This window comes from Mytilus edulis, chromosome 3, assembly GCF_963676685.1.
Source record: "Mytilus edulis chromosome 3, xbMytEdul2.2, whole genome shotgun sequence".
Classification (NCBI taxonomy): Eukaryota; Metazoa; Mollusca; class Bivalvia; order Mytilida; family Mytilidae; genus Mytilus; species Mytilus edulis.
In genome coordinates, this window is record NC_092346.1 from 93,933,897 (window position 1) to 93,994,844 (window position 60,948).

Below are 60,948 nucleotides of genomic sequence, written 5' to 3' on the forward strand. Positions count from 1 at the left end.
GATTACAGGGTATTTTGTATTGTTTTGCCTCTTCATGATTTTTTACGTGGAGAGGATCTTCAGAGATCTCCACGTTTCACAGGTTCAGCTCTGATGTGCAACGGCTGTTTTGCCAGACAAGCTGGGGCCGAGGGACGTCAGAGCACGTCCCATATCAAAACGTAGATATTTCGCCGTATAAACTATGTTAATACATTTGTAACGAATAATTACCAAATAATCAATGTAAATTAATATATTTTCTTTCTATAACTGGTGTTGTGAGGAAGGAAATTAAAAAAAAAGTAACAAAAATATTAAGATCTATGTAATTCATAAAGTTCAAGATCACAGAGTCAAATGTTGTGTTGTTTCTTTGCAAAACAAGGGCTGTGCAAATTGTGCCTGCTGTAAAAATATTGCAACAGTTAAGTGTAATGTAGGTACATTAGCAGAAAGCTTTCTTGTGTTAAATTTTGAGTTTTGAAGTTGCATGCTAAATATCAACTTTTTGATATGGACGTGCTCTGACGTCCCACAGTCTCAGCTTGGCGTTTGATGTCAGAGCAATCTCGGACAAGAGACAGGGTTGAGTCCTTCTGTTCTTTCCAACATAGGTTAACGTGTAGGATGAAGTTTCTTATCAATGAAAGAAGAATGCTATCAAAATGAAATTTTACAGTCATAGGCATCACGGTTTGAACAATTAAAAAAAAGTCTGAAATTAGACCCCTTACACTAAATTTATCGTTTAAGATCACATAAAAAGATATTGTTATACAAGGCTCTAAGATGGAACACTTCATCTTTTGGACACATATATTCTTATTTAACACTGGAAGTATGCACTGTAAATTTCCCGTAACACAGTTTGTTTTCCCAGTCAAAGTTGATGACGATGTGATGATAAGGTAAAAAGTGGGCTTGGGAATGAATTTATAATGATTTTTTGGGATATTTCAAAATAGTTTTAGGGATATGGGATATTTGTAAAAAATATTTATTGGGATATTAGGGGTAAACATTATAGGGATATGGGATATTGGGATAAAAACTTAATGGGATATGGGATATTGATACCCCCCCCCTAAACAAGCCTCCATAGCGAATCACATGACTTTGACAATCAGTAAATTCCAGTGAAAAATGTCTATATAAGTAAAGAATTGTCGCATAAATATTAAATAATAGAGTACACAGGAAATGGCAAAGTTCACATAGTCTAGTATGATTAATCATTAAAAAAAAACAAAAACAAAAACACGAGCAAATGGGGGCCGGGGGGATGGGGCGTACGCCCTCTACGTCCCTCTCTGGATTCACCACTGCCTTCTGTTGTTGTCCATTTTGTCAAATAGTACGTGTAGGTTATATGCTAGTTTTATCACGTTGATTATAGACACAGAATTCATTATAATCATTCCCCATTTCCATTCTCAATTTTATAAAGTCTCCTACCATTATAACACGGTGATAGATCCGTGTTTTACTTGCTGGGATACTAATAAATAATAACTATATTTCTGATCTAATTTTCTATTCTATAACTGAACTACATCTATATATTTACACTACAAATCTACAACTCCCAGTTTATGGCTACACGTGCTGATCTTATCTATATTCATGCATATTCATTAGCTATGCCGGTAGGCGTGTCAAAATCGTATCATAGATGATACGCGATAATGACCAGCCAGTACACACTGTAATGATTTTATTAACCAGTATTCAAAAGATAAACATAACAACGGGTCCACCAATAATACAACAAAAATGACAAATTAGTAGAAAAAAAGCGCTATGTTTTTATATTGCTTGCAGTGCAATATTCCAATAAAAATAATCTACTCACAAACCACTGATCTCAATATAATCAGCTAAAATACGGCAAGCTTTTTAGAAAAGCTATTACTTGTATATATATACACTCATTAATCAGTTACGGAATCATTTCAGTGCACTTTCGAAAACGGTGCGGATTTTACCTTGTCCCCAATGGCAGATGAAGTGAAAGAAAAAAATTGGTACTTGCCTTAGCCATGTTTCTCTTTTAGTCCATTATGAAATTCCGATTTAACTATATATAGATTTTGAAAATTCATGTATCTCGAATATTGGAGGTCGTTGGTTCGATCCTCTATTGTGCTATTACAGAAAATCAAATAGCCTGTTGTATCACTTTAACAGTTCAAAAAATCAGCACCCGTTCAAATCGACACCTGTTTAAAGTCAGTAGTTATATCATTTAAAAATATTTATAAACTTACCTTTATTTGCCCTTTTAATTAGTTTTTCATGTATTATAAATTCTAGTCCATGACCCCTCCCCCCCCTTTTTCTGGGAAAATGCTTGTTATATAAATCGGGAATCAATTAAGTGTAACGGGAATGAGTTTTCCCGAGTTCACGGAATATTAGAAAACAGAATACGTCGTTAATAATAATATAGATTTAATATCAGCCAAATAATTTAAGCACAGTTTACAATGAATAATAATACTTTAAATGTTTAGAATGGCGAAATGAGACATAATGGTGGTTACAAACGTAGTCTTAATAAAATATCAACCTGAAGAAGGTGATGTTCAGTGTTTTCTTTCTCACTCAGTTCGTAAGTGCAGAATGCAAAACTATAGTCTGACGTCATCAGACCGGCACGGGCCGGTCCTACCGGAAGAAGACCGGTAGGCCCGGTAACCTCATAACTAGCTACGGCCAGTACGGCAGTTTAGAAGCTATTATACTTTTTCAAAGTGGTTTTTAATATGAATAATTTATAAGGTAAAACCAACCACCATTACACTCCCCCTCTCTTAAGACCTAATGTCGGGACGACATTAGTCCAACGATAAAATATTCAATAGAATAGATCAAAGTACATATAATATGAAAGCATGTAAGTAGATTTACCAAGTCCTTAATTATGTTTAACTTTAGCACTTAATTAACATCAAAGAAAATCAATAAAAAATTTCATTTCCAAAACTATTTACCTTGATTTTCTTTTTAAATTTCTTAAATCAATTTGAATTCTTAGAAATTTTTATCACATATTTCAATTTCAAATTCAACAAAATACAGTCAACTAACTTTTCCAACCAACTTTCTTAATAAATATATAAATAATGAACACTCAACAATTTCACAATAAGTCAGTCATATATAATAACTATAGTTCCACAAAACAAAAGAATTACGGTTCCATATGTCTGAATTGCTGGTCCTTCCATTTTAATTCGGCAAGTTCTGTGATTAAACGACGATTCTCCACCTCAACCTCTCTCCTCTTCTTTCTTTCGACCTCAAGTTTGGAACCCTCTTTCCTGATAGTCTCTAACCTTTCCTTAGCAACCTGCCTCGTCCTTCCCAGAGAGTCCATACTATTTGATAGGAATAAAAGATATAAAGATAACTCAGTCTCACTCTCTGGGATGGCAGGCAGCTGAATCGGAGGGTAATCCAGGCAGGACGTCTGGCTGGAACTTTCAGTAATAGCAATGGCAGAATACCCAAAGGAGGTATTATAAGTCCTATCAATAGCTGTTGAAGTAGTAGCTGTACAAGTAGTCTCTGTTGCAGTAGTATCTGTAGAAGTGGTATCTGTTGATGTAGTAACTGTAGAAGTGGTACAGTACTACCTGTGACTTTATCTTATTAATGGTGGCCATAAAAAATATGTTCACCATGGTGGCCCTATATGTTCATCATCATACCCCTTGTTACTTTTTTAATACACAAGGTATTAATCAAAAACTAGTCAAGGATAAAGGGAAATCTTGGATGCATTGAAATGTTAAAATTATGTAACTTACAGGTCATGTGTCTCAGGTAAAATATACATGTATGTGTTTGTCAAATTTATTAAATGTGATTATAACAAGAAATTCAAAAGTTAAATAAATAATAAAACTAGTTGTAAAAATAGCTTAATGAAAAAAATTGTCTCATAACTATTAGTTTTGATATTATCCCTTTTATATGATTTTTAAACAATTAAAGTTATTTTTTTTATATGTATTAAGTCTATTTTTTGGTAAGTGAAGAATAAATGAATATCATTTTCAAATATAACTGAAATTATTTACAATGCCTGCCTTTTTCTATTGAAAAGGTGTTTCTCAAATTAATTTTCTAATATTAAAATGGTTTATTATTGTAGATAGACTGATCTGCATTCAAAATTGTCTAGGAATTATATATTGTCAACTATTTTCTATTTCTAAATAATGACCATTTATTCTCTACCTATTCACACAATCAAGTTTACAGTTTTTATCATAAGTTTTTATTCTTAGATCTTTCTTTAATTTTTTTTTTTATCAAGGACTTCAAAAGTCTTATATTAATTCATTCAAGTCCCTGCAATTATTAACTTTATCTAAAAGGCCTAGGTCGAGTGACATATTCTTTGCAAATGTATACCAAGAATATGTATCATGCCAGTCCAGCACTTTCGACAATATAATACACCAAAAAATATGATTTAATTAATAGACCATAAAAGTGTCACCATCTTTAGAAGTCACAGTACTTTATTTTTTCTGGAAACAAATTTAGACAGAAATTAACTAAACTGAAAATAACATATTTGATAAGTTTTAAAACAATTTCTTTAAATAATTTCTTTTCTTAAAATTCACTTTATTCAGATATTAGAACATTTTTCATTATGATTAGCATTTTTAATGAGCATTTATCAAATTTTGATGATAACTAGGTGGGCATTTGGAAAATAAGTCTTTTCAGTGATTGTTTGTGCACAACTCTTGTTTTGAGATTTAAAAATAAAATAGATAAACAAAGTTAGTTTTTTCCTAAACCATATACATGTATAAATGATACTTGTAGTTTTCGAAAATAATATTACATGTATTAGATGTTATCAAAATTTATTGCAAAAGGATTGATATTGATCATCTTATTTTGTTAAGAAACTGACTTCCTTTCTCAATTTTATTGTTTAATTACTTTCATTTTTTTTTAAATGTCATTGGCATGATTATTAGTTATTACTTACCAAGAAGAAATTAAAAGAATAAGAAACAAAAAAGTAATCAGTAATGAAAAAAACAAACATAAATGAAAAATAAAAACAATTTAAAAATAGAAATTTAATAAAATTCAAGACAAAAAAAAGTAATAATTAATTGAGTAAAACAATATTTTATTCTACATTTTCAATAAAAGGTGAAATGTCAATTTTAAAAGAAACCTGAGTTACCTGTACAGGTAAATTTTAATGAAACATACCAACTTAAAACTCCAACCCTGATTGATTTTAACAGGTAACATAATCAGATAACACATCTACCTATGTTTTATGACCCCCAATAAATGGCCAACATCTCAAGATTGAATACCCCAATAAATGTTCACCATTGGATGTTGACCATGCAAGAGGGTGGACATAACTAAGAGGATGTCACAGGCTGTACTGTATATGTTGCAGTAGTGTCCGTGGAAGTAGTATATGTTGACGTAGTATCTGTAGAAGTGGTATATGTTGCAGTAGTGTCCGTGGAAGTAGTATATGTTGACGTAGTATCTGTAGAAGTGGTATCTGTTGCAGTAGTAGCGGTAGAAGTAGTGTAAGATCTTTTCTGATAATCAGACAAAGAAATTCTAGATGAAGTGGTTGGGAACTTCCTCGGAACTGACACTGTAAACTCAGGTCCATCATATATGCATCCTCATTAGAAGGGTTGCCTGTAGCTGCTAGAACAGATGAAATTAGTGATATAGATGGAGTGGGTGATGATACCAGACGGACTGAAACTACGGACTTAGAGCCTAGGTGCTTAGTGGGATTCACATCTGAAGAAGCTGACTGCCGGTTAGAAATCACAACGGATGATAACTGCTTAGTAGACCTGACTGAAAGTGAAGGTGAATCCTGAGCAGCTTTGTCTGAAGGTGAAGGTGATACTTGCTTGGCTGAACTTGTGTTAGATGAATTTTCTCTCTCTGTTGATCCGGCAGAATCAGGTACCAACACTCTGTTTTTGTATATAAAAAAACCAGGGTCAATAAACCCTTTGTTGTTCCTTTGTGTTTTTTGGCATTTCTCTACGGCAGACTGTATCAATCTCATATCTGTCATATAATGTTGGCGAACCAAATGGATTTTGATGTCATGTTTCCTTCTACAGGACGCTAAACAACCGGCTACTGAACATTCATACTTCACACACTTCATAGTGTGTTTTTCCTCCCAATGTCTCTGATACTTGGTTCTGTTTTCAAAGGACTTAGCGCCACAATCTTCCACCGGACATTGCATTCGTCCCCCAGGTTTAAAGAAAAATTCAATGCTTTTTGTCAGTTCCGACATCTCTGTATCCATTTCTTCCTCGTTGTATTCCAATACATTTTTTTACATCCTGATTTTCCATGCTGTGAATAAGAGAGATACTTAAAAAAATGTTTAGTATAATAGGTGTAAAAGTTTTTCTGGTTAGATTCCTACGATTTATACTTATTTTATTTTTATCTATCATTATGTAGACATCAATGCTGACGATCCCCCAATGTAACGGGAATGAGTTTTCCCGAGTTCACGGAATATTAGAAAACAGAATACGTCGTTAATAATAATATAGATTTAATATCAGCCAAATAATTTAAGCACAGTTTACAATGAATAATATACTTTAAATGTTTAGAATGGCGAAATGAGACATAATGGTGGTTACAAACGTAGTCTTAATAAAATATCAACCTGAAGAAGGTGATGTTCAGTGTTTTCTTTCTCACTCAGTTCGTAAGTGCAGAATGCAAAACTATAGTCTGACGTCATCAGACCGGCACGGGCCGGTCCTACCGGAAGAAGACCGGTAGGCCCGGTAACCTCATAACTAGCTACGGCCAGTACGGCAGTTTAGAAGCTATTATACTTTTTCAAAGTGGTTTTTAATATGAATAATTTATAAGGTAAAACCAACCACCATTACATAAGCATGACCGGAGCAGACCCCTTCTATGGCAAACAGTGGGCCTCTACTTATGAAAATTTCTTGATCCACCACTGATGATATCTTCATGATCTTGAAAGGCTATTATTTTTTTTTATTTTTAAAATTCCTTTATTTCCATCAGTTGCCAGTGGCGGATTCAGAGGGGGGCGTAGAGGGCGTACGCCCCCCCCCCCCCCCCCCCCTTTTGCTCGGACTTTTTTTTTTTTTTTTTTTTGTAAAATGATTAATCAGACTAGACTTCGTGAGCTTTGCCATTTCCCATGTACTCTTTATTTTATTTGTATGCGACAATTCTTTAATTATTAAGATATTTTTCGCTGGAATCTACTGATTATCAAAGTCATGTGTCTATGATTCGCTATGGTGGAGTTGACCAGTGCATCGAAAAAATTGTCGCTCAGTCATTTTAATATTCAAATTACAGTAACACATTGCTTTTGCTGAGGATGATAATCATGACACCTTCAAAGCGACACATGATTGAGCAAGAACGTATTGACTTCTATTTCATTTTCCACCAAACAGAAAGTAATACTCTATATATACAGACTATTACACTCTCATGACAAAAAAGTTCCGCATCAATATTAAACACCTACGAAAACATGTTTAAAGGGGCCCAAACGCCCCAGCCTATTTTTTAAAATAACATAGCTGAATAATGATCCCCAGTCAGTATAAGCTCTACATACATTTTAAGTCTAATGTACGAACAATTTGATTTGAGTAGACAAGTCTTAGATATTGGAGAGAAAAAAATTGATTCTGATTTTTGCCTCAAACAAAAATTCTGGTCGTATTTGGATTGAAAGCAAAAATCTTGTCCACATTTTTGCTATTAGAAACGAAAATTTCCAACAGAATTATTAAGCATTCAATGAACATGATGAATAATAAAGAGCTGCGTCATGAGCGCATGATATCCCCGTCGTCTTGTGTGAAAGTTTTATGCAACAATGATAAATAGTTTCTGAGAAAGTTTTAAGCAATAACCATATATTGTTTTTGAGATACGGCGGAACATATTTCCCCTCCCCCTCCGATCTTTTTTTTTACAAAAAATCTAAATATCACTAAAATATAAAATTTTGAATCAAAACCAAAAAGTATACAGATCTTTAGAGTAATATAAGAAAGAAGTGTGTAAAGTTTTAAGCAATAATCATAAATTGTTTTTGAGATACGGCGCGACATGTAAAAGAAACCTCCCCTTTTTTTACAAAATACTCAATAACTCAAAAATAAATTTTTTATCATCACCAAAAAGTATACAGATCTTTAGATTAATGTAACAAAGAAGTGTGTAAATTTTTAAGCAATTATAATAAACCGTTTTTGAGATACGGCGCGACATGTAAAAAAAAAGTCCCCCTTTTTTACAAAATACTCAATAACTCAAAAATTAAATTTTGAATCATCACCAAAAATTATACAGATCTTAAGATTAATATAACTAAGAAGTGTGTAAAGTTTAAAGCAATAATCAAAAATTGTTTTTGATATACAATGTACGGTGCGACATGTGAAAAAAACACCACCCCCCCCCCCCTGTTTTAGTTACAAAGTGCTGTAAATCAAAAAGTTTTAATCTTAATATTTTCACCAAAAAGTATACAGATCATTTGACCATCATAAGAAACAACTATAATAAGTTTCATGAAATTTGGATAAGTCGTTCTCAAGTTACGGTGCGACATGTTTACGCCGGACAGACAGATGGACAGACATACGGACAGACAGACAGACGGACGGACACCGGACATTTGTATAACATAATACGTCCCGTCAAAATTTTGACGAGCGTATAAAAACAGGCATATTTTATTTTGTGGCAAGAGTTTGCATGTCTGGCCGTCATATCTGTTTCGCCGAACTGATATATATTGAATACTTTTTTCAAGACCAGACTGCAACCTGCCTGCTGGGTGTGGCCCTTATGTCTCAATTTGTCGGCCGTCAATCATAACTTCGTTGTCATTTCAGACTCATTATTAGCCTTTGGTTGATTTGTAAACCCTTGCTTCCCTTAATTTTGTTGGGTGAAATATATCAACCAAACATTTGGATAAAAATTGCTTGTCTTTTTTAACTCGTGACTGTTGTATTTTAAATTTAATCATATAGTCTGGCATATATCTTGTTTACAACACGAAATTTGTGAGGTTGTGATAAACTTATTACTTGCAACAAACCGGCGAGAATTTTCCATGCACATCAAATTTATCAGAACATACATGTGTACATTAGCTTTGGATCCATACTACTAGTATCATTTAATGATAGACAATAATAGGGAGAATACAGTATCGAAAATATCCAACACTTACACTTTACAGCAACTACAAAATAAACATGCCCTGCGCCAGGAACCGTTTAAAAAGTGCATATTATACACTTTATATTTTATGTTTTTAGCCCAAAAAAGGTCCCAAAAATTTTGCCCCCCCTTTCCAAAATCCTGGATCCGCCCCTGGTTGCTTGTTACATTGTCTTCAAAAAGTCCAAGCTCCTTATGAAGAATACATATAAATTTCAATTCTATTATATTAGTAAATAAAACATCAATTTGATAAATGTTTCTTAATATTACCTAAAAATTTATCTTCTTTTAACTTCTTTGACATGTTTGAATAATACTGTTGTAGACGAGGAGATATAATGGTAGTCTAACTAGTTGAGTTAGGGAAGATCTTCTTTGGCTCAATTGGTTAGAGTGCTGCCTTTAGATCCCGAGATTGAGGGTTCGAATCCTGCTGGTACCATCCATAGATTTTCACAACAACATGAACAATGGCGCTGCGAGCATCTGGTACAAAAATTGTATATAGAATATTGCCTGGCAGTGAGATGTTAGAATTGGTCATGAGGTTTGACTAGCAGGTCATAGGATACCATGGCAATTCTAGGTGGCATTTAGGGAACTGGCCAGAAGGCTTCCGAGTAGAAGTCTCGGAGTTGTACAGTAGTGGACCTGTGAGTAGCTCGAATGGATGGTACGCAGCCCGAAAAAAGAAAAGGGGGAAGAGTGTAGTAGACCTGGAGATATAAAGATAGTCTAACTAGTTCAGTTAGGGAAGATCTTCTTTGGCTCAATTGGTTAGAGTGCTGCCTTTAGATCCCAAGATTGAGGGTTCGAATCCCGCTGGTACCATCCATAGATTTTCACAACAATACACATGATACATTCGTTTTGTAAATTCTATAATGAATAAAAAAAAAACATCAAGTCTTTTCATTTTCTTATCAGATACATAGTAGGATTTATAAATTGAAAACCCAATAATAGTAATAAGATAGTTAAAGCCAAAGTAATATTTATCAGATATTTTATAGCCAAAAACAATATCTTTCAATGTGAAATCTTTTTCTATATTTACTTTTTGCAAAAAATTATGTTTTTTTTCTCCGTAAATTGTGTAAAAAAGAACATGACATAAAATAATATTGATATTCTTCTTTAAAGCATTTGTTACATAAGTCATTGTCTGTTATTTTCCATCTAAATACAAATGAAATAATAACTTTTTAGTAGGTAATAATAACTTTTTAGTCATGTTAGTAGGTAAAATGCTTTGTAAAAGTTTTCATCGATACATCTTCAATTTATTTTCTTTAAAAAAATAAAGTTGTACAATATGGTTTCAAATGAAATTTTGTCTGTAATGGTAAAACATTTAACCATACTTTAATAATATTATTCAAAAGATAAATTCAAGATTGAATTTCCTATACAGACAGGCAAAATGTTTATCAGAACAATCAAGAAAGACTTTAGTAACAGCTTTAATTCAATGTCATTTTACTATGCCTGTTCTGCATGGTATGCTGGTGTCAGCAAAAAATATAAAGATAAGTTACAAGTATTACAAAAAAAATGTGTTAGATTTATAAAAAAAAACACTGGATATAGATCAAAAGTTGACCATCATCATAAATGTATTGAATAGTCAAATGATAGTATTGGTTATGTTAATATTGAAAATCGTGTTAAACAATTGAGATTAAACCATGTACATAATATTTATTACCACCATTGTCCTAATTATATGTATTCAAATTTTACAAAGGTGAGACATTTACATCATCATTTTTTACGAAATAGTGAATATAACTTCTGGGTTCCTCCAGTAAAAAGTCAACAAAAAGACACATTTTATTTTAATGGCATACAAGATTGGAATTCGAATATATGTTGCCAATTAAGGTTAAAAAAATAAAGGAATTTAAAATTAGCGTCAAAGAGCACTTAACCAAAAGTTATAGTGCGGCTTATTCAGACTCCTTTTTATATTATTAATAATATTTTTATATAAATTACTTTTTATATGAATTTTTATGTCATATTAATTTGTGTGTTATCTTTTTTGTATGCCGAACACTATAAGCCGTTTACATGAAGGGACCCCATTGGAAATAAGCTCTAAAGCTTTCATGGGTTATCCCTGATAAAATATCAGCAAATTGTTTCATACACTTTAGGATACTGCACTCATAAAATGCCAATATATTTTACCATATAATGTGTTAGTATTGTCTTTATATATCGTATATATATTGTGTATTGTAGTTATAAATATGCTTGATATTTTATTGAATAAAATATTATTATTATTATTATTATTATACATTTATACCAATAGGTTTCACAATTTGTTTCTTTACTAATCTTTTTCTAATCTGTTATATAATAACTTATTTGACAAAAAAGAATGTCAATATAATTACCACTTATTGACAAACATGGTCTTTTTACATTGACTACACTTCTCGTTGAAATCTCCGATCTAAGACATTGTAACCAATCTTTTGGAATTGCATCCTTTAGGGATGTTAACTCAGCTATCCAATTGGATTTATTTTCAGTTTTTTGCAAAATTACATTTTGTGAAATTTCCCCATTTTCATTTAAAATATCATTCAATTATAAATCATATTACCTTTTATCCAATTTAAAAAAAAAAGACATTTGTTATTAAGTTGAATGTATTTATTCCCCCAAATAATTTGTTTTCTAATTTCGTAAAAGGTTTTTGGTATATCTGTCTGTCCTCCTCCTAATTTCATCCAGCTTTTTAATACATTTTTATAAAATTTTGAAATATTAGGTAGATGTTGATCAACTTTATTATAATCGATATTGATTCATATAAACTGCTAGGCAATTTTCCCCTGAGCATTGTAAGATCTTGTAAATAATTTAAAATTAAAATAGAAATTAAAATACTTTCAAAAAGGAATCTGATATATATATAATTATATAAGTTGCCATCTGGCCATATCTGTATTTACAATGTAAGATTCTACCTATCCATGATGCTTTTAGTGATTCAAAGTGACTTTCAATGTCAATCATATTCAATCCCCTGTTTTCATAACTACCATGACTACCAATCATTGTATTTCTTTTAACTTTATCTGGTTTGTCATTCCAGACAAATGCCAGATAAATTTGAAACATTTTCTTTCTATGTCTTTTTTATATTTTTCTGGAAATATGCATGAGCTAGCTAAAAAGTTTAAGAGTGGTATAATCAAAGATTTGATGATCAAGATTTTCCCTAAAATAGTGAGATTTTGCTTTTACCAAAGAATAAAGAATTTTTTTTTTTCTTTGATGCCTTACCATGTTAAATAGACAAATAATTAAAATAGACTTCCAAGACATGAAATTATTTGGACTAGATAAATTATAATAAAGATTGAATAAAACCAAAGAGTTTAACTAACACTAATATATGTCCTTAATTAACCATATACTAAATACAGTTTCAACATTCAGACATCTTGTACGTTTAGAATTAGCTCTAGCCACGGTATAGCCTTTTTGTACTAATGCGGCATAAAGCAACCAAGAATCAATCAATCAATCGTTTAAATGTTTAACATCCAATCTATTAATGGTAATATTCTTTTCAAAGCACAAAAATGTTGGCATTCACTTCAAAAGCTAACTGAACCTTTAAACAGAGTAAAGATACTGTTGTCAGGTCATTAAAGATGACATATTTCATATATTTTGGTTTTAATATTGATTCACTTATAGGGTCTTTGTATTGGAAGCACTGGTATAATAATGAATAATGGTGGCTCTAATCTTTTATGTTTTCTAACAATGTACAAATGATGTACAGTAGAGTTCCTGGATTCAGCGCTGCTGGTGATATCACACATTAGCTGCTTTCATAATATCTGCAATGTACACAAATAAATTCAATCTTGTAATTGTTTTAGTCTTCCGAAAAGGACAGAAAAGAGTAGATTTGATCATTTCAAGAGTTCATTTAAACATTATGTACATGTAATTGCAATCCCATGATTTACCATGTAGTGAGTCAATTTTCATTAAAAAATACATCATTATGATCATCATTATCATCAGATAGGATTACTTTCATTTTAAAAGTCAAATTTATATTGGATTGAAATAAATTTTGCCCTGCATACATTTGTACATTTTACAAATGTACTTGGCAGTGTGTTTGTTTCAAATTCAACAATAGACGTATTTACACTTGTATGCAAATTTGTCTGCCATTACGTAAAATCACACAGGTTCCCGTAAACATTGACATCATAATTTAAAATATTTGACGTCACAATTTAAATGTGATTGTTGCTTGACGTCAAAAGGTGATTTGGAGTTGATCTAAGGTCATTCGGAGGCAGGATACAGCTAAATACCAAAAGTGTAAATACGTTTATATTTTGTAGTAGTGATGAGTATAAAATCTTTCCTTTATTCAAATTATTTTTGGAAGGCATGCATTAAATCACCAGACTTTTGAAGAACTCTCAAAACATTAAGTCTGTTAGCATGTTTTCATTATGACCACTTTTAAATTCACTGAAAAATGGTATCCATTTATATAAAAATACTTTCCAACATGTAAATACTAATAATTTTTCTTGCAGGTCAAATGTTTTTCCCTCAGAAATATCAGCTGCTAGATGGCCATTTAGATTTTGTGATATAAAGCAAGTGATATCATGTGAAGAGGTTTTAGGCCAGGGAATTTGGGAACAAATTGTGTCTCATACTGGAACAAGAGATTGCAGGGAAACATGGAATTCAACACAGTAAGTAGATTAAACAACAAGACCAACTTTAATTCAATTATAGCAGTCATCATGGTCTTGCATATATTCTTTTCTACCACACATGTACTTAATATACATTATAAAGGGGGGTAAAGGAGTCAGAAGGACCTTTTTGAGACATAATCATTATAAAGGATTTCAAGAGTCTTTTTGTTGAGAGAGAATTTATTGTTGGGGTTTATATTTGTCTAAATTCAGGATTTACATATAGATTTATTAGAACTCTGGAATTAACATAATCTGCTTCACAGATTATTCAATGTGAAGAGTCAAAACTTAATTTTTTGGTTCAATAAAGGAGTAGGTCCGGTAAGACCTCTTTTTGGCCCCAAAATATAGCAGTTTTACAAAATTGTTAAAATGTAAACTTTTAGTTATTTATTGGACAGTAGAATGCTTCTGCTACATAAATATGGGCTGTTTTTGACAATACAATGCACATATATATATCGGGTACTAGCACCATTAAGTCGTGCTAAATTACTGAAATCTTCACAATTCCATCATTTTAGTTAAAATGTAGACGGTTTTCAGGTTAGATGAAAGTGGCCGCATTCGTGTTCATCCTTAATATTGAAATGTAAGTTGTATTTTATGATAAGACATAACATATATAAAGGTTAAGGATGAACACGGATGTGGCCACTTTCATTTTTGACAAAAAAACATCAGAAAAGTGACATTTTTCGGCATATTTGGTAGATTTTTTATATTTGAGCTTGAATCAGATCGAGTTTAATGACTAAATCAGTTAAAATCTTTCACATACACTAATTGATTCAAATGAAATAGACACTTAAGTGTTTAAAAAGTGGTCAAAATCTTTCGTCAGATGAACCTGAAATTTGAGGCCAAAATCGGTCCTTACCGGACCTACTCCTTTGAATTAAATAATAGCCATTCATTAAATATTCTGCAGGTACTAATCCCAAAATAAGGTTCATTATTCTCTATGTTCTCCATTCATTTCAGGATTTTGATTTATTTTTAGGATAAGGCAGTGTCGTAACAGATTTAAATCCTATGGACGCAACTGTACCAGGTCTCTTGGTAGAAATCTTGTTCACTGTTTGCTGATGAAACATTTTGATGGACATTTTATTGCTCAGCAAAAAGTACCTTTAAAACCATTTGAGATATATACTGCCCCATGCAGATATGTCAAGTATAAACCCTTGGTGGACATTTGTTTGGATGATCCTAGCTATGATTATGATGATGCAAGCGTATATTTAAATATTATTGAAGAGGTGAGTAGCCTAGGCTACTGTGATTTATGATTTACTCCAATTTGTTAATTTGATCAAACTTAAAAAAAAATAGCAAGTAAAGTAAAGTACTATATTTTAAGGTTGAAAAATATCAATATTATATACACAGGTGACTAAATTTCTTTGCTCAATTAAAAGTAAAGACATATAACCTTAAATACTGAAACTATAATCATTAATATCTTTAAACCAAGAATAACTTAGAACAACCACAGCCATACAGCATATTGCCCCCTTTTGCAACACTCAGAGAACACAGAATTACTGAAAATAAGAAGAAAAAAAGAGAAAAAAAAGAGATGGCTAACATTTTGCTGGATAACAGCTGGAAGTACACTGTATATGAGAATGATATTTACTGATATGGAACCAATGCACAAATAAGTCATAGTATTAGGTCATTTCAACAATTCAGTACACACATGTTAGACAAAACATGATTGTCTGGCTTCTTTCACTTTATAGTAACCTGTAAGTTTTCCTAGATTGCATAAACATTCCTTCACAAAGTAACATAAGTATATACCACAAAGAAAAAGTCTGACACTCTGTGATTTTGTGTTTAATTGTAAACATTTTTTGTAGGGTTCAAAACCTGACCTTGAAGATAGCATACATGAAACAATGTTTAATACACTGAGTGGAAGCAGATCAACATCTCATTGTTATATTATTAGGGTAGCTCCTAGAGGAATTTTTCAGGTAAGTGAAAGTCAATATGACAGGTATAAATAATATTCATCATGATAAAAAAAATGCAGGGTAACATTGGGATATCCTTTTGGTAATACACGTCACATTGGACATCAATTAGATGTTAAAAATATAAGACTTTGATTTGAGAATTAATTGAATGGTACTTCAGTTTTGATGTTGATTTGAGAAAGGGCATTCAGTTAGACTAAAGATTGGAAGTCAATCTGAGTCTAGTATATTCTGTATACATTGTTGTCTGCTTTTTCGTCGACTTTTGGTAAAAGTAAGAGTACAATCACTTATCTCTTTGATCAGGTTATTGAGTTTGATTTTAACATGCAATCATCTTACTTGACCTGCCATTTTGAAGTAGAGTTATCTTTACTTTCAGTTTGGTGTAAATCTAAAGGATTACCAGTACTCTAATTAAGGAGATGTTATTCTTAATAGAGGGAGATTTTTAGCGCCAGTATTTCATAGTTCATCTAGATTTTAACTTTGACATGATATATATACACTTACATTGTGCATACATGTATATATGCTTTGTTGTTACAGGTGTATGTTGGGAAGATAGATTGGCCAGTTAAAATGCATCAAATGATGATGATTTGTGGTAGTAATGTTACAAAAGAACTTGGATTTAATCACCAGTGTCACTCTACACCTATAACAGCAAAGTATGCTCACCTGGGAGATATATCTGTATCTGGTGATGATTCCCCTGTTGTATCATTATTACTGAAAACTATTGAGGTTCTCTCTGAATATGAAAGAGGCTCGTTTCTTCCTTTTACTGATGATATGATGGAAGTTATTGAGACGAGAAAGAGAACTAAAAAACATATTTCAAGTTGTGTATTTGATGATTTAAACATTTGCAATGCAAAATTTGACCAGTGAACCTCAAGTGAAGATAGGCCTAATGGTTGAATTTTCATTTCATGTAATTAATAGCATAATCATGTACCATACACAATCATTATTTGTAAACTCAAGTTCTGTCCTAATTGAAAGTCTTTGAATTCTTTTCTTTTTCTTCTTTTAATGTGTATAAGTACAGAACATTTGTTATGTAAAATTCGTATGATTTATCCCAAAATTATAGTGAAATGTACCTGCTTCAGGCCTCGACAATAACGTTTGTCCGATTGTCCGGTACCAGAGCAAAAAAAGGTCAGACAAGTAAAAGCTATATAAAGCTTGTCCCATGGGACAAGTAAAATTATTCTGCAGAAAATAAATTTGATGAACAAAGTAATTATAATCAATAAAACAAGAAGAGAAGAGAAAATAAGTTTTAATTTTACATGTTTACTTGCAATCAAATATTTAAAACGGTTCTTTGTCAGGTACTTTTTAACAGGTAAAAGACATACTATTCTCATAAACCAGTCTTACTGATTCGAATCAGTGGCGCTTTGCAGATAAGGTAACTTTACAAGACAGTTCATCACTAGCTCGAAACGATTAATTCTGCTCCAACTTTAATAAACATTTTGGCACCGTACGAGACATAACTTAATAGACGTGATTAATAGATAGTTTGGTAACGCAGACATATCGAGACCAAGACAAATCTGTACATCTATTGTTTTCATACCTTATTCTGTTGCTTTAAAATAAATTATACCGGTAATTTTTTCAACAAAAATACTTTTTAAATAAGAATGAAGAAATTGTTTACCATAAAATTCACTAAATCATATTTGATCCTATATGCAGTAAAAAACAATACTTGCAATACGGTGACCTATAGTTGTTAATTTCTTGCAGAGAGTTGTCTCATTGTCAATCATCAGGGTCTGGATTGGGGGGGGTCTGTTATTCTGTAAACATTTAATTTTCACCCCTTTTTTCTCTAATCTTTAAAAAATCAACCCTTTTTTTCTCTCTAATCTTCAAAAAATTTACTTCTTTTTTCTCTAATCTTCATTTTTTTGCCCGTTATTCTCTGATCTTCATTTTTTAAGGGCATTATTCTTTAATCATTTAACCCCATCCAAACCCTCAATCATAACTCATCTTTATTTTTGTATGCCCCACCTACGATAGTAGAGGGGCATTATGTTTTCTGGTCTGTACGTTCGTTCGTCCATCTGTCTGTTCGTCCGTTCGTCTGTGCATCCAGTCGTCCCACTTCAGGTTAAAGTTTTTGGTCAAGGTAGTTATTGATGAAGTTGAAGTCCAATCAACTTGAAACTTAGTAAACATGTTCCCTATGATATGATCTTTCAATTTTAATGCCAAGTTAGAGTTTTTATCCTACTTACACGGTCCACTGCACATAGAAAATGATAGTGCGAGTGGGGCATCCGTGTACTATGGACACATTCTTGTTTATTGATTGCATTTGAATACACTTTTCAAGTTTAAAAAAAACCATTGACAGGCCTATCGGACGGTTCCTGATCATCTGCCTTGTCAGTTATAAGACTTTGTCATTTATGAAAACTAGAGTCATATTTTTTAAAAGTATTTCAAAAGATACATTATGTATTAATCGAACACTGTGGAATCAACTTCTGTTCTATTGTTTTAGTTTATTTTGTTCCTTGAATCTACTTATTATGCAAAAATGGTTATTCTTAATATTTTTTAGGACAAGTTACAATTTCCTTCGGACAAGTAAGTTTTGGTATGTACTTGTCCTACTGGACAAGTTGAAAAAAAAGTATTGTAGAGGCCTGTGCTTTAATAAATCATTTTAGCTCACCTGGCCTAAAGCTTTTCTCATCACTTGTTGTCAGTAGTCAAATATCTTCTCTGAAACTACCCAGTCATCACTAGGGAATCCAGTTTAAAAATGTGTTTGATGACCCTGCATGCCAACCAAGATGGTTGGATCTTGGTTGGCATGGCTAAAAATAGAACATAGGGGTATAATACAGTTAAATACAACAGACAAAACATTTTTGGGATCGTATGATGTCGTCATCGTCTGGTGGTTGCCGGACAATAAGTTTAGTTGAAGTGAATGGATCTCTATGAAATTTTTTAAGAAGGTTTAATTTGCCTCAACTGTTCAGGGTTAGATCTCTGCAGTCGTATCAGACTGTGCTCAGCGAAGCATTTTATTGGCTTATATCTCTGAAACTAAAGCATTTAGAGCAAATCTGACTGGGGTTAAACATCAGGTTAAGATCTATCTGCCCTGAGATTTTCAGATGAATCAGGCCAACCCATTGTTGGGTTGCTGCCCCTGAATTGGTTATTTTAATGAAATTTTGCAACAAAATTTGTGTAATGGACCACGTCGTCCTAAAACAGTTTGTTTCCGGACAATAACTTTAGTATGAGTAAATGAAATTTATACACAAGTTATAACCTAAAATTTAAGGAAGGTTGGGACTGATTTTTGGGGTTATGCTCCCAACAGTTAAGGAATTAGGGTGCCCAAATAAGCATTTTAGTAGTTTCCAGACAGTGTATGAATCTCTTTGAAATTATACCACAAGTTTCCATATCACAAAGGGATGGTTAGGATTTCCTGGTTAATGAACAATTAAGACAATTTTAAAGCAGTGTCAGGGAGGTAATCAAATCACATTTAAAGAACAATGTATTTAAATTGGTAATTAGGGTTGCAAACTCCATTAGAAAATTGAATTGAGATTATAAGCATATCTTGAGGGAAAGATTTTTTGGGGGAAAATGGAAAAGGGGGTAAATAAGAAATTGATGGAGGGGACAATTTTTACTCATTTCAGATTTCAGAAATTAAAAAAAAGAAAATGTCTTCAAATATTTATTTTTTGCAAAAAAAAGGGAGGAAGGTCAACTTGCAACAGCATAAAATATTGTACTAATGCATAGAATTGAAAATAAATTCAAATCATACAACCAATTTGAAGTTACAGTTATTCTGTGTCAGAAACCTACTTTGTGTTAGATATTTAATTACAATCCAAATTCAGACCTGGATCAAGTACTAATATTGTCCTTTTTTGTCCCAACTGTTCAGGATTGGACCTCTGCAGTCGTATGCAGCTGCACTTAGTGAAGCAATTTCTTTGTTAGAATCTTGAATATTATTATAAAAAGAGATAAACTGTTAACAGTAAAGTAAGATCTACAAATAAGTCAGCATGACCAAAATGGTCAATTGACCCCTTAAAGGCTTTAGGTGTTATTGTCCTTTATAGACAATTCCTGAGGCCCCTCATGGGGGGGTCCTAGTAATCACATAATCACCATTTTTTTGCCAATATAATCACATAATCATTAAATATTTGCTTATCTTTAGTAATCAAATAATCATAAACTAAAAATACAGTCCTAGGTAATCAAATAATCATGAAATATTTGGCTTAATAATCAAATAATCATTAAAAAAAACGGCCAAGTAATCACATAATCAAAAACCCCATGAGGGCCCTCATTCCTCATAAGTTCAATTCTTCAAGAATTTTATGAAAATTTATATCCTTGGTTTATATCAGCAATGTCTTTGACAATTTCGAAAATAAGTTCTGTCAAATACTTTTAATGAGTTATGACCCTTTGAAATATAAATTTTACTGGAAATCACATTGCAATTGCTCTGAAGCCTTCAATTCCCCGTAGATATTAATAAAAGGTCTTATAAAACAAAAACAAGTGCTTTTGGTGTAAAGATTGCATGAAATGCATTCAAAACCCTATGTTACTGACTTAATATCTAAATTTTCCAAGGCTTATCACTTCCTTTTTGATGCACAAAATATAGTTTAAAAATGAGAATGGAAATGGGGAATGTGTCAAAGAGACAGCAACCCGACCAAAGAGCAGACAACAGCCAAAAGCCACCAATGGGTCTTCAATGCAGTGAAAATTCCCCGCACCCTGAAGGGTGCTTCAGCTGGCCCCTAAACAAAAATATATACTGGTTCAGTGATAATGGATTTCATAGTGCATTGATCATAACATTCTATATATCTTATACATGAACATTTCCGGAAATTTATCAATGTAATATATGCCCAGATATTCAATCACAAAATAATATTACACCTGTCAGGAAAACTACATAACTTTTGCAAGATTCAGGAAACGTATATCTGTTCTAAAAATATAAATTAAGTCATTGTTAAAGTCATCTTTCATAATTTGAGTTATCTCCCATTGTCCAGAATTTTATTTGAATCATCTACAACCAGTACTGTATACAATGCAATATCTAATTTTACTTCCCACTGATAAATCAAAGCAATCTTTACCCTTCAGTGCTTACAAGTTATTGCCCTTGTATCTTGGATATATATAACATGTGCAAATGGGGGAGACATCGGAACTCTGTACTTCTATCTGAACTTAACTTCATCAGGAAAAGGAGAATATTTGAAAGCAAAGGATGTATAAGAACCGAAACAATTGAAAAAGCTATTTGACATAAAAAGAACAAACAAATAAATACAAAATTTCAGCTTGATAATTTCTCTTTACAACAATTAAAAATAATTATTGCACAAACAATTGCTGTAAATTCAGAAATATTTTCACTGTTTTTATTACTGTGAAAAATGCAACTGGAAATACATGAGAATATTGTGATCTTTCATCTTAAACTTGAAGTAATTATTTATAAGTAATGTTTTACCTAAAAAGTTGACTTTGCTTTATTTATACAAACTCATCGCATTAATATAAACTATAAACAGACTTTACAATTTGATGACAAATAAACACAATGTCCTTTTACAGACTAGTCAAACTTTGCAGTTTACAATTGAAATTCTTCTAATATACGTCCGTCGTCTCCATTTGAGTTAACCATCTTTTCCGTTCATTTAGTCAATAAATTCTGCATAGATTCTTCTGTAAGTCTTAAAATATGAAATTGTTCAGTTTCAGTCAGATTAATAGCCCCTTTTTGTTTGTAAAAATCGACAGCCACCTTGTTCCACCATCGTACTGCCCATTCCATGCTATTACAGTAAGTATCCAAAAACACCTTAAATACAAAAACTCGTATACAAGTTTTGCTATTAAGAAACATATATGTCTACGGTACCCAACGAAATTCTTATTTTTGTGGTTTATAATATATTTATGAGAACAAAATATTGCATCGTTTGTGAAAATAATTTGGGAATGTTTTCATGGGACACAGATGGTGACCCCGTTTGCATATAACATTATAAAGGCACATAACTAAGGAACTGTAAAAGTATCAAAAAATCATTAGTCGAAGACAAAATGACAATACCATGGTAAAATCGGAAGAAAAACAACGAAAAGACAAATACCAGTGTACAAAACACTAAACAAAAGACAAAAAATCATGAACACTACCAAAAACCGTGGACGGGTAGAGTGATCGTCTTGAAACTCCTATAAAATGTATTGACACATTACGTCAAGTGATATAGCGGATCAAAAATTGTACGCTTACTTCAAAGGAGGAGGTTTACTGTTTTTCCTCTGCCAGTCCTTTCCATAAAATTCAAACGCATTTGTTCTTTGGAACTACAAATTACAGCTTTCTTACATTTGTTGTCAGTCTGCATGTGATCATGCTTTACCGAGCACGTGCTCACAGTTTTACTTGTTGACTCTGGCCTATAACTCTAAGACTAACAAATTTGTAAAACATCGTGCATGATAATTGTTTGCTCAAAAACTTGATCCATTTTGAAATTTACAATTGAAACACGTTTGTCAAGACCGAATGGACAAGACTGCATGTTACAGAAAGAAACAACACAGCCACTGAAAATTTAACCAGGATAAGGTACACCATTGGAAATTTGAGGAAGAGCAACACGAATCCCTTTTAACCGAAACTATGGGTAATCTCAGGGAGAGTAAGCAGAACCTACATGCACATGCGACACCCGTCGTGTTGTGAATTCATGTAAGAACAGATTCAATTATCCGTCTCATTAGAGGAAAAGATTGAGGTTGCGAAATAGGAATACTAGCTACGAATATTGTAAAAACATATCTAAGTTGACATATCGAATTACCTTGACAGCAGACTTTAATAACTCAGTACCTATTCCTTTATTTCTATGTTCAGGTTTCACATAAAAGTCCTCCATAAACGCCTTTTTACCAACCCAAGGGGAATATGTAAAGTAATATAACAAATATCCAACCATGTCTGAAATGAGAAATGCATCACGATTTATAACTGTAGTGTACTACAATAAGTATTCTTCATCTATCTTTTTGCGCTTTTTTTCATATAAAACTAGTTCTTTTATATTGCGAGGTTATCTCTGGTTGGATTTTTTTCTAAATTGGTCCTAATCGAGTCATAATTTCTACAGGTTTATGTCTTTTGTAAGATATTCCCAATTTTATGACATAAACGCAAGATTACTATTATTCTTTTTGCGGTATATTTCATCCAAATAAATTGTAAACATATATTTTACATATTCACATCTGGAGAGAGAAAAAAAACCGTACTTATTGCATAAAACTGTACGTACCTTTATTCACTTCAGCAACCAGACAATGAAATAAACTGTTTTTACCAAACCCGTCTCTTCGGAGAGCTTAAAAAAATAATACACCAATTCAGATACCTATGGTCGAGAAAAAGAATCTATCAAAATTTTGAACATATCGAATTTTCAAAGATTTCATATCGGATGTACTACATTTGGCGTCCGACGTCCGTAAACTTTTGACTTTTTGAACTTCTTCTTGAGAACCCCTTTAAAGGATCAATATTCTAAACTGTTATTTTTCTTCATTGTTGAAGCATATGATAAAAAGACCATAACATGACTGTCATTTTTCATATCATATGCATTATCAGTCCTCGAGCCTTCAGCTCTTCGGCTGATATTGAACCTTTGACTGATAAAACATCTGAAATGAAATTAAAACTGCCATGTAATAATCTTATAATAAATAACGAACGTGGCTCCGAAACATAATATTTAATTTCATACTTCCAAGAATGAGGTAAACGTAGAACAACTTAAACACGACAACTTAATTGTTTGTAATTATACACTGTACAAATATCTAACAATGGGATTGTCATTTTGTTTTAAATTTGAACCAGGTGCTCCGCAAGGCGCAGCTTTATACGACCGCAGAGGTCGAACTTTGAACAGTTGGGGCAAGTATGGACACAACATTCAAGCTTGATACAGCTCTGCATTTGGATTGTGTTAAAACAAATGACATAATATGAGTTTCTGACACAAAACAAATGTCAAGATCTTACAAATCTATTGCTCAATATTGTGCAATTGAAGATTTTTTCTTCAAATTTTTCAAAAATTTGGAATTTGAGAAATTTGGAAAAAAAAATTGAAAACTACTACCATCCCTTTTTTTTGCAATTATTAGTCCAAAACCTGACATTTCTTTATACATAATTTACAAGTTGAGTAAGGGAGGTAAATCCGAACACACCCAACATTGTATGTTAAATGTTTTTGAGTTACCTCCCTTACACTGCTTTTAAATTGTCTTAATTGTCCATTGACCAAAAACCTATTTTTCCCCCTTTTTTGCACCTAATTCCAGAACATTTTGAGCCATTACCCCGAAAGTCAATACTAACCATCCCTTCATGGTATGGAAACTTTTGGTATAATTTCAGAGAGATTACAAGTTATTGTTTGAAAACTACAAACATGCTTATTTTTTGGCCTTTTTGGCCCGTAGTTTAGTTGAAACATATTTTATTTACTAAAAGGAAAATGGATTGGACACAAGTAAGCCATACTTATGAAGTCCGCTCCGAATAATAATAATTTACAATACAATATTAATATGAGCATATAATAACAAAATAAACAATACTTTACGAGTCTATCTATTTTGGCCCGTAATTCCTAAGCCTTTGGAACCATAACCCCCAAAATCAATCCAAACCTTTTACCTGTGGTATTCAACATTATGGTATAATTTCAGAGCAATTGAAATACTATTACACAAGTTGATATCCTAAAAGTAGAAAAATACTTGTTTTGGCCCCTGTTGGGCCCCTAATTCCAAAACGGTTTGGTCCATCATCCCCAAAATCAATCCCAGCCTTCCTTTTGAGGTATTGGACCTTTTTATAAGATTTCATAGAGATCCATTCACTTAAACTAAAGTTATTGTCCGGACACCAAATGTGTCTTCGGACGACGCTGACGACGACGACATCATACCATTTTACGAACGCAAAATTGTTTTGCGGTCGTATAAAAATTATATTTATATTGAATCAAATAGCGAATAAATGTGCAGTTTAATTATGTTTGAGAAAGATAACTAATATCAACGGAAACGATGGTAATCATTGCCCTCAGAGCCATCAAGCCCTTTGAATATGATCAGATTTGGTTCCGGTATAAATATAGAACGTCATCAACGAAATGATGAATGTGATGCACAAAAAGTGTAGTTTGGTATCCCTTAAATAAGAAGATTGTGTTTCTAAATGCTGATATTCCTAAAAAAACTATGAAATAACTTTTGAAAACAAATATTGCCTTATAATTTTTTAATTTTACGCGCTGTTTTAACAATCATTTAACTTGGGTTAAATAATGCAATGACATCAACAGTTATCTATAAGCGCACACATCTGAAATTAACGTGGTCGTGATATGCAATATTCAATATATAACTTCGCTCAGTTCTGTGTCACCAAAGGGCAAAGACTTAGAATATAAACTTTGAAATATAGTATGAATACGATTTTATGGTAAAAGTAGGGAAAACAATAGATACATTTTGGACTTTACAATGAACTTCCATGTTTGTTGCAGTAAGAAAGACATAAAAAAAAAAACATGCACAACCAACACGCTCACAACTTGAATATAATAGCATGCTTACTGTCGGCTTTGATTTTTACTTCATGTTCACACTTTACATGGACAGCTAGTTCCTACAATATAAGCAAATTAGGTGAAGCACTTTTATATAGATATAGGAAGATGAGTGCAAATGAGACAACTCTCCGTCCAAGTAGCAATTCATAAAGGTCCAGGTACGGCCTTCAACACGGAGCCTTGGCTCACACCGAACAGCAAGCTATAAAGAGCCCCAAAAAATACTAGTATAAATCCATTCAAACGGGAAAACCAATGGTCTTATCTATATAAAAACGAGAAACGAGAAAGACGTATCAACTACAAAAACAGACAACTACTGTAATCGAATTCCTGACTTAGGAAAGGTCCAAAAATTTGCAGCGGGATTAAACGTTCTCTATTAATATCTTTACGATACAATAATTGTTTTAATTTTGCCTTTTCATTAGCAAAAAATCAATACTACATGTTAAATGTACACAGGGTTGCTGTTTCAGGTTAAAATATACATCTAGTGATACAAATACAGGCAGATTCGGATCATTCGTCAATGAGACAGCAACCCAATGAAAATGAATTCGCGGCAGCATTGTTAGACTATAACAGTAATTTGGCAAACCACTAATGTCTCTTATCTATAGGTTTTATAATCACAGGGACTTAATTAACGGATACTTAATTTATTTACATGTTGTGATCTAATGTGATATCTCTTATAGTCTATCTATGTCCGTGCACGCATTGAGCAATATAACGGGTATAGAAATTATACTGCAGATTGCTGCTAGTAAACATACAAATATTGGCGCCATCATTTATTTCTCAATACAAAATGACAAGAAAGTTTTTGGAGGGGTTCGTGTTGCTCAGGTTTCAGTTATCTATATTGTGCATTTTTTACTGTTGTTTTGTCTTTTTCTTTTTTATCTTTTTTAGCAATGACATTGCCAGTTTATTTTTTACTAACGAATTTGAATGTACCTTTTTGTATCTTTCCCCGAATATAACCTACCGAAATAGACTTATTACCGTGTTTGTACTAGCATGATCATCACGACGGGTTCCACATGTGGAGCAAGCTCTGCTTGCCTTTCAGGAGCACCTGAGATGTCTCCCAGTTTTTGGTTTGGTTCATGTTTCTCAGTTTTTAGTTTTCAATGTTGTGTTTTAGTACTGTTTTCTGTTTGGTCTTTTTTCTTTTTAAGCCATTGGCATTGCCAGTAATTTTAGGTAGCATTTAATTTTCAGAGTGTCCAAAAGATATCCAATATTACACGTACCATGTATAAATCCTACATAAGTCATTTGTAAGTCACTGTGTCTAATAATATAGTAAAAATCAAAAGTGGAAAATGCATGCTACTTATAAACACACAAAAAGAGATAGATAGTTACAGTGTTAATTACTAACTGTATATTACTAATACATTAAGTGTGTAGGCAGTTACTCGTCCGTTATTTAAGTACCTTGAGACATTGGAAGAGTTAGCTAAGCATTCTTAGTGGAATAAATGAAATAATTATAGGCAAACAAAACAAACAAAAAAAGAGGGAAAAAGGGAATGAGTGGCACTTTGTTGAGAAATCTTTGAAACATAAAACAAAAAAGCCAATTGGAATTCAATTACTTCGTAACACATTTCAGAAAAGGCCCTCCAAATTCACGCATTTTTCGGCACACCTGACGAAATTTGAATTATTATACCTTTAAACTAAGTTGATATTATACTAAAATCAAATTTTAGTACATTAATTATAAATGGTCTTTTGACGGGGTCAAATTTTGAAACGTTTAAAAAAAAAACTCTCAGTATATTGGCAATGGTTATAGCATGGTGTCAAGTAAGATTGATCATTCGATAACAAAACGCAAACACCATTAAACTTCTAGTGACATTCATGGTCAATGTTTTTTTAACCAAAATGGCGATCATTTTGACCTCCAATAACCTGTGTCCTTACATTAATATATTCTCCAATTTTATTTGTATGTGTACATATAGAATTCCTTTCGTCAGTAAAGATGGTCGGTTTATCTCAGTGAATCATTCTGACTATTGCTTTATAAATTCCATCTAGGCGGATCCAGGGGGGCCCTGGGGGGCCCGGGCCCCCCCTTTCGTGGGAAAAATTTGGTTGATTATATAGGGAACCATTGAAGCATGACTGGAGCCCCCCCCTCTTAGGTCAGTCAGCGCCCCCCCCCCCCTAGGAAAAGTCCTGGATCCGCCACTGAATTCCCTTACCATTACTAAAGTCATTATAGCTTCACAATCCTCGGAGTTTGCTGAACGAACAGAATACATATTTTCTTCAATCTTCTTTATCTAGTCCGTTGATTCACAGTATAATTTTTCTTTCGTTTCAAAACATATATGACATATATTATACATACAATACAATCGCACGTTCAGTTTATTTTAAATTAAGTATTATAATTCCGCGCGCGTACCTAGTTATCGGGAACCTGATATTAAATTGCTATAATCTCAGTCAGAAAACTGCCGTATAAATAACGATCCAAAGTAATTGAAGATCTTAAGAAATTTTTCCAATGTATTTTTTTCAAACGAACAAAAGAATCAAATGCATTGTAACATGATTTAAAATAAAAATGATAAGGTTGATATGTATTAATTCTAACTCTAGTTAATGAACTCATTATTGTCTGTAATTCTTTATACTCAGACCCTTTTTTAACACCCCGGTTTTCTTTATTCCTTATTTCGTAGCCGATATACTTTATTGATCTCTATTCTTCATTTATTTTGAGAATTTTTCATATATAATATATATCTTTCTATATATCTTTATTCTCAATAAACCATCATTTTGACAAGGTATAGAGAAATACATGTACAATATTTACAATATATACAATATTCAATAAATACAATTAGTACAAGACATGTTACAAAATAATTAATAGAGGTGGCGTCACACTAGATAAAGCCAGGATTTTACACAGATTTTTTTATAATTTTAATAAATTTGCAGAGTTTAATCAACTTTACCTTTTTTTTTTATGACATTAATAATTTATACTTTAAAATATTTTGCTTTGTGTAGCTATACTTTTCTATGTAATTTTTCCTCTCCTGTTAAAAAAAATGGCATTCCAAAATAAAGTGAAATTCATCCCCAAGTTCGTTGTTTTTACACAGAGTACAGTTTCTATTTTGTCTGCTGGTGTTTAACCATCTACCAGCTTCAATGGGTAATTTATGATTCGTCGTTCTAAATCTGCAAAATTCTACAAGATTTTTGTTATCTAAAATATCTAAATAAGCTTCAGAACTAAAATTATCTTTAAATACTTTGTAATTTACAGCTTTTGGTGATTCTTCTAACAGTAAGTGCCAATTCTGTTCAAATTGATATTTAAGTTTTCTACTAACTGTAAGACGTAGCCAATTCAAATTAATAAAAGTTTGTGAATTCCAAATATATGTTAAGCCACATTCATTCAAAATATTTTTTATGTTATCTAACCATAAAAATTTATCTCCATTTACAAATGACAATTGAAAACATAAGTTATAGACAATTTTTTCTATTCTTTAATTCTTTATATTTTTGCATCGCAATGTTCTCTATTCTCTATAGTTTTTGTGAACTTTTTTTCTTTCCGTTTTTGCCCATTATTCTCTGTTGTCAACAATATCTATATATTATCTAGGCTCTTCAGTTGTAGCCAATTATGTTCGTCAGGATGAACGGAATGCGACATGGGGTGAGTCAGCAACATTACGTCACTTTTAAAATTGTGTGCCTGTTAATTCATTAAATTGAAATGTTTCTTTATTAACAACTTTATCTCTTATAAAACATGGCCTCGGTATGTCCTTAAAAAATGTCCACTGTAATGATATCGGCTATATCTATATATCTTTTAAAAACATTTACTTAAAAGTTATGAAGCTATAAACGCTTTCACTCCATTCACTTACGAAATAGTTTTCATTTTCTCTCTCGGTCAAATTAAAAGCAGAGGCGAAACCAGGGGACAGGGAGCCCGGCCCTCCTCCCTTTTGTGAAACAAAAATTGGGTTGGTAAGATAGGAAATCACTGAAGCATGACAGTCAGTGAAAGTCACCGAAAAACATCCTTCTGTTTGTAGTTCTCTATCGAATTAACAGAACAAAAATTTGGCCGTGAACACTGTACATCTCTATTCCTATCTGAAATTGGGCATTGAGAACCCAAACTTTGAAAGATTTCGCCAAATATAGCTTAGACAAATATATTCCTCAGTTTTTCAAAAAAAGGAAAGTTTTGTCAATTTGTAATAATACCATATATAGTTATTATTCACAATTCGTGTCATGTTTACACAAAATGTTTGCATGATATTAAACGTCAAGTTGGAAGAGTGAGAATGTTTACAGAATACGTGAGTATTTTCTATATCTAGTTGTGTCTGCGTTATAATGTGTTTTTCTGAGCTTTATTGTTTTTTTATATTCTCTTTTGTAAATTAATTTTATCCTTTCACTGAACCTTTGAAGAGAAACCGGGCGAAATAAGGTGGATGAAGATTGGTAAGGTATTTTGGTCTCTGAAATAATATAGGCAATGGCCGAAGGCTGGTGAGATATTTGAGTCTCTGAGATAAGATAGGCAATGGCCAAAGGCTGATGAGATATTTTGGTCTCTGAGATAAGATAGGCAATGGCCGAAGGCTGGTGAGATATTTGGGTCTATGAGATAAGATAGGCAATGGCCGAAGGCTGGTGAGATATTTGGGTCTATGAGATAAGATAGGCAATGGCCGAGGGCTGGTGAGATATTTAGGTCTATGAGATAATATAGGCAAAGGCCGAAGGCTGGTGAGATATTTGGGTCTCTGAGATAAGATAGGCAATGGCCAAAGGCTGGTGGGATCTTAAAAACACTTTTCAACTTATTATTGGTTTTACTGATTTCGAGATGACGGATTCTTTGATTTTGTTTATGTACTTTGACACAAGATGAAGTCTTTTATTTGACTTCGCCATATATAAAACATAGTTTTAATTATCAAGTTTTCCTCATGTACAATTGCCTACAGATATAATGTACAATTTATTCGGTTCATGTAGGTATAAAATATAGTATGAAATTTAAACCACGTGATGATAAATAAAGATCATAATTTGGGGAAAAAAATTCTTTCTACATGATTTTTAAACACTGCAGTTTACATTTGGAAATTTCTTGAACAAGCCTATTGTCTACATTGAAGTAATTTTATTTTCTTGTTTATTTAGTCAATAAATTCTCCATAGCTTCTTCTGTAAGTCTGTAAATATGTAGTTGTTCAGTTTCAGTCAGATTAATAGCTCCTTTTTGTTTGTAATAATCGACAGCTACTTTATTCCAACATGGTACTGCCCATTCCATACAACTGCAGTGGGTTTCCAAAAATACCTTAAATAAAAAAAACCACATATACAACTCTAATACTTAGAATCAAGTATCTGTGCCTAACGACTTCAATTTTTTTTTGTAAAATTGTTGTTCTATTAATATTTGCATCACTTATAATGGAGGTTTACGATAATAAGAGCAATTATCAGGAATTTCGTCCCTAAAATTTCCAAAAAAAGTTAAGATTCTTCAAGTTTTTCAAATTTATGTTAATCTAATAAATGATTGAAAAGACAAGCTGATTTAATCTGGTAACTTTAATGCAAAAAGATTACTTTTGATGTCACTATATGATTTCAAATACATGATTTCATTGAGTAAGATGTATTTTACGTGAAAATTCCATTTACCCATACAAAGTTTGGTATATAGTTCAAAAATCGTGTTTTTATCATTAAGTTATATCCTAATTAAAAGGTACAAGGTTTGACCCCTATGTCCGTCCGTCAGTCATGTGTTTGTCCTCACAACTTCTCTGAAATTACACACTAAATTGTTATGATAACTTGTAGATAATAAATAACACACTATGTAGATGTGCATATCGGCAGGACATTTTGATTTTTTTTATAGGAGTTATGCCCTTTTGAACTTGAGAGTATAGCGTACCTTTACTATTGCAACAATTTGTCATTGCAACTCTTTTCAATCAACACAACACAAATTGATCATAATTTGTAGATAATTAGGACATATTATGTAGATTTGCATATCCCTACGAAACTATTAGCAGTTGAATTTTTAACAGTTATAAGTCGTTTAACTTTTAAAAGTATATGGTGAGATTTTGTTTGCCCAGTGATAATGTGAGAGTGTTTAATATTACAAATAGAAAACTTCTTTCCAAATACACATACACAACATTTAATTTTGATTAAAACTAACTATTTACAGAAGGGCCATGTTGACCCCTATAATGCCTTATCTTTAGGTCCATCTTTTTCAAAGTATATATATTTATAATACTTGCCACAGATATTGTAAAATTGTTATCGTTGACAAAGCGTACTACCTTGACAGCATACTTTCTCATGCGACTGCACCCGTCGTATTTTCATGTAAGAAACAATTCAATTATCCGTCTCATTAGAGGAAAAGAGGACGGGATTGAGGTTGCAAAATTGGAATACAAGCTACGACTATTGTAAAAAAAAATCTAAGTTGACATAACGAATTACCTTGACAGCAGACTTTAATAATTCAGTACCTATTCCTTTATTTCTATGTTCAGGTTTCACATAGAAGTCCTCCATATACACTGTTTTACCAACCCAAGGGGAATAAGTGTAGTAATATAACAAATATCCAACCATGTCTGAAAGATACGAAAAATTGCATCACTGTACCTTTAAGCATTCTAATCTCTAAATTCCATTACTTATACGTAAGACATTCTGTGGCTTCCAGAAGTCTGACATGGAAGATAAACACTTATGTCTAGTAGCTAGTCTTGTAAAGACTTTTTTTGTGATTTTTTGAGATTTTATTGTTGATTGTTAATCTTAAGAAGTGGCAGTTAAAATTATTCATAATGTTTTTTCTACCAGATTTTGAGCTAGACATATTGTATATTAAAAAACAATGGTACGTATATATACATTGGTTCATTGTTGAAGTCCATACGGTGACCTAGAGTTGTTAACTTGTATGTCACTTGGTACATGTGGAGGGTTGTCTCATTGGCACTTATACCATATCTTCATATTTCTATGTGAAGCTATTTAATCCTTGCTTAAAATAGTTTTCCTTCAGCATGCACTTTTAATGCAATTGTTAGCGGTTTAAATTTTTGAATATTTTAAATTAAAAATACCTCTATTCGCTTCAGCAACAAGACAATGAAATAGACTGTTTTTACCAAACCCGTCTCTCTGGAGTGCTTAAAGAAAATATAGCAAATCAAATAAAGTAATAAACATTATTATGAAAAAATAAAAATAATTCCCTTTCATATTTTATAAAAAGAAATATAAAATGAGAGACGGTCACTATAACCCTTTCATGGTTTGCTGACGAACTAGTGTATAATGTCCAGTGGTTAATCTGAAAAGCAGATCAAGACGTCTTGTCTTTCTTTCTGTTTGAGGTCAGCCTGATATGAATAAAGAAACAAGCCGGCAAGAAGAGGAGTACAGTAAGTTCCAATGGGAATACTGATTGTTTGTTGAAAACACGTCCTCCTTATCCTTAGTTGAAATTCCAAAAGATCATAGAACAGACCTATGATTATCCAGGATTTCCTGCTAGGTAAGTGGCGTGGGAGTATATGGTGAGTTACCCAGTGAATTGAGAATACTTATTCATTTATCAAACCGTTAGTGTAATGTGATTAATACAAAACGATTTTGTTTGGGGCTTTCTCTGCGGGGATAACAACATATTTGTCATGGAAGGACAGATGTTTTGCAACATTTAAATTCGGTCTTTTAATACGATTGGTTTTGAAACCCGTTCCGTTTTTTTTTTTTAATTTCTGATTTGTATTAACGACATCACGGCATTAATCCATTCAGTAGGAGTATCTATACACATCTTGTTTAACTTTATCCCATTGCCTGCATGGCATAATCCTCGAGTGAATACATCATTATTTCGAAGTCGTGTTTCCAATTAATGGATTTAAGCTCGCTATATTTTGGGCATTTGAATAACCCATTTCGCAGAGAAGTGTTATTGATAATGTTTAGGTCACCAGTAATAAAATTGCCAGCTGGATTCTATACTATTAAACGAGAAGACCTCATTTTGGGTGTCGCTTCTCTTCTTTCCACAATAAATTAATCAACACGCCTCTGTGTCCTATAGATACAGTGCATAGTCGCATTTGTCATCCATTCATATGATTATTCAGATTGAGTTATTTTGGGAGAAAAACGAGAAAAAGGGCATCCGGATATTGTCCCGTCATTGGACAAAATTTTTAAGTCAGATTATACTTCCGGTTTGCGTTTTTCTGTATACTTTGAACATACATATACTACGAATAAAGTGTATTTTCAGAATTCTATCTGCTATCATTTTCAAGTTTACTATCCACGGTGGTCACAGAGTTTATTAAATAGAGAGGGTCTGTATACTATATCAATGACCACCATGGATCGATTAGAAAACTTAGAATTGAAAGTAAATACACTTTATTTATATATAGATACAGATAAGCGCTAAAATTATTCATGTGCACTGTTGATACCTTTTCTGAAATTCTCCAGTCATTAAATCTTTTACAAAATTCATTGATTACAAAAAAAAGAAGATGTGGTATGATTGCCATGTTGACAACTCTCCACAAGAGACCAAAATGACACAGAAATTAACAACTATAGGTCATCGTACGGCCTTCAACAACGAGCAAAGACCATACCGCATACTCAGCTTTAAAAGGCACCGAAATGACAATGTAAAACAATTCAAACGAGAAAACTAGCGGCCTTATTTATGTACAAAAAATGAACGAAAAACAAATATGTAACACATAAACAAACGACAACCACTGAATTACAGGCTCCTTACTTAAATGTTCATAACACTTTTGATACCTTTTCTGAAATTCTCCAGTCATTAAATCTTTTACAAAATTCATTGATTACAAAAAAAAGAAGATGTGGTATGATTGCCATGTTGACAACTCTCCACAAGAGACCAAAATGACACAGAAATTAACAACTATAGGTCATCGTACGGCCTTCAACAACGAGCAAAGACCATACCGCATACTCAGCTTTAAAAGGCGAAATGACAATGTAAAACAATTCAAACGAGAAAACTAGCGGCCTTATTTATGTACAAAAAATGAACGAAAAACAAATATGTAACACAAACGACAACCACTGAATTACAGGCTCCTTACTTAAATGTTCATAACATACTAAATGTATATTCATATTGAAATTGATAGAAAACCACATATTGGGAATTTTGGAAATAAAGGAGGAGGGATTAAAAAAAACATTTTCCTGTCCCCAATAACCTATGATTTATGATACTTTTGCTGAAATTCTCCAGTCATTCAATATTTCACAAAATTCTTCAAACAACACTTTACATACTTTAAACTACGCTCTGAATGCCCGCGATTTCGCGGGTGTGTTCTAGTATATATTATATTAATGAGAAACTACCACAGATGCAATTAGATGTTTTATAGACTTAAAATTTCCAATATTGAAATCCTGAAAAACGTGTTTGTAATTGAAAATTTAACTTGCAATTGGGTTAGTATAAGTTTAAGAAATGATAGGTTAAGACTAGATTATTTCGAGTGAACTGATTTATGATGAAGGATGTTGCCCAAGTTGATGGTATCGAGACTTTTATTGGTGAAGAATATGCTCTCAATTTTTGACTCGCATTAATATAAGTGAAAGTGTTGAGAAATAGCGTAACATTCGTTTTTATGTTTAACGATAACTACACTGAATTTACAGCTGAAACCCCTTCAACAAGGAGGCTAGAGAAACGGTGCTCAATGCAAAGAATAAACAGCTCCTGCTCCACTAGAGATTTTCTCGTGCTAATCATTGCAAATAAAAACGAGTTTAACAATAATTATCGCTATTTAGTGCATTTTTCCTTTGATTTTTATTTTGTGATAATTTTTTATATCGTGCTACTCGCCGGAGATGGAAAATTATCGCTAGAAACTAAGCAGACACGTGGCGTTCTAAGGAAATTGACATGAAATTGACAACGTCGGCATAGGTAAAATAGCGATAACAGATTATCATTGGTCATCTCAACTCGATTGTCTTTCTCCCATCTCGTTGAGATGATCAACGATAATCTATAGATATAACAATGATATTTATAATAGTATACTTTAAATAAATGCAAGAGTTACAGATTTTCTATCTCTCCATTCTGAACAAACCCCTTGTATTGAAGATCAAAGATAGATTATATTCCATATTACAATGTCCTCTAAAATATGCTACTTAGCAAGACAGAAATTACACCGCACGACCGTGATATGTTATATAAAATAAAGTAACATTATTCTATGTCACCCACCAAAGATTAATCATGCAAATTAGTCTACCCGAATTATTTGGTCCATACATACGTTATTTTCTGCCAAGTAAACTGACATGTATCTCAATGTGCCCCGTGGTTGTCTTCATGTTTTGCTGATTATGCACGCTTCGGCGTGATAGCCGGGCTACATTAAGACAATACATGTTTGATATCGTTGCCAGATTTACTTTACATTACTGCGTGGCTTTCTTCAATTTAAAGTTAGGAATTATCAGTTTGCTAAGCATTTCGCTCAAATCAGTGCTAGTTGTCATCATAAACTTTTATGTTGCATCGTATTGTAGGCCTCAATATAACTTTGAGATGAAGAACAGCAATTGTAGGGCTGTCCCTCGGCCTTTTTAGTTTCTTGCTGTGCATGTACTGATTTTATATCATGGATTGATATCCTGTATGCTTTATTTCTATTATAACATATAATACATATAACTTTACTTGTAAGTTTAACTGATTTGCAACTTGAAATTTTTAAAACTCTGCCTAAGAAACTTCTCATGTACTTGGCAGTAAGAATGGCAAAAAAACCCTTCCATTATCAATCCGGGACTCAAATAAAATAATATGCTTACTGTCGGCTTTGATTTTCACTTCATGTTCACACTTTACATGTGCGGCTAGTTCCTACAATATAAAAACAGAATGTGAAGCTCTACTTAACTGTTTACATTTTAATTTCTCCTTTTCCTAATAAAAGGGTCGATATACGAAAAAAGCCAGCCGGTAGAAAAATACTAGGTTGTTGTTGCACGGAGTAAGAAGAATCTTAAATTGAATAATTATATGAATAAAGGAGAGGCGTGGAAAACGTCAATGAGATAGCAACCAATGTTACATAATAGTGGTAACATTGTTTGAATGCAGGTTTAGCCATCAACTATTATAAAAGGTTGCATAACGAGTAAGAATGGTCAATTTGAATACTGCTTCATAGCAACTCGAGTGATTTTATTTAAAAAAAATTATAACAGAAAACAACCATATGATTTATAGAGAAAACTATATAGATGTGTCCGGACGACACGAACGAACCCGGTCGCAAAAAAAACCCCCCCAAAAATGCCATTTTAGAAGAAATTCCAAAGCCTGAGTTTCTGAAAATATTAGAGGAAGTTACCAAAAGTAAACTTGATCTGTAACTCATCATAGTAGACAAGTATACTAAAAATTAGCTCAATATGTAAAGACTTTTTGTATATCTGTTTGGTGCGTAATGAAGGAATGACAAGGGTAATACTATATATACATGGCCTTCGACGGCCATCAAAACATTTTTGTTTTTAAGTTTTTAATAAATTTTACTACCAAAGTCGATTTATGTACTTTTACATATCAAGTCTAATGGCATGGATATGTGTCTATCGACGGGTCTAACTCTTCAAACGTTAAAGTTAGAAGCTCAGGTTTGGTACTAAATGGTTCATTGATGTCGGAGGACAACATTTGATAGACACCAATTGTTGTCTTTCATCAAATGTTTTGGATCAAGCGAGCATGACATGTCGTTGGTTCGTGTCGGTTCTATTATTTTTAAATGCTTAGTATTGTTATAAATTAGGCCGTTTGATTTCTCGTTTGCATGTTTCCTCAGTTTTCATTTAGGAGCCTTTTATTCATGTTATTATTTTTTATAACAGACTAAATGGTATTGATATTTTAATCATTGAAGACCGTTAGAGGACCTATACTAATTTGAAATCTTGTGAACAGTTATCTTACTGGCAATCATACCCCATCATCTTAACGTTTATATTAACGTGATCAACCAAAATAGCGATCGTGTTGACCCTCTATGACCTGTGTGATTTAAAACATTTTCCCATTCTAATAGCATTGTCTTCTATAACAATTCTTATGAAATTGCTGAGAAACCTGTTCACCTCAGTTAATCTTATGTTATACCTTACCATAACAAGAGACATAATAGCTTCACAATCCTCATAGTTTGCAGGTCGAACAGTATACCTTGTGTCTTCCATTTTCTTTACCTAGGCTGTTGATTTCTATTGTATTCTTTCTCATGTCTTATTTCATTCAATTGTGCAATCGGTAATACAATGAAGAATACATTCTCAAGTTTATTTTTAAATTAAGTATTTAACTTCCGTGTACCTACCAAAACACCGTGATAACAAGAGGCTGTCACAACGACAGCAAACCGGATTTATTAACATTTATTTGTGTCCTGCCAATATCACAAGAAACCATAACTGATAAACGGTGAAAGTGAAAATCGTCAATATCAAATTTGACATCCATTTTGTCATCAGTATCAACATAATAAAATTTGAAAAGCTCAGGTTGAATGGTTCATGAGTAAATGCAACAACATGAATGGAAACGCCTTTTTTCGATCTTTCATGAACCATAACTGATGAACGGTAAAGGTCAAAATCGACATTATTGAACTTGACCTCCATTTTGTCATCAGTAACAACATATTAAAATTTGAAAAACTTTGGTTGGACAGTTCATGAGTAAATGCACGGACACGACTGGAAAGGCAATTTTTCAATCTTTCAAGAACCATAACTCCTGAACGGTAAAAGTCAAAATCGTCATTATTGAACTTGAGCTCCATTTTTTCATCAGTAATACATTGTAACATATTAAAATTTGGGAAGCTTTGGTTGGACAGTTCATGCGTAAATGAACGGACACGACTTGAAATGCCATTTTTCAATCTTTCAAGAACCATAACTCCTAAACGGTAAAAGTCAAAATCGTCATTATTGAACTTGACCTTCATTTGGTTGTCAGTAACAACATATTTAATTTATAAAAGCTTTGGTTGAACGGTTCACGAGTTAATGCACGGACAACATTTGGTTGCCGCCCGCCCGACTGCCCGCCGTACATCCCCAAATCAGTAACCGATATTTTTGTCACAAAAATCCGGTTTAAAACAATTAAAGATTTGTATAGACACTGCTCCAGTTTGATTTTAAATGTTTATGAATTATTATTATTTATAAACAAAGCAGACAAATACATTATAGCATTATTTTAGAGAGAAAAATATTTATGAGGGCACAAGTATATATTGTGTGCCCATTTCCCCCTATTATTTCCATCCTGTACCATCCAAACCTTCATCAATCTGGGAATTCATGGCAAGCCATAACTCTACAATGTTATGGTAACCCATAACCTGCATAGTTCATTAATTCGTAAAGAAAATTTTATAGATCATCTAAAAAGTAAAATCACAAAATTGCTGAACTCCGAGGCAAATTCAAATCGGAAAGTCCCTTATCAAATGCAAAATCAAAAGCTCAAACACATTAAACGAACGGACAACAACTGTCATACTAAGTAATTCTGACTTTGAACAGACATTTTCGTATTTAATAATGGTGGATTAAACCTGGTTGTATATATCTAGCCTAACCTATAACATGTTGACAGTCGTATAAAAGTCCATTATTTTTACAACGATGTGTGAACAAAACAAACGGACATAATAGGTAAAAAATGTCTAAAATAGGAGTACAGCAGTCAACATTATGTTATCATCTTATTCACTATAAAAACAAACAAATATGTAAACAGCCATTTACCATGGCACAAACACACAATGACGGGATGTATAAGTACAGAGCCACGTCATATGTAACAAAGAAACAAAAAGGGCGAGAATAGATTCAAAATTAAAGGTTGACGTACAAATCAGTCATGTTTTTTCGCTAGATCTCTTGTAAAACAGGGACTGGGCATACTCTTTAAATAATGTCAGCTATAATGGTGTCAGTATATTTATTAACAAATGTAACTTAAAGTCATGGAGCTATAAACGCTTTCATCTCACTCTCTTTCATACGAAATAAATGCCATTTTTCTGTTCTGGTCAAATCAAAAGCACCTTTCTGTTTGTAGTACTCTATCGAATTCACATTCCAATTCAACACAATAAAATCAAGCCTTGAACATTGCTTCTCGATTCCTACCTGAAATTTAAAAAAGGAATGAATGTTTTTTTTCGATTTAACTACGGTTATAAAAAAAATCTAGAATTTCTAAAACGTGTTTATAGAACGCTTATTTTGTATTAAATGCGTAAAACACAATTTGCTATGGGTAAATGCTGAATGCATGATATTAGACGTTAAGTGAGCACATTGACCTTGTTTACAGAGACAACTAGCATTTTCTATATGATAAGTAGTTGCATCTATATTATACCGGTTTCAAGTATTACGGCATTCCATGTACATCTTATTTTATCACTTAGAATCTGAGATCAGATGAACGAAGGCTGGATGATCATTGTAGACTGGTTCCGAGACAAGGCTGACACATTAAATCTTTAAAGTTTCTGTGATAAGATGGACGAATTCTGGTTATAAATGTATCATTGAGTTTCTGGGATAAAATAGACAAAGGCTGGTTAGATAACTGAGTGTGAGATGAGATGAGCAAAGGCTGGTTAGATAACTGAGTGTGAGATGAGATGAGCAAAGGCTGGTTAGATAACTGAGTGTGAGATGAGATGAGCAAAGGCTGGTTAGATAACTGAGTGTGAGATGAGATGAGCAAAGGCTAGTTAGATAACTGAGTGTGAGATGAGATGAGCAAAGGCTGGTTAGATAACTGAGTGTGAGATGAGATGAGCAAAGGCTAGTTAGATAACTGAGTGTGAGATGAGATGAGCAAAGGCTGGTTAGATCTTTGAGTCTCTGTTTAATTGTATTAATTGTTCTTCACTAAAGTCGAGGCTAATATGACCTAAACATATTGTATATTGTTGTTATTGGTGTCGTTTAAAGGTGTTTCTTTTTTTACTTTGTGTTGCTAAAAAGATGCTTTTCGTTTGACGTTAACCCAATTTTTTATTTTAATCATACGATATATTCCTGTGAATAAAGGATATAATTTATAAAACAATATTTCATTATGTAAATGTTTAATTTATAATTCTTTTATTTTTTTAAGTTTTAAACTCTGTTGTATTCAATAAATCTGGAAATATGGCAAAGAAGACTATTATATAATATTCTTACATAAACTATATCTTAAATAATTTTCAAAATCTTATTTCATTTAGGATATTGTTCCGCGCATTTTGAGAATCACAGGATTACCTTTGTAACCGATTTCCAAAGTTGTGTTCCAATTCCTTTCCCTCTAAATTCCGGTTTTACATACAAATCTTCCATGTAAATACTCCTACCCTCCCAAGTAGAGTAGGAGTAATAATACAAAGCATACCCGACTAGTAGTGGTTTATCTGAAATAGTACATAATTATTTTTTTTGTGGTTGATCTGAACATGGAAGTATTATCTGAATTAGCACATATGTTTGAAGGGGTTTAACTGAAGTGCCACATATGTTTAGAGTGGATGTTATTACATCTTTCTAGTGCAATGCTATGACTCTTAGTCAGGCTTTGCTACACGTATTGTATTTTTTGGGTTATATAAAGCTCTTTATATTTTAATGCGTTTTGGATTTCAAATATGTTGGCCTCGATCATAATGAATAAAACATTTCATGTCGAAATATGCACATTTGATTGATACATTTGAAGCCTGTCAACCTGGCTAAAAAATATATAGTGACGTGTGTATGTCCTTCGTTGGGTGTTTGTGTAAACATCGAGTAAGTAATAAAAAAAAACCGATAGACTAGTTACCTTTTAGTTCTGCTACAAAACAATGATAAAACTTTTCTTCCCCAAATCCATCAGTTCGCAAAACTACAATAAACATGTATTGATTTCAATAAAATGCTTAATTTTCATTCATTTAATAATTTTGTATAATACATATAAGGTTACTCTAAAGAAATTCCTAATAAAATATCTCCCTGATTTATCGCTCCACTTAAACTCTATTGGCTGCATGGTATACAAAAATGTAATGCTATATTTTAAAATGAAATAGCTAGCTTCACAATTCACAAAAAACCACAATGATATTGCGGTAAAAATATCAATTCTTGCTCCTGAAAACTGAAGTTATTTAGGATAAAATTAATTAAAACGCTTTATCTCATACAGTCTAGGCATCGCTTGCTTAATATTAATTTATCAAACACAAATATTAAAAATAAATGACGCGCGCTCGCACCAAATTTTCAACAATAAACTTCTAAAGACAAATATTTAATTTTGAGTGGCCTTATATGGTTTTAGTTTTGCTTCGGTTCGCGAACTTTTTCCAAGGCCAAATTAAATAAAGTGATAATTCAGTTCTGTTTCCTGCATTCCGACCTACTCTTGAATTGCATTATACCCTTACACATTTCATGGTCATTTATATGAGTACTGATAAATTCCAGACAGTATTGGTTAAGCACTGTAAACCGTTTCCCTGTACTAGGAAAAAAACATAAAATTAGAAATAAAACACAAGACGAAGAAACTCGTCACTCCAATCTCCATGACCTCCCAGTTAAATGCTGAAAAGATCAAACTACGCTCGGTGTAAAATATCTACAAATACAAATATAAAGCCTACCCACGAGTATACACCATCAATGAAGGAATTATTTATTACTTATTACTATAAAGATATTGCGATTGAATCTAGAATCTTCTATTTCAGTTTGAAAACAAAAATGAGATAAAAGAGAATCTGATTATAATGCAATTCAGGGAATTGTGCATGTCCAATATAGTGAAGAAAAAAGAAAATAACGCAGACAAAATTATTAGAATATCTCTCCATGGAAGTATTATATTGACTCGATAGATACTACTTTCAAGATCCATAAGCGTTACCAGACGTATCACCATCATATTAACGTGTTGCCCTTTACATTGTCAACTAACATTAGATTTTTCTTTACCATTATCTTGGAAACTTTATCTGAATAATTAAAGAATCAGATGTAATACACCAAAACGTTAATGTAATCTCCATCAGGTTCATCTTTTATCTATTTCTTCGCATCTCTTTTTTTCAAATTGTAGTGTGCATCGGAAAGTTTTTTATGCATCAATGATCAATCAGATTTAAGACAAACACATGCATGTCGCAAATGATTTGGTAGGAATGAATAATAAGTTTGAATCCTGAATGTAGATGCATCGAAGAAAGATATCAGCAGAAAATTGATAAAAGATTCCGTGCTACTGTAACTGTTCAAGCTTGAAAAATGAATTATAAACATCGTAGATGGTGATATCGGAATCAATTATACATCAGCAGTGAGCACAGAACACTTGACTCATTTAAATTCATAGGCTGTAATATCAGTGTTGCTTAATATCAAATAAATTGTCGCTCAATGCCAAATACTTTTTATTATGATCTAAAATAAAGTAACAGGAGCATGGGTTGTAAACCGCTTAACTAGATATTTACCATAAGAAATTACTAAATCTTTTGTCAAACACGAATGGGTTGAGAAAATATACAATTTCTTAGTGCACCTTAGTGCCAAAATGTTGGGGCACCCCCCCCCCCCCACCCCGAACAGGTATAAAATGATTAAAATACAATTACACACCATCTGCAGTGATCTTAACTTGTTCCTCCATTTTTTCGTATACAGCAAGTTCCTGTAAACCAATTGAATTGATGATTTTATTTTAATAACATATCATAATAAAAAAAAACTGTTGTGTGAATGAAATGAAAGCTATGACATTTTAAAATAAAATATGGAAAGATAGGTTTTATTATATGCTTTAAGAAAATAAAAAAATAAGAATGGTGCCACCGAACTTGTTTTCTGGTTACAAGTAAAATATTAAAATTTCACCATCATTCCAGTATAAAATTGTACTATAAGAGTTATCTCCCAAAAAATGTCAACTTGTAATATGATTATAACAAGTGAAACTGCGAGCTACTGCTCACTGATGATACCCCCGCCGCAAGTGGATAATATTAATAGTGTAAAAATATGCAAGTGTTCGGTAAACAGAAAGTTGTCGAGTGATGAATCTGAAAACGCAGCACACGGTATATAGCTGACTTATATAAACCCTGAAACCAAATTTCAGAAATCCTTGTATTGCATGTATTGTAGTTCCTGAGAAAAATGTGACGAAAATTTTCAACTTGGCTATCATGTGTAAAATCATACAAGTGATCGGTAAACAGAAAGTTGTCGAGTGATGAATCTGAAAACGCATCACACGGTATGGCTGACTTATATAAACCCTGTAACCAAATTTCAGAAATCCTTCACTTGTTTTGTAGTTCCTGAGAAAAATGTGACGAAAATTTTCAACTTGGCTATCATGTGTAAAATCATACAAGATTGAAGTGATCGGTAAACAGGAAGTTGTCGAGTGATGAATCTGAAAACGTATCACACGGTAAAGCACACTTATATAAACCCCGAAACCAAATTTCATAAATCCTTGTTTTGTAGTTCCTGAGAAAAATGCGACGAAAAATATTCATGGGACGTCCGGACTGACAGACTGATGAACTGACGGAATGACGACGGAAGAATGGATGGATGGACAGACAGAGGTAAAACAGTATACCCCCCCCTTTCTTTTTTTTTTTTGAAAGCGGGGGTATAATTAAAGCGGGGATATAAAAAGACATATTGGTATTAATTGAAACATTTCAGAAGGTGCAATAAATCACTTATTTTCTTTTACAAAACCAAATATCTTACACATAAATTGCAAGTGTGTCTCAAAATTTGCAGATTAATACAAAGAACTTGACCAATTGTATACTGCTATTGTAGCACAAACCAAGGTGGCGGTACTATGAAAAATAAATCTGCCTTAAAAGGTTTTTATTATTACATAAATCAGAACGGCATACTTACATTTGTATTAATATGCTCCTTATTTTAACAGTTCATACAATGAACAAAAATCAAAATTCCGCGGCAAATAAACTTTAGATACTAAAAAGGGAGGTAATTAAATTACACAAGAGGTGATAATAAGCAAACCTTGGCATAGGAAAGTTTATTAATACTGAAGATCTAATAAGTGATTTCTAGCGTTTATTTCATCTTACCTTTATTAGGTCTGCGATCTGTTCGCAATCGCCTGGTTTTGCAAGTCTCACAATGAAATTAGCCATGATCCACGCGTGTGATGTTTACAAAGGTAAAGTAGTAAGGTGATAAAGTCATTGTCGGTGTCGATTGGATAGGATATTGACGAATTCACTTTCTGAAATTCAACTACCGTGTACTTTTGATTTAAAAAAAAAAAACTAGATAAACGGGCGCTTTTTCACGCATAGTTTTCAGTGAAGATTGTGGCTGCCAATTATTTGATATTAGTATAAAAAATTATATATATTATATCGAAAAGGTGTGTGTTTATGAATCATTTATATATTTTCCTCTGAAACTTTGTTACAAATTTTATATACCATTTATTACACAAGGAACCATGTCAATAACATTTCTCGAGAGGAAAGAGTTTTCAGAATTTTTCTTCAATTAAAATTAATTATAAAGAAACATATATTCCATGACATGTTTACCAATTCATGATACAAAATCACAACACGCCGACTTGAACTAAAATATACTTTTTTTCACTTCAGTTTTTTGGACTTTTGAAAAACAATGTTGTTGTATTTAAACACCTCTTCCAAGAAATTTGTTTTACGTGCAAATGTATAAAAAATGCGTTTTTTAATCCAACGGCAGTCATAGGTTTGAACGCTGTTTTCATTTTACACTTGTACGCTCAAACCTATAATTGCCGTTGGATAAAAACCGCAACTTTTATACATTTCCATGTAAAACAAATTTCTTGATAACGGGGTTTGATTACAGCACTAACAATATTTTCCAAAAGACCAAAAGAGTTAAAAAGTATATTTTAACACAACGCATTTCACTAACAGGTCGAACAATGTAAGTTCTTTTTTAAAATACCTGATGCCTGCTATTTGCGATTTCCAAATAAATTGATCACCAGATGTAACAAAATGGATCTTAAATTAATATAAATTTAATATATGTTTTAATATTAATGTTATATATATAAGCAAATTAATAATAGATCTCACAGGTTAGGTCCCTCGTGGATTAAACAGGACAAAAAGAACAGAATATAAACTGCTGCTATAGAATAGAGGGTAATAGGTTTGATATAGGAACAGAAATGCTGGCTTTCAACAGACCACATACGGACCCCTCAAAGAGTTCTTAAAATGCATAGAACATTTTCACGTCTCAGTTTAAGGCCTCATCTGTACATTCGAATGTCCCTATATTTATGGTGGTTACATAAACTACACAAAAACCAGTACTCTTTCGGCTCATATCGGCCTCTGGTAACTGTTTTTTTTCAAATAATCTTTCTCTGCTTTTGTTCCTCAATTCCTATCAAAGATCTTATCATCAACTTTGTGGTAACACATATGAAAATAGTGAAATTAACCTTTTTTTCAAGTGAAGAACAATCTTGTAATGCTTTATATAAATCACGTGCTTTTATGGATCTTTTAATTCGGTTAAGTTTTTTACTTTTCAACTATTTGCAATGCACTTCCACATAATCGTTTAAACCACAAACCCATTGGTGGCCTTCGGCTGTTGTCTGCTCTATGGTAGGGTTGTTGTCGCTTGGACACATTCATGGGCGTCAAGTTGGTTACCTATTCCCTATTCCCTATTCGTTACCTATTCCCTATTCCCTATTCGTTGCCTATTCGTTACCTATTCCCTATTCCCTATTCGTTACCTATTCGTTACCTATTCCCTATTCCCTATTCCCTATGCGTTACCTATTCGTTACCTATTCCCTATTCCCTATTCGTTGCCTATTCGTTACCTATTCCCTATTCCCTATTCGTTACCTATTCGTTACCTATTCCCTATTCCCTATTCGTTACCTATTCGTTACTTATTTGATTTTTAATATCCTTCCCCCTTTTTAATTATGGCATGGAATAGTTTAATATGGCTGCCGTTACCATGGAAACGGCACAATTGTGAAAAAAATGAGCTTTTGGTTTTTGGTGAACTGTTTGGATATGCTTCAACTCAGAATCATCATATTTTAAAACAATGTAGGTGCCCACTATATACAGGTGTTGGATGATTTTGGCGATCATTGGAACTACTATGTTGCCATGGAAACTACACCAAAATTTTCAAAATTCTCAAAATGCTCAAAACTTCATGAAACTTCACAGTAATGATGAGCAACATTGGAGTTGGAATTTCCAAAATAGGTCTTGTTACCATGGAAACAATGCAAAAAGGTCAAAAATTTCAAAAATAAGAATTTTCCGCAAACTGGATGAAACTTTACAGGAATGGTAACTGGCATAGGCAGAGTTGGATTTTGAAGTTAGAATTTTCAAAATGGCCGCCGTAACCATGGAAACAGCAAAAATATCAAAAATTCAAAATGTTCAAACTTAATGAAACTTTGCAAAAATGTTACTAGACATCTGTAGATGCTCTCTTTGACTTTGGAATTGTCAAAATGGCTGTCGCTCACCTGGTAATAGGGGGAAGGGGTGCCTTCCGTTATTGCTAGCAATTACAAATCTAGTTGTTAATAGTCCTACATATGGTAATAGTTCTGAATTGGTTGAGGTAAAATGATCTTTTTATGACCTATTTATATGTGTTTGTGCTCAACCGATCCTTTTACTTCATGTTCGATACGCATTTGTTCCTTACTTGTTTTTTATACGTTCTACCTTTTAACTGCTTTATGTCCGTATGTTTGAAGATGGATCTTGGTTCGATGGGATGAAATCACCGTGTTAGCGCTTGCGTAAAAACGAAGATGTGGTATGATTACCAATGAGACAACACTCCACATTAGACCAAAATGACACAGAAATTATCAACTATAGTTCACTGTACGGCCTTCAACAATGAGCATAGCCCAAACCGTGTAGTCACATATAAAAGGCCCAGACATGACAACCTCATACAATTCAAACAACAAAACTGACGGCCGTATTTCATATACAAAAAAATAAACGGAAATATGTAACACAAAAACAAACGATAACTACTTAATTTCAGGCTCTTGTCTAGGGACAGGCACATACTTACATAATGTGGTAGAGTTAAACATGTAAGCAGGGTGTACATCGTTTCGGAGCATGCTATTACCTTGTTTAATTCGTTCCATCACTCGCTTATAATTCGCTTATAATACGTGTATCTTACGTTGCACCTTTTAAAACATGATTTTCAATTGTTTTGTTGTCTCTGGTGGAAGATTTGGGCTCTTAGAGGTGATATAACTCTATAAGTGCATTTGTATCCGTTCCAGCGGTCGGATAATACCCTGTTAAATATTCGTTACTATTTCGCTTTTAAAAAGTTTGTTGTACGTTGCACCTTTTAGAAAAGGATTTCCAATTGTGTTCATATCTCTGGTGGTAATAATAGGTAACGAATAGGTAACAGGGTATTAACCGAGCGCTGGAACGGGTACATGCGCGCTAATAGGGTAATTTCATCTCTAAGGACACATTCTTACCACCAGATACCTGAACACAATTAAAAAACGATTTATTTCAAGGTGCACCGTATACCCCGCGCATTAAAAGCGAATAAGTAACGAATAGGTAACAGGTTATTTACCGAGCGCTGGAACGGGTACATGCGCTCTAATGGGGTCATTTCATCTCTAAGAACACATTGTTACTACCAGACATGAACACAATTAAAACACGATTTATTTCAAGTTGCAGCGTATACCCCGCGCATTAAAAGCGAATAGGTAACGAATAGGTAACAGGTTATTTACCGAGCGCTGGAACGGGTAAATGCGCTTTAATGGGGTCATTTCATCTCTAAGAACACATTGTTACCGTCTGAGACCTGGACATAATTGAAAATCCTTTTCTAACATGTGAAACGTATAAAAAAATGTATTATAAGCGAATAAGTAACGAATAGGTAACGAATAGGTAACAGGGTATTAACCGAGCGCTGGAACGGGTACATGCGCGCTAATAGGGTAATTTCATCTCTAAGGACACATTCTTACCACCAGAGACCTGAACAAAATTAAAAAACGATTTATTTCAAGGTGCACCGTATACCCCGCGCATTAAAAGCGAATAAGTAACGAATAGGTAACAGGTTATTTACCGAGCGCTTGAACGGGTACATGCGCTCTAATGGGGTCATTTCATCTCTAAGAACACATTGTTACTACCAGACATGAACACAATTAAAACACGATATATTTCAAGGTGCAGCGTAAACCCCGCGCATTAAAAGCGAATAGGTTACGAATAGGTAACAGGTTATTTACCGAGCGCTGGAACGGGTACATGCGCTCTAATGGGGTCATTTCATCTCTAAGAACACATTGTTACCACCTGAGACATGGACATAATTGAAAATCCTTTTCTAACAGGTGAAACGTATAAAAAAATGTATTATAAGCGAATAGGTAACGAATAGGTAACGAATAGGTAACAGGGTATTAACCGAGCGCTGGAACGGGTACATGCGCGCTAATAGGGTCATTTCATCTCTAAGAACACATTCTTACCACCAGAGACCTGAACACAATTAAAAAACGATTTATTTCAAGGTGCACCGTATACCCCGCGCATTAAAAGCGAATAAGTAACGAATAGGTAACAGGTTATTTACCGAGCGCTGGAACGGGTACATGCGCTCTAATGGGGTCATTTCATCTCTAAGAACACATTGTTACCACCAGACATGAACACAATTAAAACACGATTTATTTCAAGGTGCAGCGTATACCCCGCGCATTAAAAGCGAATAGGTAACGAATAGGTAACAGGTTATTTACCGAGCGCTGGAACGGGTACATGCGCTCTAATGGGGTCATTTCATCTCTAAGAACACATTGTTACCACCTGAGACATGGACATAATTGAAAATCCTTTTCTAACAGGTGAAACGTATAAAAAAATGTATTATAAGCGAATAGGTAACGAATAGGTAACGAATAGGTAACAGGGTATTAACCGAGCGCTGGAACGGGTACATACGCGCTAATATGGTCATTTCATCTCTAAGAACACATTCTTACCACCAGAGACCTGAACACAATTAAAAAACGATTTATTTCAAGGTGCATCGTATACCCCGCGCATTAAAAGCGAATAGGTAACGAATAGGTAACAGGTTATTTACCGAGCGCTGGAACGGGTACATGCGCTCTAATGGGGTAATTTCATCTCTAAGAACACATTGTTACCACCTGAGACATGAACACAATTAAAACACGATTTATTTCAAGTTGCAGCGTATACCCCGCGCATTAAAAGCGAATAGGTAACAAGATTATTTACCGAGCACTGGAACGGGTACATGAGCGCTAATAGGGTAATTTCATCTCTAAGAACACATTGTTACCACCTGAGACATGGACATAATTGAAAATCCTTTTCTAACAGGTGAAACGTATAAAAAAATGTATTATAAGCGAATAGGTAACGAATAGGTAACGAATGGATAACAGGGTATTAACCGAGCGCTGGAACGGGTACATGCGCGCTAATAGGGTCATTTCATCTCTAAGAACACATTCTTACCACCAGCGACCTGAACACAATTAAAAAAACGATTTATTTCAAGGTGCACCGTATACCCCGCGCATTAAAAGCGAATAGGTGATGAATAGGTAACAGGTTATTTACCGAGCGCTGGAACGGGTACATGCGCTCTAATGGGGTCATTTCATCTCTAAGAACACATTGTTACCGTCTGAGACCTGGACATAATTGAAAATCCTTTTTTAACAGGTGCAACGTATAAAAAAATGTATTATAAGCGAATAGGTAACGAATAGGTAACGAATAGGTAACAGGGTATTAACCGAGCGCTGGAACGGGTACATGCGCGCTAATAGGGTAATTTCATCTCTAAGAACACATTCTTACCACGAGAGACCTGAACACAATTAAAAAACGATTTATTTCAAGGTGCACCGTATACCCCGCGCATTAAAAGCGAATAAGTAACGAATAGGTAACAGATTATTTACCGAGCGCTGGAACGGGTACATGCGCTCTAATGGGGTCATTTCATCTCTAAGAACACATTGTTACCATCAGAGATATGAATTTAATTGAAAATCCTTTTCTAAAAGGTGCAACGTACAACAAACGTACTATAAGTGAATAGGTAACGAATAGGTAACGAATAGGTAACAGGGTATTAACCGATCGCTGGAACGAGTACATATGCGCTTATAGGGGTATTTCATCTATAAGAACACATTATTACCACCAGAGATATGAACACAATTGGAAATCCTTTTCTAAAAGGTGCAACGTACAACAAACTTTTTAAAAGCGAAATAGTAACGAATATTTAACAGGGTATTATCCGACCGCTGGAACGGATACAAATGCACTTATAGAGTTATATCACCTCTAAGAGCCCAAATCTTCCACCAGAGACAACAAAACAATTGAAAATCATGTTTTAAAAGGTGCAACGTAAGATACACGTATTATAAGCGAATTATAAGCGAGTGATGGAACGAATTAAACAAGGTAATGGCATGCTCCGAAACGATGTACACCCTGCTTACATGTTTAACTCTACCACATTATGTAAGTATGTGCCTGTCCCTAGACAAGAGCCTGAAATTAAGTAGTTATCGTTTGTTTTTGTGTTACATATTTCCGTTTATTTTTTTGTATATGAAATACGGCCGTCAGTTTTGTTGTTTGAATTGTATGAGGTTGTCATGTCTGGGCCTTTTATAGGTGACTACACGGTTTGGGCTATGCTCATTGTTGAAGGCCGTACAGTGAACTATAGTTGATAATTTCTGTGTCATTTTGGTCTTATGTGGAGTGTTGTCTCATTGGCAATCATACCACATCTTCGTTTTTACGCAAGCGCTAACACGGTGATTTCATCCCGTCGAACCAAGATCCATCTTCAAACATACGGACATAAAGCAGTTAAAAGGTAGAACGTATAAAAAACAAGTAAGGAACAAATGCGTATCGAACATGAAGTAAAAGGATCGGTTGAGCACAAACACATATAAATAGGTCATAAAAAGATCATTTTACCTCAACCAATTCAGAACTATTACCATATGTAAGACTATTAACAACTAGATTTGTAATTGCTAGCAATAACGGAAGGCACCCCTTCCCCCTATTACCAGGTGAGCGACAGCCATTTTGACAATTCCAAAGTCAAAGAGAGCATCTACAGATGTCTAGTAACATTTTTGCAAAGTTTCATTAAGTTTGAACATTTTGAATTTTTGATATTTTTGCTGTTTCCATGGTTACGGCGGATATTTTGAAAATTCTAACTTCAAAATCCAACTCTGCCTATGCCAGTTACCATTCCTGTAAAGTTTCATCCAGTTTGCGGAAAATTCTTATTTTTGAAATTTTTGACCTTTTTGCATTGTTTCCATGGTAACAAGACCTATTTTGGAAATTCCAACTCCAATGTTGCTCATCATTACTGTGAAGTTTCATGAAGTTTTGAGCATTTTTAGAATTTTGAAAATTTTGGTGTAGTTTCCATGGCAACATAGTAGTTCCAATGATCGCCAAAATCATCCAACACCTGTATATAGTGGGCACCTACATTGTTTTAAAATATGATGATTCTGAGTTGAAGCATATCCAAACAGTTCACCAAAAACCAAAAGCTCATTTTTTTCACAATTGTGCCGTTTCCATGGTAACGGCAGCCATATTAAACTATTCCATGCCATAATTAAAAAGGGGGAAGGATATTAAAAATCAAATAAGTAACGAATAGGTAACGAATAGGGAATGGGGAATAGGTAACGAATAGGTAACGAATAGGGAATAGGGAATAGGTAACGAATAGGCAACGAATAGGGAATAGGGAATAGGTAACGAATAGGGAATAGGGAATAGGTAACGAATAGGTAACGAATAGGGAATAGGGAATAGGTAACGAATAGGCAACGAATAGGGAATAGGGAATAGGTAACGAATAGGGAATAGGGAATAGGTAACCAACTTGACGCCCATGACACATTCCCCATTTCCTTTCTCAATTGTAATTGATTAAATGGTCGTGTGATTGGTTTATAAATATGTTGCAACTCATAAATTAAATATAAAAAGGAGATGTGATATGAAGTAAATTGGATGTAATTAAGCAATTTTAAACAACAGTTCGGCCTTCGACAATTAGAAAAACCATAGATTACATCTATGGAAAAACCAATACCCAAATGAATGGTCGGCTATAAAAGGTGCCGACATGAAAAATATGAAACAATTTAAAATGAAAATAGTAAAGACATTTTTTTTTTACAAAAAAACAAATATTAAAAATAAATATTACAACCAAGAACTAACAACAACCAATACATTACAGGCTCCTGACTTTGGACATGCACACAAAGAATGTGGCGGGATTAATTATAGATATAATAAATGGGGTACGAGTGCCAATGAGACAACTCTAAACCAAAATTACTAATAAAAAAATCATAAAACTAACGCTATTTAAAGCCTTCTTTTTTAAAGAGAAAAGTAAATCTGCTTGATTGTATACTTACTGGCGGTCCTACTAAAAAGCGCCCGGGAGTGCCCGGGAAAAGAAAAAGCGCCCGGGGAAAAGAAAAAGCGCCCGGAGAAGGAAAATTAGCGCCCGGAGAAGAAAATTAGCGCCCGGAGAAGAAAATTAGCGCCCGGGAGAAGAAAATAATAATATTTTATAACAATTTTTTTTTTCCTTAAAAAATAACTAATCTTTGCTTGTTTTGTCCTTAATATAAATGGGGATATGTACGATGCTACATCTAAAGTGTTGTTGCACTTTTACATTTTAGATTTCAAAATTGTATATAAGTAAGTAAATAATTATAAATAAGAGTATATACAATATATAGAAGAATCATGAAAGACATTGTCCTCGATCAAAATGTATATTTTGTTATTTAAAAATAATCGGTGCCTGAGGTCTAATATTTTCGCAACTGCATGGTGAACACTTTTTTATACAGATGCTGAGATAGATTTATTATATCATTTTATAAAACTAAAACTGCTTCAACATGTTCAATGGCTATGCTTATCAGGGTTTTAATGCATAGACTTAAATTTAAACCAAACACCTGTTTTTACCCCCTTGTTTTAACTACGGTACATGTATAGTACTGCTTTTTTTCATGTGCTGATTTATTATGTGTACCTCTTTTAATTTTTGATTAAATTAATATTTATCTGTGAAATTTGGGTTGTCTTATACATTTTTCATTTTGATATCGTTTTTGAAAAACATGTCTTTTGATGTCTTACATTTTATAAATCTTCCGCATAAACTGTGATCCATTGTTATCAATCTTTCGAAAAGTATTCATATATTATTGTTAAAATTGAAATATTCATACTTGTTTTTGTGCTTTATTGCAAATGTCTATAATTAATTGCCTAAAATAAAAAAAAAAAAACAATTTGCATATCTTAACAAATTTGTCTCCTGCCAATAAAATATCTATATATTTTCCCCGGGCGCTTTTTCTGTTCCCCGGGCGCTATATTTTCTTCTCCGGGCGCTTTTTCTTTTCCCCGGGCGCCTTTTCTTCACCCGGGCGCATTTTAGTAGGACCCCTTACTGGAGGTGTAATGAGACATTAAAGCTGTTCATAATCCCCTTGGCAACATGTATGTACATTTCAGACATATTTTTTTATCTTTAATAGTGTAAATATGTTCTTGTACTGTTATGAATCACTATGTATGACCAAACTCAATAATTACCCGTTTTAAATACCTTTACTTGATATATTCATCAACACTTACCGTCAATTTGGAGATAATTTAACGTTGACATGTTGACGAAGTAAAAAAAATAAAAAATATACTGCCGAAAAGAACACACTTTATATAACCCGAATATAAATTGCAATCACTGATATGTCCTAGAAGTAGACAAACTCATAAACAAATGTAAGTTGTTTGTGTGCTTTGTATTGATCTGATGACGACGGTAAGCTTTTGTGAATTAATTGTTATAAAAAATAAAATGTGACATGATTGCCAATGAGACAACTATCCACTAAAGTTCGAATGAAGTGGATTTAATAGTGTTTTTTTTTTGTTTTTTTTAGAGTTCACGGGAACTGATACACCACTGTCCCATGCAGGTTAGGAATACGGCGCTTGGAATCAGTAACCATGTTTAACCCGCTACATTCTGTATAGTGTCAGGAGCCTGTAATTCATTAGCCGTCTTTAGCTGTACATCATACTTGTTTTTGTTGTTTTTATACATATCAGGTCTTAAGTTTTCCTGTTTGAATTGCTTTATACATTTGTCATGTCGGGCCTTTAAAAAATTACTATGAGGTACGGGCTTTCTTCATTGTTGAAGGCTGTGAGGTATCCGATAGTTCACTACTCTGGTGGTACCTAAGTTGTCTCATATGCAATGATAGCACATTTTCTTATTTCATATAACATGCAATGATAATAATGAATGCGTTCAGTGTCTGTGAGAATGGTAAATGATATAAAAGAGCCACGGTGAAAAAGCACATTAAAAAAAATATTTGTAAAACTGTTAAAATGCATACCGATGAACTCAGTAATTAACAAAGAATATACTGCTTTGTTATTATTTATTTTTTAAAAGATTTATTAATATCACTAAAGAAACAACAATGAATGAGGTATTATGTTTGTTCATGTCAGAACATTTTACATCACATGAATTGTAATACTACTCAAATTTTTCCTACTCCGTCATCAGAATTTTGTAACGTTTGCTTTGTCTTGTTGATAAGCTGCTGAATGTTCGAACTCCACATGCGCGTGCTTCATATCAAATAAGCTAAATAGTTCTTTCCTGAACTTTGGACTTGTCAAACAATACATAAAGAAATGAATGGTATTGTTTGTGTATTGTAAGAAATTCGAAATCGCCCAAACAAGGTCTAAAGCTGCACGTCTTTCAGCGGATGCACCTGGAACCCAAAATTTGTATCCAATCAAATAAATAGCTATTGGCAAAGTACATGTAAAATACACAATATTTACAGTTAAAAGCATTATTGTCACGTGGGAAATTTTCCTCAAACGCCGTTTATTTTTACTGTGACGTCCATTTGTTTTGGGAATATGCCCATTGCGGTATGCAGTAGAAGTAGAAGGGATTGGCAGGTCTATTTTTAGATTCCGGCCTCCAGGATCTTTATGGCTTTCAATACGTTTGTTTGACATCACAATTTGGCGAATAATAAAAATATTACATACCATCATAACTGCAAATGGGCCAATACAAAAAGCGCACAAATCAATCCATGGCCAAACTGAGAGAATAAAACTTGATATCCCATAGCATCCCTGGTTTCCGTCTAAAGCAACTGTTCCAAATAAATGGCCATTTAAAGTACATAACAGAAAGCAAATTGATATAACTGCTATTTTAGCATGCTTCATGGTACAATAGTCTCTGCTTTTGAACGGCAAACAAACCGATATACATCGATCAATTGTCACGGCTACCAATATCCACGTGCTGAAATCTAAAGTAAAATATACAAGAAATACATGCAATTTACATCCGAAATTCGAAAACGATCTCAAATCAATGTCAAAAGCGTGTCGGAGCCATTGTCGTAAAAGTCCAGTGTATAATACAGAAAGGTCTCCGAACGCAAGTATAGTTAAATAAAACATAGTTGTAGAGTTCCGCATGGACTTTCGTAGTAGAACAATGATAGACAGAATATTTGCAAATGTTCCAACAATAATCAGACATGGTGACAAATATTTCCAGATATTGACAGATGCAAGATAATTTGTATAATCTTTCATAGACAATGTAGAATTTTCAGCCATTTTCTTTTTACCACATATAATATTTTCAAAGAGATATGGTAAGATTGCCAACGATTGTTTTGTTCAAGGTTTCATTGTCTATTGTAAACTGTAACAATTGTAAATGTCTCGTTTCACAGAAAGTTCTATGCCTGTATGATGAGTTCTCTACTGGTGTTACATCTAGGCATACTCATTGGAAGTATATGAATGGTTTATCGCTGAGTCTTCCGAATATATTAACTATTCCGAAAGGAGCACAATTATTTTTGTTTTGTTTTACTGTTTATAAAAATTGTATCTTTATTGAAAACAGTAGATCCGTCAATGCCATTAGAAGCTATTCTGACATTATTCGATCACACTGTTGTATCCGATTTCCAGTTTACAATTCAGGTCACCACGAGACCACTTGTTATGGTTGTAACACTATTAAGTTGTTAACTGCAGACGGACTCTCGAATTTCCCAATCTAGAAAATAATTAGAAATATTCATTACATATTTACACAGGAAACAATCTACTTCAACATGATTTAATTGACATACAATAAAGGCATACTAAAACAAAAACTGATAGACAATACACAAGACAATTATCAATTAAAAGAAAGTTTACACCAATATGAAGCGTACACGTAAAGTGTACGTTCGAATGTATATATCGAATGTTTTGATATCTCAAATCAAACTAATACACGATCCCTGCAGTGTAGATGTCCGTTAGATGCTCTCTCAAAGACGTTCACCCCATTTTCATCTATCGTACATAGACACACTCACTAACGGTCACTCACTACCATGTATCCAAACTCAACATCAGCATTTGTATCTTACATGTATATTTTGAGTAACACTTGTCCAGGCTCGTTTTGTGACCTCTGCGACGTTGAATGTGCATACAATTGTACGTCAACTCTAACTGTATTGTATATAGTATGGTAGCACTATATTCGAGAATATTATACAATTATTTCTAGAAGTTAATCATTATATGATATTGGACAATGTCACGCCTATCAAATGAATAATTGATGAAGGAATTAAAACATAAGTTAGATATTAAGACCTTAAGGCCTTTGAAATTACTTTAACCGAAAACATCAAACCTTACTACCCAGTTAATACTTCCATGATCCATCGTAAGACTTTATGGATTTATTGAGTTATTGCTTTAAATTAACGAGGATGACCTGTTATCAAAAAGAAGAAAGAAAACTTTTGAATTATAAGCGTCAACAGGAAACAGCGAGAGTTTTCATTAATTTTAATGTGTGGGCGATGTGTTAATTAATAAAGTACTATATTTCGTCTACACTTACACCAAAACGAAAAAGAAAATCCTTTTTTCTATTAAAAACGACAGATTTAGGTCCTTAGTTGCTCTGAAACTTTTTACTTGTTTGGCTTATAATTATTTTGATCTGAGCGTCACTGATGAGTCTTATGAACACGAAAAGCGCGTCTGGCATATTAAATTTTAAGTCTGGTACCTTTTGATAACTATTAAGGTTAATCATTTATGTTAAATACTTTTGTCTTCGTGAATCTTAATTAATATTTTAGAAATAATTAGGGCACATTTCTTTAGTTTCAGCAAAATAATCCTTAGATTCAACAAAATAAATATAATTTCAAATTTTGATCTATTTCTTCATTAAGGAAACCCTAAAAATCGCCTACTAATCGGACATTTTGTATAATACACGATTCTTAAAAATATCCGGAAGACAGTTGCTTATTACCTTAGCTTTTTAACAGCTTATCCAACAAAGATCAAAGGACAACTTCAGGTCACCGTACGGCCTTCAACAACTAACAAATATAATAAACCTGTACGGTATAGTAAGCCAGAAAAAGACTCCGGGATGACAGAATTTCAAACAATTTAAAAAGAAGAAAAACAGCAGCATGATTAAAGTGAGTATCATTAAACGAAAGACCGTAAGGCAAGCAGCAATCATCAGCAATCACTTTAGACTTATAGATTATCGGTGATCATCTCAACGAGATTGATTTTCTCGCTTGAGCCGGGACGGCGAAAGCGAGAAATGCAATCGAGTTGAGATGAACAATGATAATCTATTTATCGCTATTTTACCTATGACGACGTTGTCAATTTCATGTCAATTTCGTTAGCAACGCCACGTGCATGCTTAGTTCCTAGCGATAATTATCCATCTCAAGCGAGTAGAATGATATGAAAATTATCACAAAAAAAGATGAAAGGAAAAATGCACAAAATAGCGATAATACAATTTACATACAAATAAATATTCTTATACGCTTTATGCCGCTTACCCCAAAATAAGTTGGGAAATTGTGCGAAAAAATGTAACATTCAGGTAAGATATAAAAATAATCCCTACCTGCCACGATCTAAAGCATAACAATGTATAAACGAGTGTTTCCCTTGTTCAGTTTTTGCTGCAAATTATCCATGAGATAAAGTGTGTTTATATTGGCCATACTCTACATTTGTTACACTGTATTATCTAATATATCGTATCAAAATCAGCACTTAGAATGCTTTACTCTCTATCTACTTCAATGGTATTCTATAAACACCTCTTGTAAGTGTACAGATCATAATTTTTCTTAGTGATTAATGCGTAGTTATCTTAAATAATTAATTAAAAGCTGATGTTTGCTTGTAAACAAACGGTCAGCATCAAAAGAACCGTTTTGAAGACAGCATTACAATTTAGACAAGTAATGTAAACTATTTGCCTCAAATGTTTACAAGTGAGCTCACTTAAGTCTGCGCTTGCTCAACTGGACATACAGGTTCCATGTTTATTATATATATATTTTTTTGAAAATATAAAATCATTGATGCCTGTTTGACGTTTTGTCTTCGATGATTTCTTCAGCCCAGTAGTTTAATGGTACTCTTGAGTTGACACGACATACATGTATCATTGATATGTCATGTTTGTAAATATGATGTAATCAAAACGTTTTACATTCACGTTTTACTATGCAAGTATTACGGGGCGCCGAATGGGACTCTTGTGGTTTTGTACTCAAAATTAAATTTTGTACGGACAAAAGTGACTTTTGTTCAACAAAAATAAGTTCAGTTTAACAAAATTTGTATCATACTACAAATTCAAAATTTTGTCATACAAAATTATCTATCAGCGGACAAGTCACTTTTGTCATGACAAAATTCATTTTTGTTACACAGACTTGAATTTTGTTACCTAATTTGAAAATTAGGCGACAAAAGTCAATTTTGTATTCAAATTAGTTTAGTTTGGTTTCTGTGAACTAATTTGCATACAAAATCGACTTTTGTTACACAAAATTGACAAAAATGAATTTTGTCTCAACAAAATTGACAAAATTGACTTTTGTCTCAACAAAATTGACAAAATTGAATTTTGTCTCAACAAAATTGACAAAATTGACTTTTGTCTCAACAAAATTGACAAAATTGACTTTTGTCTCAACAAAATTGACAAAATTGACTTTTGTGAGACAAAATTGACTTTTGTCTCAACAAAATTGACAAAATTGACTTTTGTCTCAACAAAATTGACAAAATTGACTTTTGTCTCAACAAAATTGACAAAATTGACTTTTGTCTCAACAAAATTGACAAAATTGAATTTTGTCTCAACAAAATTGATTTTTGTCTCACGAAAGTCAATTTTGTCTCATAAAAGTCAATTTTGTTGTTACAAAATTGAATTTTGTCGTCACAAAAATGAATTTTGTCGTCACAAAATTGACTTTTGTCTCAACAAAATTGACAAAATTGACTTTTGTCTCAACAAAATTAACAAAATTGACTTTTGTCTCAACAAAATTAACAAAATTGACTTTTGTCTCAACAAAATTGACTTTTGTCTCAACAAAATTGACTTTTGTCTCAACAAAATTGATTTTTGTCTCAACAAAATTGACAGAATTGACTTTTGTCTCAACAAAATTAACAAAATTGACTTTTGTCTCAACAAAATTGACAAAATTGAATTTTGTCTCACAAAAGTCAATTTTGTCTCACAAAAGTCAATTTTGTCTCACAAAAGTTAATTTTGTCT

General features: G+C 33.0%; 5 protein-coding genes across 7 annotated transcripts; 1 reads left to right on the forward strand and 4 right to left on the reverse strand.

Annotated features, from left to right (window-relative positions):
- The first annotated feature begins 1,909 nt into the window (after positions 1 to 1,909).
- LOC139517803 (uncharacterized) lies at positions 1,910 to 17,051 on the forward strand. The gene is made up of 5 exons (XM_071309248.1): positions 1,910 to 2,006; positions 13,869 to 14,033; positions 15,046 to 15,304; positions 15,911 to 16,027; positions 16,580 to 17,051. The coding sequence occupies exons 1-5, from the start codon at positions 1,978 to 1,980 to the stop codon at positions 16,922 to 16,924; spliced, it is 915 nt and encodes a 304-aa protein (XP_071165349.1). The 5' UTR covers positions 1,910 to 1,977; the 3' UTR covers positions 16,925 to 17,051.
- Positions 17,052 to 21,593: 4,542 nt separating this feature from the next.
- LOC139517805 (thialysine N-epsilon-acetyltransferase-like) lies at positions 21,594 to 28,184 on the reverse strand. 2 transcript variants are annotated; one of them, XM_071309250.1, is made up of 5 exons: positions 28,023 to 28,184; positions 25,799 to 25,850; positions 23,440 to 23,505; positions 22,969 to 23,105; positions 21,594 to 21,953 (listed from the first exon to the last, which is right to left on the reverse strand). In XM_071309250.1, exons 1-5 carry the CDS (start codon positions 28,080 to 28,082, stop codon positions 21,786 to 21,788), a joined length of 483 nt encoding a protein of 160 aa, XP_071165351.1. In that variant the 5' UTR covers positions 28,083 to 28,184; the 3' UTR covers positions 21,594 to 21,785. The 2 variants fall into 2 exon arrangements, with proteins under 2 accessions (XP_071165351.1, XP_071165352.1); XM_071309251.1 differs by lacking the exon at positions 23,440 to 23,505.
- Positions 28,185 to 30,826: 2,642 nt separating this feature from the next.
- LOC139517804 (thialysine N-epsilon-acetyltransferase-like) lies at positions 30,827 to 38,299 on the reverse strand. Its single transcript, XM_071309249.1, has 5 exons — positions 38,122 to 38,299; positions 36,787 to 36,838; positions 33,000 to 33,065; positions 32,365 to 32,501; positions 30,827 to 31,186 (listed from the first exon to the last, which is right to left on the reverse strand). The coding sequence occupies exons 1-5, from the start codon at positions 38,191 to 38,193 to the stop codon at positions 31,019 to 31,021; spliced, it is 495 nt and encodes a 164-aa protein (XP_071165350.1). The 5' UTR covers positions 38,194 to 38,299; the 3' UTR covers positions 30,827 to 31,018.
- A 1,654-nt stretch (positions 38,300 to 39,953) lies between these two features.
- LOC139517806 (thialysine N-epsilon-acetyltransferase-like) lies at positions 39,954 to 45,295 on the reverse strand. Of its 2 annotated transcripts, none has more exons than XM_071309253.1 (5): positions 45,153 to 45,295; positions 43,669 to 43,720; positions 41,849 to 41,911; positions 41,296 to 41,441; positions 39,954 to 40,161 (listed from the first exon to the last, which is right to left on the reverse strand). In XM_071309253.1, the coding sequence occupies exons 1-5, from the start codon at positions 45,216 to 45,218 to the stop codon at positions 39,994 to 39,996; spliced, it is 495 nt and encodes a 164-aa protein (XP_071165354.1). In that variant the 5' UTR covers positions 45,219 to 45,295; the 3' UTR covers positions 39,954 to 39,993. The 2 variants fall into 2 exon arrangements, with proteins under 2 accessions (XP_071165354.1, XP_071165355.1); XM_071309254.1 differs by lacking the exon at positions 45,153 to 45,295 and adding an exon at positions 44,956 to 45,020.
- A 10,398-nt stretch (positions 45,296 to 55,693) lies between these two features.
- LOC139514992 (mu-type opioid receptor-like) lies at positions 55,694 to 57,368 on the reverse strand. Its single transcript, XM_071304554.1, has one exon. It carries the CDS (start codon positions 56,919 to 56,921, stop codon positions 55,827 to 55,829), a length of 1,095 nt encoding a protein of 364 aa, XP_071160655.1. The 5' UTR covers positions 56,922 to 57,368; the 3' UTR covers positions 55,694 to 55,826.
- Between the last annotated feature and the right edge of the window lie 3,580 nt (positions 57,369 to 60,948).

Bases quoted from the DNA above. Each gene is read 5' to 3' on its own strand.
- LOC139517803 (XM_071309248.1), top strand. From the start codon at position 1,978: ATGGCAGATGAAGTGAAAGAAAAAAATTG. The intron at 15,305-15,910 runs GTGAGTAGCCTA...CATTTTTTGTAG, and splicing joins ATTTAAATATTATTGAAGAG to GGTTCAAAACCTGACCTTGA. The intron at 16,028-16,579 runs GTAAGTGAAAGT...TTGTTGTTACAG, and splicing joins CTCCTAGAGGAATTTTTCAG to GTGTATGTTGGGAAGATAGA.
- LOC139517805 (XM_071309250.1), bottom strand. From the start codon at position 28,082: ATGTATTCTGTTCGTTCAGCAAACTCCGAGGATTGTGAAGCTATAATG. The intron at 25,851-28,022 runs GTAAGGGAATTC...CTTATATTGTAG, and splicing joins CTATAATGACTTTAGTAATG to GAACTAGCTGTCCATGTAAA. The intron at 23,106-23,439 runs GTACGTACAGTT...TTCTCATTTCAG, and splicing joins GGTTGCTGAAGTGAATAAAG to ACATGGTTGGATATTTGTTA.
- LOC139517804 (XM_071309249.1), bottom strand. From the start codon at position 38,193: ATGGAAGACACAAGGTATACTGTTCGACCTGCAAACTATGAGGATTGT. The intron at 32,502-32,999 runs GTATTTTTAATT...CGTATCTTTCAG, and splicing joins TGTTGCTGAAGCGAATAGAG to ACATGGTTGGATATTTGTTA. The intron at 31,187-32,364 runs GTAATTCGTTAT...TTTTTATTTAAG, and splicing joins TATTAAAGTCTGCTGTCAAG to GTATTTTTGGAAACCCACTG.
- LOC139517806 (XM_071309253.1), bottom strand. From the start codon at position 45,218: ATGGCTAATTTCATTGTGAGACTTGCAAAACCAGGCGATTGCGAACAG. The intron at 43,721-45,152 runs GTAAGATGAAAT...ATTGGTTTACAG, and splicing joins AGATCGCAGACCTAATAAAG to GAACTTGCTGTATACGAAAA. The intron at 40,162-41,295 runs GTAATCCTGTGA...TTTAAATTTCAG, and splicing joins TTTGGAAATCGGTTACAAAG to GTAGGAATCGAGAAGCAATG.
- LOC139514992 (XM_071304554.1), bottom strand. From the start codon at position 56,921: ATGGCTGAAAATTCTACATTGTCTATGAAAGATTATACAAATTATCTT.